This window comes from Hordeum vulgare, chromosome 4H, assembly GCF_904849725.1.
Source record: "Hordeum vulgare subsp. vulgare chromosome 4H, MorexV3_pseudomolecules_assembly, whole genome shotgun sequence".
Taxonomy (NCBI): domain Eukaryota; kingdom Viridiplantae; phylum Streptophyta; class Magnoliopsida; order Poales; family Poaceae; genus Hordeum; species Hordeum vulgare.
In genome coordinates this window covers 258,210,624-258,282,712 of record NC_058521.1, presented here as the reverse complement: position 1 = coordinate 258,282,712, position 72,089 = coordinate 258,210,624, and the positions used below count along the sequence as shown (strand labels likewise).

The 72,089-nt window shown below is 44.3% G+C and overlaps 1 pseudogene; it reads right to left on the bottom strand.

Annotated features, from left to right (window-relative positions):
* Window positions 1-43,241: 43,241 nt before the first annotated feature.
* LOC123450436 lies at window positions 43,242-43,811 on the bottom strand (annotated as a pseudogene).
* Window positions 43,812-72,089: the final 28,278 nt, after the last annotated feature.

The following is a 72,089-nucleotide window of genomic DNA, read 5'->3' as shown; positions in this document are numbered from 1 at the left end:
GGCCTGCTCTAACATGGTACGATCAAGGCCACAGGTAAAAGTCTACGAAATGTGACATATTACTGTGGTGGTCGGGTGGGATTAGCTTCCTACGGTCATATTAACCCATAAGGCCAATGGCATGCACACATGGCCGCAAGAGATATTATTAAAAGTGATGGCACACAAACAGTCTGCCTATTTATTCATGATAATACGAGCTCATACTATTACATGGCAAGGGAACACTAAGGCAGGGTTATGGCTTAGTATATTTCGTTTACATCTAGGTGGGCGGGTCATGTAGACGTCGAGGCTGCTGGAACCACGGTGTCTGGGTTGCTCGGGGAAGAAGGCGGGGCTACAAGAATGGGGTAGCTGTCGTGTCCATTGCGGGTTGTTGTGGCTATTGTCCTGTTGAAGGAAACCCCCAAGATGCGACGAAGCTCCTCAGGGGAGATAGGCGCATGATTTGGGTCGACAGCAGGGGTAGACCTCAAAGGCTCAATGTATCTCCCAAACAACACTATTGGGTTGCTATCATCGGGCTCCACTTCTCTCCACCTTGGGTCAAGACGAGCCAGCTCTCCACGAGATGCAATCAGGTCGAGGGTTACATGCTTGTACAGTGCCTCTTGCGCCCTCATGTAGTGCACGAGATGCAACAGGGCGGGTTGGTCTCATGTTCTCTATTGGCGACTTGGAGTGGCCTAGCATAACCTTCATGGCTAGGGTAGTAGTAGAACGAGCAACAGTTAACTCTTGGCGACACGTGCCAGAGTTGAAGTATTGTCTCTCGGGCTGCTAGCTGGATGGCTTGAGGCTCATAGGAAGTTGACCTGCCCGTGAACCGACAAGGGCGTTCTTGGGTGATACTCATGCCATAGATGTGTACCATGGCCCAGAAGTGACGGATGGTATCACTCGTGTGCTCTTGGTACACAACATACTCCGGAGGCTCTTCCATAGCAAAGGAACGGCGGGTGAGGTTGGCAGGGATGGCTACAAAACGTCCTTGTGCAAGTGCATCTAGTGCCCTTAGTGATTTTGGTGGTTTGAAGACTTATAGGTTAAGTATCTAATGTGTTCATAAGTGTACACAAGATCTATAAGTCACTAAGGAGTTTGAATGATACGATGAATATCGACCCCTAAAAATGTATATCTTCGGCTGAAGAAATTGGTCTGAAGCTGAAGAATTGAATCGTGAAGAAATTGCAATGAAATTGATATTCCTCATGAAGATATTGAAGATGAGAAATTCGGTGTGTCTTGAAAAAAATCAATCCAAAGACTTTGAATCATGAAGATTTATTCTTTCTGTTTTATTTTCTTCACTCTTGAGTCATAGGAACACCGTACTGTTAAAGGGGGTCGAGGTAACACTTCAGAATGAAATTCCTCATGATAATCAACCCAAGCCTAATTCTACGGAAAGCCTCAAGTGAGGAATATGAGAAACATGAGGACTCTCACATCTGAGGGTCCCGACCGTTGCCGCAATTTGCGCCACATCACCGATCTTATCCACACCAACGGTCATATTATTTAAGGGCATTAATGTCAAATCATGTGAGGATGCTCCGCCCCCCACAACCATTAGCTGGTTGGCTGCTCCTTGAGAAACTGACACTTGTCATTTAGAGCAACCCAAATTCCTCAGAGTCTTCGAGAGTAAATCATCTGTGAGGAAATACCCCAAACACCAAACCACAAACCAAAACCAAGTGATTGGGCATCACTGAAGAATTTGTTCCTGCGTGGGACTGAAGCCTTTTACCTTTCAGGACCGTGCATCCTCCAGACGGTTAGGCATCATGGTCTAGAGCAACCCAACAGTCAATTGTGGATCGCGTGGTGACCAAGTTTGTGAGGGTTTGGAAGTCTGCCGTGAAGACTTACCACGAGTGTTGAGCGAGGACTGTGTGTTCTTAGCACAAGGAGAATACGGTAGGGGCTGTGTGTCCCGGGACTGTGTGTCCTTTGGTTTCAATACCAAGCCGCTCCAAACCAGACGTACAACTTTCACAACAGTTGGAACTGGGTCATCCACCATTGTCTTCACTGTGATACGGGTTCTATTTCTTCAACTCTTTCAATTCCTCAATATTGTATGTTGAAGATTTTCATTGTTCCTGTTTGAAGAATTTGTTGAAGACTTTCTCTGAATTTCCTCAATCTCAAATTCTTCACGCAAGTTAATCATCACCTGGTTACTCTATGCATGCGTACTGTGCAAACTGTTTTTCATATTCCTCATCTTGAAAACTGTTGTAGTGATACTTTGAACCCCTGATCCTTTGTTGTTCCGCTGCAAGTTAGTCATCAATGAGGAATTTCCTCAAAAGGAATTTCCTCAAATATGAAATTCTAAAAATCTCCTATTCATCCCCTCTAGTCGATATAACGCACTTTCCGTTGGTATCAGAGCAAGGTATTCCCTTCTTCTCCGTGATTTTGGTTTAACCACCTGGAGTTTTAGTTATGCCGACTGCAGGCATGATCAAGGTTACTGGAGGATGTCCTACTTTCGAAGGAAAGGACTTTCCCTTCTAGAAGACCGAGATGCAGATGCATCTACAAGCTATTGACAATGATCTCTCGTATATTGTGGAACATGGTGTCATTATCATCACTGATACTGTCTCTGCAGCTGATGTGAAAATATTCAAGCAACTTGATTCTCAAGCGAAGAATATCATATGTGGCCATCAGAGAAAGGTCGGTATGGCAGAGTGAGTACTTTGGGCTCAGCAAAACTAATCTGGGAAAGGCTGTCCAAAGTAAATGAAGGAGTATCAACTCGACGTGACTCTCGTGTTGATGTTCTTCCCAATCTCTTCAATCGCTTCAAGAGGCTTGACAATGAAAGCTGCCAAGATACCTTTGATCGCCTCACTGACATATCAAATGAACTGCAAGCACTGGGAGCTCGAGACATTACTGACCATGAAGTTGTGAAGAAACTGCTAAGATCTTTGGATTGTTCATTTGATACTTTAGTTCTGACGATTCAAGAAAAACCAGACTACAAGATGCTTGACCTTGATGATATACTCAAAATACTCAATACTCATGAATTCCAACAAGAAGAAAAGAGAGATCCATATGGACCAAGCTATTATAGACCTCGTGCACTGGAGGCCAAAGCAATTTCCTCATCTGAAGAAGAAGACTCGGATTGCAGCATTAGTGATCCTGAAGAACTTGGACAAGAGCTTGCAATGCTCGTGAGGAAATTCGAGAAGTTTACAAGATGTGGCCAGTTTGGTAAATCTTCAAGAAGATATATGAGGAAATCAGAATCTTCATCTGAGGACTACAAGAAAAGAACCTACCACAAATGCAAGAAATCAGGTCACTACATTGTTGATTGTCCTCGTTGGGTGAAGGAATCAAAGAAGAAGAAATACAAGGATGAAAGTTCTGATGACTCGAAGAAAAAGAAAAATCTTCAAAATCCTCATCCTCAAAGACCTCATCGCACAAGAAGACTAGTTTCAGAAAGGCTCGAGCACTTATTGGCAAGGAAATGGATTCTGAGGTAGAATCTGAGGAATGTGATGAAGAGGAGGGTTCTAAAGAAGACTCAGAATCTGGACAGGCTAGTCTTGCACTAGCTACCACATTCGTCAGCAAGTCAATCTTTAATCTTGAAGAAAACGACAACGACATCCACACTGATGACTATGCTGATGACTTTGCTCCAACCTATTGCTTCATGGCAAAAGGTTCAAAGGTACTGAATGATATTTCCTCCTATGATTCAAGTGACTGCGAACCTGATGATTATAAAAAACCCAGTTATAGTAAACTTGCTATCATTGCAACTAAACAACAAACTTCCCTTGAAAAACTTCAGAAACTGCTAGACAGAAGCGATGACCTGTTAAATGATGAAATGAATCTTACCCAAATCCTCACTGCAGATATGAAAAGTCTTCAGTACATATTTGATAATCTTCAAGATTGTCATGGCACCCTCCTTGCTGATCATGAGAAACTTTCCTATGAATTTCTTCAAAGGAAAGTTGATCTTGAGAAGTTGAGGATGTTTCATGATGATCTTCGTATGGAAAATGATTCATTACTCGCTCAACAGATCAGTGTCTCTCAGGTTGAATTCATTCCTCCATGTCTTAAATGCATCAAATGTGAAACTGCCAATTCTTCACCAGAATCATCAAATGCTTCTATTGCTACAAATTCTTCAACTGCTCATATGGTATCAAATTCCTCACTTGAGGAAACCACAAATGTCACGGACGAAAATGCAGGGCTGAAGTAATTGTATGTGAAAGGTATGTACAAAAGTCTCAAAGGGCACCAAACCCCTTGCGATGTGCTCAAAAAACAAATTTTGAACAAGAACCCGAGGAAAGAAGGAATTGCCTTTGAGAGGAAATGGAATGCTGATGGATCATATTGGAAACCTAAGAAGTATCCCAAAACCTCATGGGTTCCTGCTAAAGGGCCTCCTCTTGATCCATCCAATCTAACTGGCTTTGCATGTGAATTATCCTATGCGTCAGATGAGTCATTTGACTCTAACTATAAACTGTTCAAAAATCAATCTGGTGAAGTATTTGCTCGATATGTTGGAACTAAGTGCAGGAATGGACCTCCCCTTAGGAAAATCTGGGTCCCCGAAAGTTATCTTGAAAATCTTCAGGTGAATGTCCTCATGAAACCACCTTTGAAGAATTTAAACCCCAGATCAAATTCCTCAGGAGGACCAAAGTCTTCAAGAGGATCAAAATCCTCAACTGGTCAAAACTATGCTCGTACCCGTGCTAATGCTTCTAATATGCACGGAAATTACAAGGGATATGAATATGAGCCTTACTCTTCGAATCATTATGTTCATAAATCCTCAAAGAACTTCTCTGTCTATTCATTTGAGTACTCTAAGCCCCCTACTGTGAAGAGAAGTGCATTAGTTTCAATGCCCCCTTTCTCATATGGTGCTCGCAGGATGATGAACTATTTACCACCCCTTCAGATGCGGGTGGTGAAGAAATTAAACTAATCACTTCTGCAGGTCAGGTCTCCAGATGAAAATCATCATCCAAAGAATTTGCTGGCGACCTAAGGAAAATTCTTGATAGGACGCAAGCTAACATTGATGAAATGAGACCATTTCGCACGTCCTCAAAGTTACTGTTTATGATGAAATTCCTATCTGATGAAATTGATATCATATTCTTCAAGTCTGAAGCATATGAGATGGTAAGCTGTACTAATTCATTTGCAGGATGACAAACCCAAGAGTACTGAGTGGGTTCTTGATAGTGGTTGCACACACCACATGACTGGTGACAAAAGCTTGATGATGAATATGCCACTGATTCCATCACCACTGAAGCAAATCACTTATGCTGACAAAGGTAAAAGCAAGGTATTGGGACTTGGCAAAGTGGCTATTTCCAAGGACAGGCACATGGACAAAGTGATGCTTGTTGAATCCCTTGGGTTTAACCTCATGTCAGTCTCAATGCTTTGTGATCTTGATATGGTTGTTATCTTTGGAAAATATAGATGTGTTGTCATCGTGGAATCTGACAAATCCAAAGTCTTTGAAGGTGTTAGAAGAGGGGATTTGTACATTGTTGATTTCTCTACAGGTCCTCAACTAGCCACATGCTTACTAGCTAAAACCTCGGAAGGGTGGTGGTGGCATCGAAGACTTGGTCATGTAGGCATGAGGAATTTGCACACACTGGCGAAGAAGAAGCATGTCATTGGCATCGAATCAGTCAAATTCCTCAAGGACCACCTCTGCGGTGCTTGTGAGTTTGGAAAAATGACCAGATCCAAACACCCCTCGAAGACTATCATGAATACTACTCGTCCATTTGAATTGCTTCACATGGATATATTTGGACCTACTCGTTATGCCACTCTAACAAATTCAGCATCTCTATACGGCTTTGTTATAGTTGATGATTACTCTAGATATACTTGGGTGCATATCATTCTGTATAAAACTGAAGTGCAGGAAGTCTTCAAACGATTTTCCTCAAGGGCCTCAACGAACTTCGGCGTCAAGATCAAACACATCAGGAGTGATAATGGAACAGAATTCAAAAACACTAGTCTTGATGATTATCTTGATGAACTTGGTATTACTCACGAATTGTCTGCTCCTTATACTCCTCAGCAGAATGGCGTCGTCGAAAGAAAGAACATGACTGTGGTTGAGATGGCACGAACCATGCTTGAAGAATATCAGACTCCTCGTCATTTCTGGCCTGAAGCAATCAACACTGTTTGCCATATCATCAACAGGGTATATCTTCACAAATTCATCAAGAAAACCTCATATGAACTCCTCACTGACAAGAAACCCAATGTAAGGTATTTCAAAGTCTTCGGCACAAAATGTTGGATTAGAGATCCTCACCATAGCTCAAAGTTTGCACCTAAGGCACATGAGGGTTTTATGCTTGGTTACGGAAAGGACTCACACACCTACAGAGTCTTCAACACCTACCACAACAAGGTTTTTGAAACTGTAGATGTGTGGTTCAACGAAACTAATGGCTTGCAAAGAGAGCAATTACCTCCTGATCCAGATAAGTTGTCTCCTGAAGAAGCAATAAAGCTCAAAGCTATTGAAGACAGCGTTCCTACTGAGGAAATTGCTGAAGAAATCACTCCGAGCACTTATGAAAATCAAGAACATGCTCCTAAGTAAATTGCTCCAGAACCAATTCCTCAGCCCATATGAAATCCTCAACCAGCTCATCTGAGGATTGCAAATGAAGTGGAACTTGACAAAATCCTCGATGACATCAATGCGACAGGTCCTCTCACACACTCAAAATCTTCACACTTAGTTAATTTTTGTGGGCATTCTTCCTTTATGTCTATCACAGAACCTTCAAAAGTTGCTGAGGCTTTCATGGAACCTGAGTGGATTCAAGCCATGCAAGACGAACTTCTTCAATTCAAGTTAAATGACGTGTGGGAGCTCGTCAAGCGACCAGATCCTCGCAAGCACAATATCATCGGCACCAAGTGGATTTTCTGAAACAAGCAAGATGAGGATGGTCAAGTGGTAAGGAATAAGGCACGATTTGTAGCACAAAGCTACACATAGGTTGAAGGAATTGATTTTGATGAAACTTTTGCACCTGTTGCTAGACTTGAAGCTATTCGAATACTACTTGCTTACGCTAATCATCATAACATTATCTTATATCAAATGGATGTGAAAAGTGCATTCCTCAATGGTAAGCTTGAGGTAGAAGTATATGTTGCTCAGCCTCCAGGTTTTGAGGATCCGAAGAATCCAGACAAAGTCTTCAGACTCAAAAAGGCACTCTATAGCCTCAAGCAAGCCCCTCGGGCATGGTATGATACATTGAAGGAATTCCTCATGAAGAAAGGCTTCAAACCTGGTTCACTCGATCCAACTCTTTTCACAAAATCCTATGACAATGAACTATTTGTGTGTCTAATACATGTCGATGACATCATATTTGGCTGTCCTGACAAACATTACAGTGATGAATTTGCTTACAAGATGAGTGAAGAATATCAGATGTGTATGATGGGGGAGATGAAATTCTTCTTAGGCCTTCAAATTCGTCAACAACGCAATGGGATCTTCATATCAGAGGATAAATACCTCAAGGATGTTCTGATGAAATTCGACATGCATGAATGCAAAGGCGCCAAGACTCCCATGCCTACCAACGACCACCTCTACACTGACAAAAATGGTAAAGAATTCGATCGGCAGGTATATCGCTCCATGATTGGCTCTTTACTGTATTTGTGTGCATCCAGGCTAGATATAATGCTTAGTGTTTGCATGTGTGCACGTTTTCAAGCAAAACGCAAGCAATCACACCATAAGGCCGTGAAGCATATTCTTCGATACTTAGCTCACACACCAACACTAGGATTATGGTACCCCAAGGGCTCAAATATTCATCTTATGGGGTATTCTGATTCTGACTATGTTGGTGACCGTGTGGATCGCAAGTCAACTTCTAGCACTTGTCATTTCCTCAGAAGATCATTAGTCTGCTGGCCCTGAAAGAAGAAGAACCGAGTTTCTCTCTCCACTGTCGAAGCTGACTACATTGCTGTTGGATCCTGCTGTGCTCAATTGCTGTGGATGAAGCAAAACCTCAAGGACTACGGCATCAACATGAAGAATGTGTCTCTCTACTGCGATAAGAGAGTGCAATCAAGATTGCATACAACCCAGTACAGCATTCGAAGACTAAGCACATCCATATTCGTCATCATTTTCTTAAGGACCGTGTCCTCAAGGGCAATATCCTCATCGACCATGTGAAGACTGACGATCAACTAGCAGATATTTTCACTAAGCCCTTGGATGAGAATAGGTTTTGCAAGTTCCGGTGTGAACTAAATATCTTAGAATCTTCAAATGTTTTGTAAAAACATGCACACATCCTAACACTTTGATGACTTAGATGTGCAACACACGAAGAATCGATTATCTTCAACCAATGAGGAATATTACTCTTAGTGTGAGGAAATTAATAAAGAATTTGGTTCTCAGGGCCATACGACAATTGTACGCGGTGCGTGAAATCATCATTCTTATATGGTGGGTCACACCACCACCCAACTTTGATATTCCTCAAGTTGATTTTCTTCAAAGCTGAAATTCATCAACCTTATGATTTGTCACAAAATCCTCAAGTTTTTTTTAATCTTCAAACACTTAATGATTTTCATTTGCCTAGACATATTTATATATAGACTATGATTTCAAAGTCCTCAACAACATTCACTTATAGCAATTTCTTTAGCTTGATATTTCATCTAAGTGAATGTGATTGGACTCTACTTCCCTCTATGCTACACTCACCCAGTCTATTCAATTCTTCATATGCGTTCTACTTGAAACTTTGTTCCAAATCCTCACTGTGTTCTTGTCAGCTGAGGACTTTGCAATGAAATCCTCAAGTCTTCAAAAATAATTTTTAAATTGTTACACAGTAACTAATCCCCACTTTCCACGATCAGATAAGCACGATCTCCACCTCTTTAAACTCAAACTACACGTGTCACGCGAAGACGAAAGGGCAAGGGCAGTTTGGTCCAAAAGTTTCGTCCGGACAGTTTTCACGTGAGCTATAAATACGTCCTTACCCCCCTTCGGTCAAAACTCTTCGTTCTCTCTCAACCTTCTCTCCGCCACAACAAAAACCTAGCGCCACCGTTAGAAGTTTCGTCGCCGGCGAGGAACAGCTTCACTGTCTCGACCTCTTCGTCACCGAGGTCATGCCGGAGCCGGAACATCTTCGTCCGCCGTCGTCGTAGCTGTCTTCTGCTGCCAAGTTAGAGCGCAGTGGACTCACACCGAAGAGCATCTACTGTTGGTACTTCTGTTCTTTGTGCTAGCTATATAGCGTAAATAAAATCCTATTTTTACTGTCCCTTTCGATCTACTATATTACCTTAGATTCGAGAAATCTGTTTTTCCTTAGTGTCTATCAGCTTCGCACACTCTATTCCTCAAACACTTGATGAATTTCACTAAGCCACTAAAATACTTCACGTGATTCGTCAATTGTGCAAATTTTTGAATCTGCACAACTCTGGAACCCAAGGTCAGAGTGCTTAGACAAATTCCTCAATCCACTGGTCAAATTCCTCAACCTTCAATTTTTTTTAAATTTATTCAAATCTAAGAATGCACATGACCTCTCCAAATTCCTCGCACCTATACTCTGTTCATTGGTACAAAAATGTCAGCTGATGAATCTCTAGGTTCTCATCAACTTAACTCATTTGCAGCGTTTCTTGAAGAAAATTTGTTAGTGTCATCAGAATCCTCAAGAGTTCAAATTCCTCAGCAAAAGCTTTAGCTGAAGAAAATGGAAGATGACACAAAGAAAAAGGGCGGAAAGAAACTGGAACAGAATACTGCAATTGATATCCCTGAGGATATATACATTGACTACTGCATGCCAGATGAACAAGAATCCATGGCAAAGAGGGAAATCAGGCTTCAAAGAATAGAACGCAGGTGGACTAAGGAGTGGAAGGAGTATCGCTTTGTCACTCCCAAGTATGCGAAGAAATTCGCCCTCAAGCCACCCTACAAAAGGCCTCCTCTCGGTGATCATCAGGTAGAACACCCTTCAAGCCTGAAAACTGTTGATGATTATCCTGAGGAGAAAGACAAACACTTGTCTAAACTTCAGAAGAAAGTTGAAGTTGTAGTGAGGAAATTCAATGAAGAATCTGTTGCTGCCACTGGAGCCACCTCATCTGCTGCTGAAGCCTCATGTACATCCACTCCTCAAGTGAAGACTGCACCCCAGAAACCAAAGGCTTCAAAGCCTAAAGAGCAATTGCCTCAGAAGGCTACTCCTGCTCCAAAACCCTCAACAACAACATAGGCTTCTATGCCTGAACTTAAGAAGATTGTAAAGCATCAACCAGCTCACTCAGTTCCTCAGTGCCTTCTGCCACAAGTTCAGAGACAAAGTCTTAACCTACACCTATGAAGACTAAAATGACTGCTGGAAGGGGTGTCAAGCCAAGCCCAAGCAAAGTCATCAATGTCCCTTCTCCATCAGAAGGAAGTGATGAGTTTGATGATGAAACTCTTCAAGCCATCATCAGGAATAAGCACGAACGTGTCGCACAAGCTTCAGGCAGCTCAATCCCTCTTGCAATGGACCCCAAGGTTCTACTGGACTACTACAATGTCTGGTATGATGACCCAAACACACCAATTGATGATTCGTAGCTCCCCCCCAGGCATCAGTCATATGGTGGCCACATTCATCAATGAGGCCAAATGGAAGGAGACGCAAGCCAAGCAAGCTAAGGCTGCAAAACTAACGAAGGAGAAATTCCTCAGGCAGAATCTCCTCAGCCTCACGCCTGAAGATCTTGTGTCCACCGAGGCTGAACTAAAGACTTTGAGAGATAAGTGCTCAATGTTATCTGACCATCAAAGTCTTAAGACCAATTTCATCAAGTTTGCTACTAATGTTGTTGATGAATACAAGAACAAAGCTGCTCCTCGAGATAAACCAAAGCAGCCTGAGCCCAGCTACTCTGTTCAGCTCACGGAGGAAGATGAAGAAGAGGAAATCCCTGCTGACGAAATGCCTCAAGAAAGCCGTCCTGATGTACCGGTTATTGAGGAAATACCTAAGGACATTCTAGCTGATGAATCTGTGCCAGCTGATGAATCTGCTCCAGCTAAAGAAAATGCTTCAACTGATGAAACCACCAGGACTAATACTGCACTAGCTCCTGAAGAGAAAATACCTACACATAAATCCTCAAAGGTAAAGAAAATGGCTTCGTCTGCATCAGACGTGAAGAAAACCAAGGCCGTTGAAAAGGAAGCGAAGAAAAGAAAAGCTTCTTCAATCCGAGAATCATCAGAGGCCAAGCGCCTCAAATCTCTTGATGAAAATGCTCCATTGGATGTTGTGCCTCTAAAGGTAGCTCCATCATATCATATGATTCCCTTCGAAAGCAAAGATAAGGAGAATCTGACTGATGAGGATATGAAAAATGTTGAGTCTGAAGAACACACACATGAGGAAATTCAAATTGATGATATTCCTCAGTCCTTCGTTTCTCTCAAGACGCCTGACGAACCTGCTCAAGGATCAGCTGCAACAGCTGAAGAATTTGGCTCCTCCTCCAAGCAAATTCCTCAAGCTAAGGAAAACCCAGAAGAAGATCCTCAGCCCGAGGAAAATCCTAATCCTGAGAAGACCCTCAACCTGAAGAAATTCCTCAACCTGAAGTACAGGCTGAAGAAAATCCTCACCCTGAGCAAAACCCTCAACCTGAGGCACAGGCTGATAAATATCCTCAACCTGAGGAACATGCTGAAGAAAATGCTCCTACACCCAATACAGAAACTGCTATTGTGGTTGTCAACACTGAGACTGCAATGATCGTATCTCCTCAAGAGAAGCAACATAATCTTCAGCCTTTTTCAAAGAGGCCAAAATTTCAGAAGGAAGCTTTCTATGAAGAACGAATGTCTTTCATCGGCGACAACCCATATGACAAGCTTCGCATCAGGCACAGGAAGTTTTGGACAAGGACTCAGCTGAACTATGATGCCTCTGTGCTCTGTGGAAGAAACAAAATATTTCAGCACAGGCATATTCCTCATGTTGAGTTAGAGGAAATTCCTTGCTTCGCCCCAGTCCTCAACGTACTTCATGAGGCCGGACTGCTGCCCTCTGCACTGATAGCTCTCACTGGAACAGTGATATCATTCTTCAGTTTTATGCAACTTTGCACATCTCTGGAGACCCAACAGATACCAACACTTGGGTGTTGGACTGGATGACTCAGCACACACACTACAAGGCCCTGCTAATGAGCTGCTACGAGTACTTCCGGTTTCAATTCCCTCAGAACATGCTGTGAAGATGTATGATGAACGGGAACTGCCAAACAAACTAATGGAAGTCCTCATGAAGTCTTTGGCCGAGGATCAACCTCCAAGAACAACTTTTCTGGTTCAAGACTTGAAGTATGAACCGAGGACTATCTACATGATTCTGTGCAGTGTCATCGCTCCAATCAAGGGCCATGATGATGAAGAAGATGTTGTAGGCATCATGAAGAATATCCTCTTCAACATCATCCATGGCATCCCAATAAATCTTCACGACTTCTTCATGAGGACTCTCGCGCACAACGCTATGTCACCTTCGACCTGAAGATTTACGCTCCATGGATCATGAGATTCATCAGACGCAGGTCAGGCATCAACTATCATGCTGATTTCAACAATCACATTGGATATATGCCATCGATCAGAGTCAACAACAAGACTTTTGAGCCAATTGAAGGAAAAGGCAAGTCCGTTATCAATGAAGGAAGTCAGCCCCTTGATGGCCAGTTTCGTGAACCAGATGCGTATTCTTCATGGGATGATACTGAAACTCAGGAGCCGCCAAGCCCAGTTGCCCCAAGGGTGATGACTAACAGAGAACTACTCCTCAGTCTTCATAAAAAGGTCGATCGCAATCACAAATGGGTCAAATGCCAATTCAGTGCCATTGTGAAAACCCTCAATGAGAGTAAGAATGTAGTGAAGAAAAATCACTACTATCTTCATGAGGTTTTTGATCGCACCTGGGCCACACTGGCTCATCTGAAGACTTAAGAAGAACTTGATGAATTGGAGTTTACTCAAGACTTTGACTGGTCGTGGCCCCCAAGAAGAAATTCAAGCCAATTCCAGTTCCAGACCTTGAGGACAGCTCATTTTCTTCATTCCGCACTGCAGAATCTGATGAAGAACCAGAAGACACTCCACTGGCCCAAGGAGGAATCCCGTTTCCAAGAATCCTCACGCGTCTTCTTCATCAGCCAAAAAGTGAAAGTCTTCACGTGGCGTTAGTCCTCAGTTTTGTCCCTTTTCTTCACTTGATGACAAAGAGGGAGAAATCTGAGAGTTAGTCTTCAGCGGGATATATTTTGGGGCTTGTGAACTTTATTAAGTTACAAACTCTTGCTCTTGTGAAGTGTTTTATGTAATGAGTTGTAACTTAAGCCCGATGGTACTCTAACGCTTTTAAACGTTTTTCTTTGCATGCTTATTCCTCAAAATTTTAATGCACGCATGCTGAAATTCGTCAGATACCATTTGTCATCATGCATTCTCTAATTCCTCATGTTATATGTCAAATGTATCCATAATTTGCAAGATACAGGGGGAGATCTCCATGATATAAATCATCAATGTGCATTTGCTGTGAAAAGCAAATTCCTCAAAGTATGCACATCTTCAGGGGGAGTCTCTGAGTATCTTGATTTCAAATTCCTCAACTGAGTATTTACACTTCATATTTTTATCCCCGTTGAAAACTTAACCTAATTGTCATCAACCACCAAAAAGGGGGAGATTGTAAGTGCATCTAGTGCCCTTAGTGATTTTGGTTGTTTGAAGACTTATAGGTTAAGTATCTAATGTGTCTATAAGTGTACACAGGATCTATAAGTCGCTGAGGAGTTTGAATTATATGATGAATATCGACCCCTAAAAATGCATATCTTTGGGTGAAGAAATTGGTCTGAAGCTGAAGAATTGAATCGCGAAGAAATTCCGATGAAATTGACATTCCTTATGAAGATATTGAAGATGAGGGATTCGGTGTGTCGTGAAGAAAATGAATCCGAAGACTTTGAATCCTGAAGATTTATTCTTTCTGTTTTATTTTCTTCACTCTTGAGTCATAGGAACATCGTACTGTTAAAGGGGGTCGAGGTAACACTTCGGAATGAATTTCCTCATGATGCCCAACCCAAGCCTAATTCTACCAAAAGCCTCAAGTGAGGAATATCACAGACATGAGGACTCTCACAGTTGAGGGTCCCAACCGTTGCCGCAATTTGCACCACATCACCGATCTTATCCACACCAACGGTCATATTATTTAAGGGCATTAATGTCAAATCATGTCTGGATGCTCCCAGGCTATAAATAGCCGCCCCTCACAACCATTAGCTGCTTGGCTGTTCCATGAGAAACTGACACTTGTCATTTAGAGCAACCCAAATTCCTCAGAGTCTTTGAGAGTAAATCATCAGTGAGGAAATACCCCAAACACCAAGCCTCAAACCAAAACCAAGTGATTGAGCATCACTGAAGAATTTTTTCCTGTGTGGGACTGAAGCCTTTTACCTTTGAGGATTGTGCATCCTCCACACGGTTTGGCGTCATGGTCTAGAGCAATCCAGCAGTCAATTGTGGATCGCCGGGTTACCAAGTTTGTGAGGGTTTGGAAGTCTGCCCTGAAGACTTACCACGAGTGTTGAGCGAGGACTGTGTGTTCTTAGCTCAAGGAGAATACGGTAGGGACTGTGTGTCCGAGGACTGTGTGTCCTTTGATTTCAATACCAAGCTGCCCCAAACCAGACGTACAACTGTCACAACAGTTGGAACTGGGTCATCAACCATTGTCGTCACTGTGATACGGGTTCTATTTCTTCAACTCTTTCAATTCCTCAATATGGTATTTTGAAGATTTTCATTGTTCCTGTTTGAAGAATTTGCTGAAGACTTTCTCTGAATTTCCTCAACCTCAAATTCTTCACGTGAGTTAATCATCACCTGGTTACTCTGTGCGTGCGTACTGTGCAAACTATTTTTCATATTCCTCATCTTGAAAACTGCTCTAGTGATACTTTGCACCCCTGATCCTTTGTTGTTCCACTGCAAGTTAGTCATCAGTGAGGAATTTCCTCAAAAGGAATTTCCTCAGTGATGAAATTCTAAAAGTCTCCTATTCACCCCCCTCTAGTCGCTATAACGCACTTTCACCTTGTTCAGTAGCAGTGGTCTTATTCTGAACAATGGGGAGTGGCATCTTGGGAGGCGTTTGTGGTTGTGATGTGTTGAGTTGGGGAAATCATTCCCTTTACAGAAAAGGAAAACAAAGTCTTCCCCGTATGCTTGCAAAAAAGGATGACTCAATTATCGATCACGGGCATGTGACCATACACTAGTCTGATAGGTTGGGCACCGACTGCTGGAAGGTGTCCGTTAACTCTATTCAGGCTACTCGTTAGGACAGGCTTGGCTGTGATTATGGCACACACTTGATTGGGTGGTTACCTAGGATTTATTGACCCGACTAAGATAATATTACCGAATGTTTAGCTTCGTTCTAATACCAAGGTTGTCATGACCGATTTTCCGGGATTTTAATTTCCCATCAAAATGACCCTTGTGCATACCAACCCCAGGAATACTATTAGCTGGCGCACAATTCCTTGATACAAATTTCCAAGATAATCACAAATTTGAAGTACAAGACTAAGCTAGCCTATGGAGTACATCAAAAAGGTTTCTATTGGTTGATGGCGGAAGCGATACGGGATCTCCAGCATCTATGGGACTCCATTTCCCATAGGAACACCTAACCTGAATAATTCCTGTCTCACGCGGCTGCTGTCTCTGGTGACTAGGTTCCGGGGCTATCATCGGTTGCTCCTCTCCAAACATGCAATCTGGCCAAGAAAATAGCCACGGACAAGCCAGTTAGTACTTTCAATGTACTCGCAAACATCATGAAATCACACATAAAATAGCAGGTGGTTAATATGTACTTGAAATAATTCAACGATATTTCGTTAGTCATAATCCAACTTCTTAAGTGCACGCAAACAAATATTTTAACCATACTGAAAATGTACTGAGCAATCAAAGAAAGAAAGGTTAATTGGAACATTGGGTGGTAATCCTCTTGAATATTTCCAAGAACAGGTAAATAGTCTGATCGGGTGTCTCGAGCGACGCCTCGAAAGGATAAGATATAAAGCATGTCTCAGTCGGGTATCTCACCAACCCCACACAAAGGGCTTTTAAGAATTAATAACATGCATGCCATAGTTGGGTGTCTCAGTGACACCATATAAAGGGCTTATATCAAATAATATCAAGCATGCCACAGTTGTGTGTCTGAGCGACACCGCATAAAGGGCTCATATGAAATAATAACATTGAATATCCAAGAGGTAGAACCGTCCCAGGGATATTCAACATTCATGTATCATAAGGATTAGTCCATGGTAAAAATAACAATCGTAATCATCCACCAGATTTCCATATTTAGTCCCATGGTTAACTTAACTTCCTTTGAAGACCGACACTCAGACCGATACTTGACTAGTCGTCCTTGACCATGGACACGGCTACTTGAATAGTTTTGACTCTATACAGGGTGTACTGTTTACCCACGGCCCATGGGTTTCAATAGTCACTCGATCTAATCCCATGTACGGTATTTTAGAAGTAAACACTCAAAACCAGCACACACCCATTTTTACCCACGCGGGGCCCAGAATAACTCCGACTACGCTGCCAGGGAAAACCATAACACGGGGAGGCCAACACCCTCGAATAGCATGGGATCACATTTATACCATGCACAACAAGGGAAGGGCCTTCCCTCTCGGTCCTAGACCGGAAACACCCATGCCCCCTGACTGGATGACTGGCTTTATTCCGGTGCCCCGGAGACCTTCATCCCGGCCCCTCTACTTGGTGTGTACCTGATAATAGGGTTATGACCTACTAAACCGTATTCCCTTTCACGAAGACCTGTGGCAGCACAAAATGGTAAGGTGAAACACTGACAAGACTCGATCTACGGTCGACTTGGGAGGTTTAAGTTATTCCCTCCATGATTAGCACAACAAAAACGTTTCACAATTCCGAACAGAATCACCACCTTTCACAACCCAACATGCCTCGCTTACCATCCTCGTCCTACGAGATGTTAGTCCCCAAGGTCGTGTCTTTCTGAGACACCGACTCTTCTCGGATCCCATCTGGTAGGCATGTGTGCCAGAAGGGAGTGACTACTACCACATGCATCACAATATGCAAGAGAAATAATTTCTCACCATGTACTCATGTCACCACATGAAATATCATCACTTATGCATAACGGTAATGTTTCCTCCATCACAACAAATCACACCCAACAGTAATATATCCAAGTTCAGAATGCGTGCTTGAGTGTATAGGAAGGCACGGTGCACTTTAAAACTTTTTGAAAGTTTTTATCTTCTCGTCAAATCCCTATTTTGAAATTACTCAAATCAACACACAATTCAAACAACACTAAAAAGTTGTTTGCAAAATTTTCAATTAAATACTAAAATAAACTATATAAAATTTGAAATAGGTGAGAAAATGATACAACTCAGCTGGAGTTTTATTTTAAAAGATGTGGCGAGTCAAAGATTGGTCAAAGGTTTGTTTTAAAATAATCACAAAAGAAAACGATTCGGCTCGGATTGCGCTTTGACAGAAGGGAACGCGTACTTGCGCGAATACGATTCACTTAAGGCAGCTCCACTTCAGTCAAACCAGTCATCTCCCTCCTCCAGCCGAGGGAGGAGAGGCCTCCGGCGATGCTCGCCGGCGATCTGGGGCTCTACTCCTCTGTCTGAGAGCACCAAGGTGCTCGGGGTCCCATGGCGGTCCCGTGGAGGTGGGACTTGGACATCGGAGAGCCTGGGAGCTCCGGCGGCTTCGACGTCGTCCGACAGAGCGGGTCGGCAAGGGAACTCTGCCCATGGCTCACCTTGAGCTACATAGAGAGGGGGAATGGGCTCGCGGGGCCATGGCGGTTCAACCAGAGGGTAGAATGGCGTAGGATCAACCATGTTGGCCTGGAATTTAACTAGGGAGGCGGCGGCCGAATTTTGACAGTAGGTGAGGAAGATGGCCTCCCTCGGTCGATTGGTTGCTAGGGGGGCTTGAGAGAGGTCGGAGAAGTTCTTCTAAGGGTCTGGCCGAGCTCGGGGATCCTCTATATACATGGGCGAGGTTGGTTCCCGGCTGCTGCGGATAACTCCGACAAACTGTTGCAGGGGGCGGCGTGGCGGTCGGCTGGCGGGGACCGCGAGCTAGCGAACGAGCAAGGGAGCCGGACCGGGGATAGCTCGCGCGCTAGGGTGGCTCGGGCGGCGATGCCATGGCAGGGGTCAGCTGCGGCCGCCGGCGTGCTCCCAAGGAGGGTCTGACGGTGGCGCTGCGAGGTACGAGGGGGCGGCCGGAGTATCTCTTTGGTCTTGGAGGAGACGGAGCCGGGGTTGCGGTAAGTGGGGCTCAGCGAAGCAGATGCACTGTCTACAATAGACGCGCTCTGGGCGTGCCAAGTGCATGCTCGTCACGTGCTCGGGGAAATGCCAAGGCACTCCCAGAGACTCTAATGCACAAGAGATTCCGCACGGGTGGGTTTTAGGGCAAGACAAAGGTAGATGACAAGCTTGCTTGGCCACTGGGCAAGTTTATAATGCAAAAATATTCTCATGCCAATTATGTCGAGGCACACAAGGTGTCAACACAATGTCAAGGGCATCTAGAGAAGCTTTCCAGCCACCAAATCTCCAGTCCTAGGTCTCTTTAGATGCTAAGGGTGGTGGCAAAGGTAGTTTTTGAAAATCAGAAACTTGTTAGTGCAAGTTTTTCCAAACTTTGTTCTGGACAAAAACTACAGGTCATTACTGGATGGTCTCAAACCATCCTAATGGGCCTGCTCTCCTAGACTTGCGGGTTTGGTAGGGCCTACTATTAGCAGTAAAAATCTCAAGGGAGTTGGGGCAAAATAAAATATGGTTGTAGTACAAACTGGAAAACTGGTCGAGAACAGAAAAGGGGTTGGGGTGCTCAAAATTTTCAAAAGACCAAAGTGGATTTTTGCATAAAAGTGATCGACATGCCTCCCACGACATCTTCCATTTTTTAGAATTTTTGAAAGAGTAGATCGAGTGGTTGTAGTTCAAAACACCAACTGGACCAGAATAGAAAAGGGGTTGTTTTGCTAAAAAAATTGAAAACACATAATTTGTTTTTTGCATGAAAGTGATCCGGAGATATCACATGTCACCTAAAGTTTTTGTAGAATTTTAAATGAAGTTATCAAATGTTTGCAATGCAATTGTGAGGTCTTTCAATGATTCAAAAAGACATTTTTAAATAAATGAAACTTGGAAAATTATTTATAAAAAGTCATCCACTAAAATTTTCAAATAAAGAGAAATATTTTGATGCGAGCACTCAAGTCTCATCATATTTTTCAAAAACTACTACTTGGGGGGAGAAATTTTTAGAATCTAGAGAAAAGAAGTGGGTCTGAAATCAACAAAAAACCCAGAAATAAAAATTTAAATAAACATGGCCAAATGTTAATAAATAAAATCATGGTTAAATTTTTGGGGTGTTACAGTTACTTTTGGAAGGCATAATGCGCTAAGACTGGAATCAAGCTCTCGTTCTCTTCTGCATATCGTCCTCAAAACGATGGTCTAACATAGGTGGTCAACTATACTATCTCTATTGTACTTAAATTGTTCATCAGCAAGAATAACAAGGAGTGGGCAGAGTGTTTTCCCATCGTCGAGATTGACTAGAACTGAGCAAGACATTCGATGACGACCAAGTCTCCCTTCAAATTGGTGTATGAATTCAATCCATTTTCCCAATTGTACATCCTTGCACTTTCATTACAAGAGCGCACCAACATGTATGCAAGCGACCAAGCCAACTACATGAAGAAGATGCACGAAGATATATCGCTCATCAATGAGCATCAAGTGCACCGACATGCATCCAAGATCATAGTCTTTAAACCTGGAGATCTTGTGTGGTTACACCTTAGAAAGGATTGCTTCCCCGAAAAATGCAATTCCAAATGCTCCTACCCCGAATTGATGGTCCCTTCAAAGTGCTTCAATGCATCAACAAAAATGACTATAAGATTAATATCCCCCTTCACAAGTACTCTATGAGCGACACTTTCGACGTCATTGACTTGGCCCTTACAAGGGTGATGAAGCTCATGGTCCGAGGGTGGATCTTCCCCAAGGGGGTAGGGGGATGGTGCAGAGCACCCAACGGTCATCCTCATGGATTCTACAACAACAACCCAACCACTAAGTGGAGCGATGACAAGAGCATGATGATACGTCTCCAACGTATCTATAATTTTTTATTGTTTCATGCTAATATATTATCAATCTTAGATACTTTATATACAATTTTATATCATTTTTGGAAACTAACCTATTAACCAGTGCTAGTGCCACTTGTTGTTTTCAGCCTATTTTAGTTTTACACAAAATCTATACCTAACGGAAACGCTGCAAAACTTTTTTATGATTTTTTCTAGACGAGAAGACACCCTAGAAGCTTCGAGGGAGGACCATAAGACCTACAAGGAGACCACAAGCCAATAGGGTGTGGCCCGATGTCTTCTAGCACTATAAATTCCCAAATATCCTAGAATACCAAGAGCCACTCGCAACAATTTTTTCACCATCACAAGTCTTTGTTCTTGTTTGTTCTCATCAAGAGGCCATTTCCGATCCATTGTCGAAAGGGGGGTCAATAACAAAGGGCTTGTACATCAACTTTTTGCACCTCCAATGATGTGTGAGTAGTTCACCACAGACCTACGGGGCGATGGTGATTAGCTAGATGGCCTATTCTCTCTCTTTGATCTTCAATACCATGTTCTCTCCGGAGATTTATTCAATGTAATCTTCTTTTGCGGTGTGTTTGTTCGGATCCGATGAATTGTGTGTTTATGATCAAACTATTTGTTGAAAGTAACTGAGTATATTCTGAACTTTATTATGTGTTATTTATATAGCTATGTAATGCTTTTCGATGTATGGGTTTTCTTTGGCCAAGTTGATTTATCGATCTTCTTTGGAAGTGGTGCATAGTAGTGGGTTCAATCTTGTGGTGTCCTCACCTAGTGACAAAAGGGTAAGCGAGGCATGTATTGTATTGTTGCTACTCAGGATAAAACAATGCAGTTTAATCATATTGCTTGGTTTTATTCTGTCTATATTATGTCATCTTGCTTAAAGCGTTAGTTTGTTTGTCATGAATTTAATACCCTAGATGCATGCTGGATAGTGGTCGATTGGTGGAGTAATAGTAGTAGATGCAGGAAGGAGTCGGTCTACTTGCCACGAACGTAATGCCTATATAATTCATCATGTCATGAATAACATCATAACTATGTGACTTTCTATCAATTGCCTAACACTAAGTCCTTTACCCACTGTATGTCATGATTATAAAAGAGAAGCCTCTAGTGAAAATTATGTCCCCCACGTAATCATATTACAAAAACCAAAAACACCATGATGTCATTTATTTACTTTTATTTTACTTTATAATTTATCAATCTATCGCTATCAAAGTTAATCCTTTACAAGGGGATTGACAAACCTCTTGCCCGCATTGGGTGCCACTATTTGCTCTTTTGTGTGTAGGTGTTGTTGATAGTTGTTTGCGCGATTCTCCCATTGGTTTGATAAACCTTTGTTCCCAACTGAGGGAATACTTGCTGCTACTATATTACTTCACCCTTCCTCTTCGGGGAAATATTAACAACCACAAATAGCACATGTGCACGTGCAATTGAACTTGAGGTTAACTCACTCCTCTTAGAACTACCATTTCTTTCATGTGAACCATGGATACTACCTCAAATGGAAATGTTGTATATTCTCGGGTACCAAGGGAGTGACCATGGAGAAGCTCAAATCGAAGGAGAAGCCCTCGCGGAAGTGGGGCAGATGATGCGTCAAATGGATGTGTGGTGAAGCTACAACGCGTGTACATGTGGTCCAAAGGTCGGACATCTAGTGCCTTGAAGAGGATCATCATTGAGCAGTCGAGAGGAGCCCAGATACAACAACCATACATCGGTACATTGGACATCAGCCCCCCCCCCCCCCGAAAAAATATGACATAGGGACAACACAAGGTGGGTGGGCCAGATTGGCTACACATCTAGTACTGACTAGACATTTGGTGCCACCACGTGTGATCAGACGCCCGGTATCTTCTTATGCCCACTCTGACACTAGAGTCCGTGTATGCCCTCTCTTACCCCTTATCATGCCTCGGAATATATATATTTGTTCCCTACCTCCTACTTAGAGTTAGCAAGCATATTAGGTTAAACAATAAGATCTTTCCTCATCTACCCCTCTCTATTGGTAATCAAAGCCTCCTTGGAGAATAATCCCAAGGGATTTCCAAGAAATCCCTTCCTTTTGTGGATTGGAGAACACTACCTGCTTGTGGATTTGGGAATAATTTCCCTTGTTACTCTTTTTTCCTTTGTTGTTAATCTATATTTGTCACTCCTATGTTGTCTCAACATAGACGGTCCCAAGTCGGGTAAAGGAGAAAGATTGTGATAGGCTTGGCAAGCCAACATCAAACTCAACTACTCTTATGGAGATGAAACCTAGAATAACATCATTGGGGCATAACCCTCTTAGCGACGCGCCATGTGGAACCCAGGTGTGGTGTCAAATGAGCAAGGGATGAGTCCTCACCCCGTTGGTGGCGCACCGTATCTTGATGTAGATGCATTGACAAGTGAGAAATAATTGGCTCGTCGGCTCGTCGCATCCTTAGTGGCGTGCTACATCAACCCTCGAGCGTACTAAAAAATGAGCAAGAATCTTTGCATTTGACTCAATGCATGCGAAGGGTAAGGAAGCTAGCCGAGCCTACGAGGATCTTCTTAGGTAGATGGAACATAAGGCCTTGGTAGTTAAGCTACAGGAGCTAGCTCATACAATGATGAGGAGGGTGTTGATATCCTTTGCGTCCAAGAAATAGAATGGAGGGAGAAAAACTTGAAGGAGGTGGAGGACATCGGCTTCAAGCTATATGCACACCGAGACAACTTCAAACAGAAATGGAGTAGGCAACTTAATCAACAAGATCCTCAAGCGTCTCAAGAGCAAACAAAAATAGTGATATACGTCAAGAGGCATGGGGACCGGATTATGGTAGTTGGGACTTGGTTCTCAATGTTATTTGCATATTCCCCACAAGTAAGACACAATAAGAACACTAAGAGGGGATTATAGGACGGCCTCAAGGACATGGTTACGAGTGTGCTTGTTGAGGAGAAGATCTTCATAGGAGGAGACCTCAATGGCCACGTGGTTACATCTAACACATGTTTTAAAGGGGTGCATGCGAGTTTTTTGGCTATGGCATCAGTAATCAAGAAGGATAAGATGTCTTAACCTCTGTTGTAGCCTACAACATTATCATAGCTAACACCCTGTTTAAAAGGAAAATCATACTAGACTTTTAGTAGTGGTCAACACTCTGGCCTTATTGATTTCTTCCTCTCGAGAAGAGAAGACACACTCTCTTGCCTAGATTGAAAGGTGATACCTCGAGAGAGTGTTGTTCCTCAGCATAAGCTTGTGGCGGTTGACTTACGCTTTGACATATGTGTCCAGCGGGATAAGTGTGTCAAAGTCGCTAGAAAAAGTGATGAAAATTCAAGCGGGAGTGAAGTCGAGCTTTCAAGGAGAGGTTCATTAAACATGGCCATTGGGAGGAACGAGAAAATGCAAACAATATGTGGATGAAGATGAAGACTTGCATTTGCACGTCGCTTTAGAGTAGTTTGGAGTGACCAAAGGATGTATAAATGAAGATAAATATAGATGGCGGTCAAAGGTAATGTCTAGAAGGCTATTCAAGAGAAGAAATAATGTTTCCTAAACCAACATCTAGATATGACTGCACAAAACATAGAAAAGTACAAGGTGGCAAAGAAGACCACAAAACGACTTGTGACTAAAGCAAGGGATTGGACATACGAGGACCTTTACCAATGCTTAGAGACAAAGGAAGGTGGAACATCTATAAGATGACGAAGATCCGAGAGAGAAAGACTAGAGATGTCGACCAAGTCAAGGATGGAGCAGCTCAACTCTTCGTGAAGAACGAGGATATTAAGCATAAATGGCGGGAATACTTCGCTACGTTGTTTAATGAAGAGAATGAGAGTTGTACCATTGAACTCGACGAGTCCTTTGATGATACCAGCAGGTGTTTATGCGTCGAATCCAAGAGTCTGAGGTCACAAAGTCTTTACAAAAGGATGACTGAGGCAAGACGATGGGACGGCTTCAATGGCACACCAAACAAAGGCGATCAGCGTGTTCGACGGGACTAGACTATGATCCAACCACCTCACCCTCTCTCACCTCGATCCCAACACACGATGAATAATTTTCCATCAAACCACAAGCTTGTTTCCTCTAAGAAACAAAGTTAAACCCTGACCCCAAAAAACCCGGTCATTCCTCTCAAGTTAACTTGACATCTCCCACCATAAAGATGTAGTCGGCTCTGCGAGTGGTATGATGGCCTCATGATCATCATCCCACATCTCCTGTATGAGTTACACTCAATCACGTTAGACGAAAACTATTACGTTTATCTCCTTAGCCTCTGCACCCCCCTTAGTGTTACAAAGGTTTACGTTCCTGCCGATCACATACTTAAGCTTGACTTCCTATCGGATTTATGAGCCTCTTCTCCTCCTCAAAATCTATCCAAGATGATTGGTGGCGGTTTTAACCTTATGATATATGCTTTGGACAAAAATAATGACTTATTTGGTCAACACATGGACGCCCCTTTCAACCAATGAATCAATAATTTGGATCTGGTAGAACTCCCACTTCTTGATATAAGATTTACTTGGTCATATAAACGTGACAAACAAACCCATGAACACCTTGAACACATTTTTTTAATGACTCTTGGGATCAATTTTTACAGACTCTTTGGTGTCTAGTCTTGGTTTCGGACCAAGGTCCTCTTGTCGTTTCGATTTGCACATCTTTTCCACATCACATACTTTTTAGATTTGAATCAGGTTGGGCTCAAAACCAGGTACACAGGTCGGTCATTGCCTCATCTTGGGCCTTGTCCCCTATCACCAACCAGCCCCTCTCACAATCACTCTCGCGCTAAATGAATGTGTCTTGCCCTTTCCGTGTGACACAAAACACTATCTCTACTAATGCTCGTGAGCCAAAATGTAAACTTCTGATAGACCTCATAGACTCCATCGAAGAATCGTGTTTCCTTTCCCTCGCCGAGCTTCCCATATGACATCAAGTCATTAAGGTGCTAGACAGAACTATTCGAGAAAAAAATGATCAAGTGGCGGCTTAGGTCCAAAACTAAAATGGCTATCTAGAGTCATAAAAACTCTAAATCATTTTATTCCACAACCTCTCAACGTCGTCAGCATAACAAATTCCACACAATCTCACTTAAGAATGAGATTTTCACGTCACATGGTGCAAAAAGCCACATTCTCACCTCCTATTACTCATCCATTCTAGGAACTCCCTTCTTGCCCATTTGGAATATCTCATTGCAAAGAATTTATCCCACCCTCATGTTGGAAATATGCCCTAGAAGCAATGATAAAATAGTTATTATTATATTTCCTATTTCAAGATAATCGTTTATTATCCATGCTATAATTGTATTGAATGAAAACATAAATGCATGTGTGGATATATAAACAAAACTATGTCCCTAGTAAGCCTCTAGTTGACTAGCCAGTTGATCAAGGATGGTTAAAGTTTTCTGACCATATGCAAGTGTTGTCACTTGATGACTGGATCACATCATTGGGAGAATGATGTGATGGACAAGACCCAAACTATAAACGTAGCATGTGATCATGTCATTTTGTTGCTATTGTTTTCTGCGTGTCAAGTATTCATTCCTATGACCATGAGATCATGTAACTCACTGACACCGGAGGAATACCATGTGTGTATCAAACGTCGCAACGTTACTGGGTGACTATAAAGGTGCTCTGCAGGTATCTCCGAAGGTGTCCGTTGGGTTAGCATGGATCAAGACTGGGATTTGTCACTCCGTATGACGGAGAGGTATCTCGGGGCCCACTCAGTAATACAACATCACATGCAAGCCTTGGAAGCAATGTGACTAAAGTGTTAGTCACGGGATCTTATATTACGGAACGAGTAAAGAGACTTGTTGGTAAGGAGATTGAAATAGGTATAGTGATACCGATGATCGAATCTCGGGCAAGTAACATACCAAAGGACAAAGGGAACGGTATACATGATTATATGAATCCTTGGCACACAGGTTCAACCGATAAGATCTTTGTAGAATATGTAGGATCCAATATGGACATCCAGGTCCCGCTGTTGAATATTGACCGGGGAGTGTCTCAGGTCATGTCTGCATAGTTCTCGAACCCGCAGGGTCAGCACACTTAAGGTTCGGTGACGTTTCGGTATAGTTGAGTTATGAGTGTTGGTGACCGAAGGTTTGTTCGGAGTCCCGAGTGAGATCACGGACGTCGCGAGGGTTTCTGGAATGTTCCGGAAACAAAGATTGATATATAGGATTGTTTCATTTGGCCTTCGGAAAGATTTCGGGCATTGCCGGCAGTGTACCAAGAGTGATGAATGGGTTTCGGGTTTTTACCGGGAGGGGGCCACCCACCCCGGAGAGAACCTAATATTCCATGGGTGGCACACCAGCCCTTGGTGGGCTGGTGAGGCCAGCCCAAGTGGACTATTTCGCCCAAGGAAAGAAATCAAGGAGAAAGGAAAAAAAGAGGGAGGTGGGTAGGAAGGAAGGGACTCCTCCTTCCCAAACCGAATTGGAGTTGGAGTCCCTCCTCCTCCACTTCGGCCGACGCCCTAGGGGCTCCCTTGAGCCCCAAGGCTAGCCCCTCCCCTCCTCCTTTATATAGTAGAGCTTTTAGTGTTTTTGAGACACAACTTTGCCACGTGCAACCCTAAACCTCAACTTCGTAGTTCTTCCTCTATATCGGTTTTCTGCGGAGCTCGGGCGGAGCCCTGCGGGAATAGATAATCACCATCACCGGCACGCCGTCACGCTGCCGGAGAACTCATCTACTTCCCCGTCTCTCTTGCTAGATCAAGAAGGCAGACATCGTCATCGAGCTGTACGTGTGCTGAACCCGGAGGTGTCATCTGTTAGGCGCTAGATCGGGACGGATCATGCGACAACGATGATTTGAATCATGAAGCTGTTCCACTACATCAACCACGTTTCTTAATGCTTCCCACTTAGTGATCTACAAGGGTATGTGGATCCGATCTCCCTCCCATAGATGAACATCACCATGATAGGCCTTCGTGTGCATAAGAAATTGTTTGTTTCCCATGCAACGTTCCCCAACAGTGGCATCATGAGCTAGGTTCATGCGTAGATGTAATCTTGAGTAGGACACAAAAGTTTTTGTGGGCGTTGACGTTCGATTTTCTGCGCTCCTTAGTCTTTTCTCGATTTGGCAGTATTGTTGGATTGAAGCGGCCCGGAAAAACCTTACTCGTACGCTTACGAGAGACCGGTTTCATCGACTAACATGCAACTTGGTGCATAAAGATGACCGGCGGGTGTCTGTTTCTTCAACTTTAGTTGAATTTGTTTTGACCGAGGCGGTCCTTGGAGAGAGGTCAAATAGCAATTTGCACATCACCGTTGTGGTTTTGCGTAAGTAAGATTTGATCATACTAGATACCCATAGCAGCCACGCGAAACACGCAACAACAAATTAGAGGACGTCTAACTTGTTTTTGCAGGGTGTGCATGCGATGTGATATGGCCAAATACATGATGTGATATATTGGATGTATGGGATTATCATGTTGTAATAGTTAAATATCGACTTGCACGTTGGTGCTACGGCAACCGGCACGAGCCATAGGGTTGTCTTTAAACTAACGTTTGTGTTTGCAGATAAGTTTACTATATTGCTAGGTTGTAGCTTTAGTAGTAATAGCATAGATAGCACGACAACCTCGATGGCGGCACGATGATGGAGATCATGGTGTGGCGCCGGTGACGATGAAGATCATGTCGGTGCTTTGGTGATGGAGATCAAGAAGCACAAGATCATGGCCATATCATGTCACTTATGAATTGCAAGTGATGTTAATCCTTTTATGCACCTTATCTTGCTTAGAACAACGGTAACATTATAAGGTGATCCCTCACTAAATTTCAAGATAAAATTGTGTTCTCCTCGACTGTACACCGTTGCGACAGTTCGTCGTTTCGAGACACCACGTGATGATCGGTGTGATAGACTCAACGTTCACATACAACGGGTGCAAAACCGTTGCATGCGTGGAACACTCGGGTTAAACTTGACGAGCCTAGCATGTGCAGAAATAGCCTCTGAACACAAGAGACTGAAAGGTCAAGCATGAATCGTATAGTTGATATGATTAACATAGAGATGTTTACCACTGAAACTACACTCAACTCATGTGATGATCGGACTTGAGTTAGTGAAATTTGGATCATGCCACACTCAGATAACTAGAGGGGTATCTATTTGAGTGGGACTTTATTAGTAATATGATTAGCTGAACTCTAATTGTCTTGAACATAGTCTAAGTCCACTTTGCAATATTTTATGTTGTAGATCAATGGCTCACGAAGTAGCAACCCTGAATTTCAATACGTTCCTAGAGAAAGCTAAGCTAAAAGATGATGGTAGCAACCTTGTAGAGTGGGCTCATAATCTGAGGCTTATCCTACAAGCTGGGAAAAAGAATTAAGTCCTTGATGCAGCGTGATACGTCTCCAACGTATCTATAATTTTTTATGGTTTCATGCTACTATCTTGTCAAACTTTGGATGTTTTGCATGCCTTTTATTTATTTTCTGGGACTAACTTATTAATCGAGTACCAAGTGCCAGTTCCTGTTTCTTCCATGTTTTTGACCCCTTTTAGAGGAGATTTTGAAACGGAGTCCAAACGGAAGAAAATCCCCGAAAAGATTTTTTCTGGAACGGAAGAAGATCGGAGAGCTATGGGCCAAGCCAGAAGAGCCCCAGGGGCCCCACAAGCCCCCACCCCGCGGCCAGGGGGGCCGCGCCATGCAGGCTTGTGGCCCCCCCTGGAGGTCCCCTGACCTAGATCTTGCGCCTATGAATTCCCAAATATTCCCAAAAAAATCAGGGGAGCATCGTAATCACTTTTCCGCCGCCGCAAGCTTCTGTCTCCACAAGATCCCATCTGGGGCACGTCCTGGTGCCCTGCCGGAGGGCGGGATTCGGACACAGAAGGCTTCTCCATCAACATCATGACCTCTCCGATGATGCGTGAGTAGTTCACCATAGACCTACGGGTCCATAGCTAGTAACTAGATGGCTTCTTCTCTCTCTTGTATCTTCAATACAAAGTTCTCCATGATCTCCATGGAGATCTATCCGAGGTAATATTCTTTGTGGTGTGTTTGTCGAGATCTGATGAATTGTGGATTTATGATCAGATTATCTATGAATCTTATTTCAGTTTCTTCTGATCTCTCTTATGCATGATTTCATATCCTTGTAATTCTCTTCGAGTTGTGGGTTTTGTCTGGCCAACTAGATCTATGATTCTTGCAATGGGAGAATGCTTGGTTTTGGGTTCATACCGTGCGATGACCTCACCCAGTGACAGAAGGGGTAGCGAGGCACGTATCCTGTTGTTGCCATGAAGGGTAAAAAGATGGGGTTTTCATCATTGGTTTGAGATTGTCCCTCTACATCATGTCACCTTGCTTAAAGCGTTACTATGTTCGTCATGAACTCAATACACTAGATGCATGTTGGATAGCAGTCGATGTGTGGAGTAATAGTAGTAGATGCAGAAAGTATCGGTGTACTTGTCTCGGACATGATGCCTATATGCTATATCATTGCCTTAGATATTATCATGACTTTGTGCGGTTCTATCAATTGCTCGGCAGTAATTTGTTCACCCACTGTAATACTTGCTATTTTGAGAGAAGCCTCTAGTGAACACTATGGCCCCTAGGGTCTACTCCACACCATATTTTCAGCCTTACACTTTTTACTTCGTTGCACTTTCCGCCTTCAGATCTCACTTTGCAAACAATCTTGAAGGGATTGACAACCCCTTCATGCGCAGGTACTCTGGACTTGATGAGACCCTCCTTCTGGATCGATACCTTGGTTCTCAAACTCAGGGAAATACTTACTGCTACTGTGCTGCATCACCCTTTCCTCTTCAAGGGAAAAACCAACGCAAGCCCAATCTCCATCGGCGTGTCAATTTCTGGCGCTGTTGTTTCAGAAGTAGAAGAGTGATTTATGGCGCCGTTGCCGGGGAGGAAGATCAAGTCAAGAACTCGTCCAAGTAAGTGACGCAAACTCATCTCTTGCATTTACTTTGTTTGCCAGTTGCCTCTCGTTTTCCTCTCCCTCACTTCACCAATTTGCCTTTTTCGTTCGCCCGCTTTTTGTTTGCTTGTGTGCTGCTTGCTTGCTGAAGTCACCATGAACGAAAACACCAAACTTTGTGACTTCTTGAATACTAATAATAATGATTTTATTAGTACTCCGATTGCTCCCGCCACTAGTGCGGAGTCATACGAAATCAATGCCGCTTTGCTGAATCTAGTTATGAAAGAGCAATTCTCTAGCCTTCCTAGTGAAGATGTCGCATCCCATCTCAATACCTTAATTGAGCTTTGTGATATGCAAAAGAAAAAAGATGTGGATAATGACATGATTAAATTGAAACTTTTTCCTTTCTCGTTGCGAGATCGCGCAAAAACTTGGTTTCTTCTTTGCCCAAAAATAGTATCGATTCTTGGGATAAGTGCAAAGATGCTTATATATCCAAGTATTTTCCGTCGGCTAAGATCATCTCACTCCGTAATGATATCATGAATTTCAAGCAACATGATCATGAGCATGTTGCACAAGCTTGGGAGAGAATGAAATTAATGATTAGAAATTGTCCCGCTCATGGCTTGAGCCTTTGGATGATTATTCAAATCTTTTAAGCTGGCTTGAATTTCGCTTCTAGAAATATCTTGGACTCCGCCTCAGGTGGAACGTTCATGGAAATCACGTTAGGAGAAGCCACAATGCTCTTAGACAACATCATGACAAACTACTCCCAATGGCACACTGAAAGGTCACCTACTAGTAAGAAGGTACACGCTATAGAAGAAATTAACTCGTTGAGTGCTAAGATGGATGAGTTAATGAATTTGGTTGCTAGTAGAAGTGCTCCTTTGGATCCTAAAGATATTCCTTTGTCTTCTTTGATTGAGAGTAGCAACGCTAGCTTGGACGTTAATTCTTTTGGTAGGAATAACTTTGGCAACAACAATTCTTTTAGAGGAAACTATGTTCCTAGGCCTTTTCCTAGTAACTCCTCTAATAATTTTGGCCACTCCTACAACAATACTCATGGAAATTACAATAGATTACCCTCTGATCTAGAGAGTAATATCAAAGAGTTCATCAACTCTCAAAAGATTTTCAATGCGTCCATAGAGGAAAAACTACTCAAAATTGACGATTTGGCTAAGAGCGTTGATAGGATTTCTTGTGATGTTGATGCTTTGAAAGTTAGATATGCTCGTCCCAACATCGACATGGATGAAACTTTGAAAGCTATGCCTGTTTCCATGATTTAGAGCCAAGAAAGAACCGCCCAAATTCGTGCTAGACATGAATGGCTTAAAAAGGCATGTTCTCGTGATGAGAATCACGAAGATCTTAAAGTGCTTGGTGTGAATCCCATTGAATCTTTGTTTTCTTGTGTCAAACCTAATGATTATGGGGCTGGATATGAATCCACTTTGGTTGAAAAGTGCCCCAATGATTCGGAGTCCGTCTATCTTGATGCTAAGAGCATTAAAAGTGTGGTAGAAGACGTTAAAACTTTGAGTAGTAATGAAATTACTACCGTGGATTTCAAGGAATTCAATTATGATAGTTGCTCCTTGATTGAATGCATTTCTTTGATGCAATCCATGTTGAACTCTCCACACGCTTATAGCCAAAACAAAGCCTTTACCGATCATATCGTCGAAGCTATGATGAAAGCTCTTGAAGAGAAACTTGAATTGGAAGTCTCTATCCCTAGAAAGCTTCATGATGAGTGGGAACCTACCATCAAAATCAAAATCAAAAACTATGAGTGCAATGCTTTGTGTGATTTGGGTGCTAGTGTTTCTGCAATTCCAAAGTCTTTATGTGATGTTCTGGGTTTTAATGAGATTGAAGAGTGTTCTCTTAATTTGCATCTTGCTAATTCTACTGTCAAGAAACCCATGGGAAGGATCAATGATATTCTTATTATTGCAAATAGGAACTATGTACCCGTGGATTTCATTGTGCTTGACATTGATTGCAATCCTACATGCCCTATTATTCTTGGTAGACCTTTCCTAAGGACTATTGGTGCTATCATCGATATGAAGGAAGGGAATATTAGATTTCAATTTCCTTTAAGGAAGGGTATGGAACACTTTCCTAGAAAGAAAATAAGATTGCCTTATGAATCCATGATGAGGGCCACTTATGGTTTGAGCACCAAAGACGACGATACGTGATTCTATCACTTCTATGCCTAGCTAAGGGGGTTAAACAATAGGGCTTGTTGGGAGGCAACCCAATGAATTTATCTTTTTATTTCTGTTTTGTTGCGTCCATACTTCCATAATTCTGTTGTGATTGTGTTTTTTGTGTTTCTTTTTGTGTTTGAGCCAAACAAAGCCTTTATGATCAGTCTTGGTAATGGTTGTTTGATCATGCTGGAAAAAGACAGAAACTTTCTGCTCACGAGATGATTTTTCATTTTTATTCAGAAAGAGCTTTTGAGTTGATTCTTTTTGCTGCTGATTGATATGCTTTTTTCCCAGACCGTCGTAATTGTTCAGATTTTTTGAGGTACCAAAAGTATACGAAGTATACAGATTGCTACAGATTGGTCTGTTTTTTTTTGAGTTGGTTGCTTGTTTTTATGAAACTATGGTTAGTATCGGGGGGTACTAGCCATGGAAAAGTGAGAATCCAGTAGCCCATCATCAATATAGATAGAATTCAAGTTTGATACAGTACCAAAAGAAGTGGTAGTTTGTTTTCTTGTACTAATGTTATCACAAGTTTCTGTTTAAGTTTTGTGTTGTGAAGTTTTCAAGTTTTGGGTGACGTTCTCATGGAAAAAGAGACAAGGAGTGGAAAGAGCTCAAACTTGGGGATGCCCAAGGCACCCCAAGCCAAATTCAAGGACACCAAAAATCCTAAGCTTGGGGATGCCCCGGGAAGGCATCCCTTCTTTCGTCTTCAATCCATCGGTAACATTACTTGGGGCTATATTTTTATTCACCACATGATATGTGTTTTGCTTGGAGCGTCTTGTATCTTAGGAGTCTTTTCTTTTTGTTGTGTCACAATCATCCTTGTTTCACACCTTTTGAGATAGGGAGACATGCACTCATCGTGATTTTGCTAGAATGCTCATAGTGCTTCACTTATATCTTTTTGAGCTAGATACTTTTGCTCTAGTGCTTCACTTATATCCTTTGAGCTAGATACCTTTTGCTCTTGTGCTTCACTTATATCTTTAGAGCACGGCGGTGCGTGATTTGGTAGTTGGCTTATGCTATGAAATTAGTCCCATGTGCTAGGTACCCAAATAGGATGCAAAACCTTCCATCTTAATGTGCATTGAGTAGAAAGAAAAGTTTCGATTCCTCTCAATTAGTTTTGAGACATGGATTCAGGAATATTAAAAGCTATGTTAGTAGGGTGTTGTGAATCTAGAAATACTTGTGTTGAAGTTAGTGATTCCCGTAGCATGCACGTATGGTGAACCGCTATGTTAGGAAGTCGGAGCATAATTGATCTATTGGTTGTCATCCTTTGTGTTGAGGTCGGGACCGCGCGATGGTTTATACCTACCACCCTTCCCCTCGGAGTATCGTTTAGCACATTGTTTCGATTACTAATAAAAAAACTTTCGCAACAAGTATGTGAGTTCTTTATGACTAATGTTGAGTCCATGGATTATATGCACTTTCACCTTCCACCATTGCTAGCCTCTCTAGTGCCGCACAATTCTCGCCGGTGCACAAACCCACCAAATTCCTTCCTCAAAATAGCCAGCATACCTACCTACTATGGCATTTTCATAGCCATTCCGAGATATATTGCCATGCAACTACCACCGTTCCGTCTCATGACTTGTGTCGTCACTCTGATATTGCCATTGCATGATCATACTAGATCGTTGCACATCCCGGTATACTGCCGGAGGCATTCCCTATGGAGTCATCATCATTGTGATCTTTGAGCTTTGAGTAACTAAAAAGTGTGATGATCATCATTATTAGAGCATTGTCCCATGTGAGTAAATAATAATAAAAATATGCCAAAGAGCCCAAAAACAAAAACAAAGTGAGAAAAGAAAATAAGAGGCCTAAGAGGCCAAATAAAAACATGAGAGAAAAAGAGAGAAGGGACAATGCTACTATCTTTTTCCACACTTGTGCTTCATATTATCACCATGTTCTTCATGATTGAGAGCTTCTTGCTTTGTCACTACCATATGCTAGTGGGAATCTTTTATATAACTTGGCTTGTATATTCCAATGATGGGCTTCCTCAAAATTTCCCTAGGTCTTCGTGAGCAAGCAAGTTGGATGCACACCCACTAGTTGTCCTTTTGAGCTTTCACATACTTATAGCTCTAGTGCATCTCTTGTATGGAAATCCCTACTCATTCACATTGATATCTATTAATGGGCATCTCCATAGCCTATTGATACGCTGAGTTAATGTGACCATCTCCTCCTTTTTTGTCTCACAAACCACCACCACACTCTATTCCACCTATAGTGCTATATCCATGGCTCGCGCTCATGTATTGCGTGATAGTTATAAAAAGTGTGAGAAAGTAGGAGTGCGAAAACAATTACTTGGACAATTCCGGGGTTGTGCATGATTTAGATTAGTTATGTGAAGATGATGGAGCATAGCCAGACTATATGATTTTGTAGGGATAACTTTCTTTGGCCTTGTTATTTCGAAAGTTCATGATTACTTTGCTAGTTTGCTTGAAGTATTACTGTTTTCATGTCAATAGCAAACTATTGTTTTGAATCGTACGGATCTGAACATTCATGCCACGTGAAAGAAGTTGCAAAGGACAACTATGCTAGGTAGCATTCCACATCAAAAATTTATTCTTTATCACTTCCCTACTCGAGGACGAGCAGGAGTTAAGCTTGGGGATGCTTGATACGTCTCCAACGTATCTATAATTTTTTATGGTTTCATGCTATTATCTTCTCAAACTTTGGATGTTTTGCATGCCTTTTATTTATTTTCTGGGACTAACTTATTAATCCAGTGAAGTGCCAGTTCCTTTTTTTTCCATGTTTTTGACCCCTTTCATAGGAGATTTTGAAACGGAGTCCAAATGGAAGAAAATCCCCGAAAAGATTTTTTCTGGAACGGAAGAAGATCGGAGAGCTTGGGGGCCAAGCCAGAAGAGCCCCAGGGGCCCCACAAGCCCCCACCCCGTGGCCAGGGGGGCCACGCCATGCAGGCTTGTGGGCCCCCTGGAGGTCCCCTGACCTAGATCTTGCGCCTATAAATTCCCAAATATTCCCAAAAAAATCAGGGGAGCATCGTAATCACTTTTTCCGCCCCCGCAAGCTTCTGTCTCCGGAAGATCCCATCTGGGGCACGTCCTGGTGCCCTGCCGGAGGGGGGATTCGGACACAGAAGGCTTCTCCATCAACACTATGACCTCTCCGACGATGCGTGAGTAGTTCACCATAGACCTACGAGTCCATAGCTAGTAACTAGATGGCTTCTTCTCTCTCTTGTATCTTCAATACAAAGTTCTCCATGATCTTCATGGAGGTCTATCTGATGTAATCTTCTTTTGTGGTGTGTTTGTCGATATCCGATGAATTGTGGATTTATGGTCAGATTATCTATGAATCTTATTTGAGTTTCTTCTGATCTCTCTTATGCATGATTTGATATCCTTGTAATTCTCTTCGAGTTGTGGGTTTTGTCTGGCGAACTAGATCTATGATTCTTGCAATGGGAGAAGTGCTTGGTTTTGGGTTCATACCGTGCGGTGACCTCACCAAGTGACAGAAGGGGTAGCGAGGCACGTATCGTGTTGTTGCCATCAAGGGTAAAAAGATGGGGTTTTCATCATTTGTTTGATATTATCCCTCTACATCATGTCACCTTGCTTAAAGCGTTACTTTGTTCGTCATGAACTCAATACACTAGATGCATGTTGGATAGCGGTCGATGTGTGGAGTAATAGTAGTAGATGCAGAAAGTATCGGTCTACTTGTCTTGGACGTGATGCATATATGCTAGATCATTGCCTTAGATATCGTCAGGACTTTGCGCGGTTCTATCAATTGCTCGGCAGTAATTTGTTCACCCACCGTAATACTTGGTATTTTGAGAGAAGCCTCTAGTGAACACTATGGCCCCGAGGGTCTACTCCACACCATATTTTCAGCATTACACTTTTTACTTCGTTACAGTTTCCGCCTTCAGATCTCACTTTGCAAACAATCTTGAAGGGATGGACAACCCCTTTGAAGCATTGGGTGCAAGCTTGTGTGTGTTTGGGAAGGTACTCTGGACTTGAGGAGACCCTCCTTCTAGATCGATACCTTGGTTCTCAAACTGAGGGAAATACTTACTGCTCCTGTGCTGCATCACCCTTTCCTCTTCAAGGGAAAAATCAACGCAAGCCCAATCTCCGTCAACGTGTCAATTTCTGGCGCTGTTATTTGAGAAGTAGCACAACGCTAGGAGATGAACCACCCGCTACGTCTGAACAAGATGTTTTGAACGCTTGGCAAGCACGTATGGAGGACTACTTAGTAGTTCAATGTGTAGTCTTGTATGGCTTAGAACCGGTACTTCAATGATGCTTGGAACGTCATGGAGCATATGAGATGTTCCAGGTGTTGAATTTTATCTTTTAGAAGAATGCCCGTATCGAAAGGCATGAGACCTCCGATAAATTCTATGCTTACAAATTGGAGGACAATTCGTCTGTCACTAAACATGTGCTCAAAATGTCTGGGTACTCAAACCGTCTAGCTGAGCTGGGAGTTGAACTCCCACAAGAGACTATCACTGACAGAATTCTTCAATCACTGCCACCTAGCTACAAGAGCTTTGTGTTGAACTATAACATGCAAGGGATAAACAAGTCACCCGGCGAGTTATTCGCGATGCTGAAATTCGCAGAGTCAGAACTCCAGAAAGAACATCAAGTGTTGATGGTCAATTAGACCACTAATTTCAAGAGAAACGGCAAAGGCAAGAAGGGTAACTCCAAGAAGAGCGGCAAAACTGTTGCCCCTCCGATGAAGAAACACAAGGTTGGACCTAAGCCGGAAACAAAGTGCTATTCTTGCAAGGGGATGGGTCACTGGAAGCGCAACTGCCCCAAGTATTTGGCTGATAAGAAGGCGTCCAACACCAAAATAGGTATATGTGATATACATGTTATTGATGTGTACCTAACCAACTCTCATAGTAGTGCCTGGGTAATTGATACCGGTTCTGTTGCTCACATTAGCAACTCGAAGCAGGAACTGCGGAATAAACGTAGACTGGCGAAGGATGAAGTGACGATGTGCGTGGGAAATGGTTCCAAGGTTGATGCAATCGTCGTCAGCACAGTCTCACTTCAGTTACCATCAGGATTAGTTATGAACTTAAATAATTGTTATTTAGTGCTTGCGTTAAGCATGAACATTATATATGGATCTTGTTTATTGTGAGACGGTTACTCATTTAAGTCAGAGAATAATGGTTGTTCTATTTTTATGAGTAATATCTTTTATGGTCATGCACCCAATGTGAGGGGTTTGTTCATATTGAATCTTGATTGTGATGACACACATATCCATAACATTGAGACCAAAAGATGTAGAATTAACAATGATAGCGCCACCTTTTTTTGGCACTGCCGCTTAGGTCATATTGGTGTAAAGCGCATGAAGAAACTCCATGCTGATGGGCTTTTGGAGTCACTTGATTTGGATCACTTGACACGTGCGAACCATGCCTCATGGGAAGATGACTAAGACTCCGTTCTCTGGAACAATGGAGCGTGCAAGTGACTTGTTGGAAATCATACATACTGATGTGTGCAGGCCAATGAGTGTGGAGGCATGCGGCAGATATCATTGTTTTCTCACCTTCACTGATGATTTGAGTAGGTATGGATATATCTACTTGATGAAGCACAACTCTGAAATGTTTGAAAAGTTCAAACAATTTCAGAGTGAAGTTGAAAATCATCGTAACAAGAAGATCAAGTTCCTACGATCCGATCGAGGGGGCGAATATCTGAGTTTCGAGTTTGGTGCTCACTTAAGACAATGTGGAATCGTTTCACTCGTACTTTGTTAGATATGGTGCGATCTATGATGTCTCTTACCGATTTGCCATTATTATTTTGGGGTTATGCATTAGAGATAGTTGCATTCACTTTAAATAGGGCACCATCGAAATCCGTTGAGACAACACCATATGAGCTATGGCATGGCAAGAGGCCAAAGTTGTCGTTTTTTAAAGTTTGGGTATGCGATGCTTATGTCAAAAAGCTTCAGCCTGAAAAGCTGGAACCCAAAGCGGAAAAGTGTGTCTTCATAGGTTACCCAAAAGAGATAGTTGGGTACAACTTCTATCTCAGATCCGAGGGCAAAGTGTTTGTTGCAAAGAACGAAGCTTTTCTTGAAAAGGAGTTTCTCTCGAAAGAATTGAGTGGGAGGAAGATAGAACTTGATGAGGTTCTGGAATCTCTACTCCAACAGGATGGTGGCGCAGGGCAGAGAGAAATCTCTGTCGAGGCAATACCAGTTGAGGAGGAAGATGATGATGATGATCATGAAGCTTCGGATCAAGTTACTATCGGACCTTGTAGGTCGACAAGATCACGTACTGCTCCTGAGTGGTACGGGAATCCTGTCTTATCTATCATGTTGTTAGACAACAATGAGCCTCTGAATTATGAAGAAGCAATGGTGGGCCCGAATTCCAACAAATGGTTAGAGGCTATGAAATCCAAGATAGGATCTATGTATGAAAACAAAGTGTGGACTTTGGAAGTATTACCTGAAGGTCGCAAGGCTATTCAGAACAAATGGATCTTTAAGAAGAATATGGATGCAGGCGGTAATGTGACTGTTTATAAAAGCTCGACTTGTGGCAAAGGGTTTTTCACAAGTTCAAGGATTTGACTACGATGAGACATTCTCACCTATAGTGATGCTTAAGTCCGTCCGAATCATGTTAGCAATAGCTGCATTTTTTGATTATGAAATCTGGCAGATGGATGTCAAAACGACGTTCCTTAATGGTTTTCTTAAGGAAGAGTTGTATATGATGCAACCCGAAAGTTTTTTCGATCCAAAGAATGCTAACAAAGTATGCAAGCTCCAGCGATCCATTTATGGACTGGTACAAGCATCTCGGAGTTGGAATAAGCGCTTTGATAAGGTGATCAAGGCGTTTGGGTTTATACAAGTTGTTGGAGAATCTTGTATATACAAGAAAGTGAGTGAGAGCTCTGTAGCGTTTCTAATATTGTATGTGGATGACATATTGCTGATTGGAAACAATGTGGAGTTTTTAGAGAGCGTAAAGGATTACTGGAACAAATGTTTTTCAATGAAAGACCTAGGAGAAGTTGCTTACATATTAGGCATCAAGATTTATAGAGATAGATCAAGGCGCCTAATAGGACTTTCACAAAGCACGTACCTTGATAAAGTTTTGAAGAAGTTCAAAATGGGGCAATCCAAGAAGGGGTTCTTGCCAGTGTTACAAGGTATAACGTTTAGTTAGACTCAGTGTCCAGTGACTCCAGAAGATAGAGAAAAGATGAGTACCGTCCCCTATGCTTCAGCCATATGGTCTATCATGTATGCAATGATGTGCACAAGACCGGATGTCAGCCTGGCCATAAGTATGGCAGGCAGGTTTCAAAGTGATCCAGGAGTGGAACACTGGGCGGCGGTCAAGAATATTTTCAAGTACCTGAAAAGGACTAAGGAAATGTTCCTCGTTTATGGAGGTGACAAAGAGCACGTCGTAAAGGGTTACGTCGATGCAAGCTTTGGCACTGATCCGAATGACTCTAAGTCTCAAACCGGATACGTATTTATTCTTAATGGGGGTGCGGTAAGCTGGTGGAGTTCCAAGCTAAGCGTCGTAGCAGATTCTACATGTGAAGCGGAGTACATTGCTGCCTCGGAGGCGGCTAAGGAAGGTGTCTGGATGAAGCAGTTCATGACGGATTTTGGAGTTGTGCCGAGCGCACTAAATCCAATAACTTTGTTCTGTGACACACTGGTGCCATTGCTCTAGCCAAGGCACCAAGGTTTCACAAGAAGACCAGACACATCAAATGATGCTTCAACCTCATCCGCGACTATGTCGAAGGAGAGGACGTAAATATTTGCAAAGTTCACACGGATCTGAATGTTGCAGATCTGCTGACTAAACCTCTTCCACGAGCGAAGCATGATCAACACCAGAACTGTATGGGTGTTAGATCCATTCCAATGTAAATCACATAGCGATGTGACACTAGATTATTGACTCTAGTGCAAGTGGGAAACTGTTGGAAATATGCCCTAGAGGCAATGATAAAATGGTTATTATTATATTTCCTGTTTCAAGATAATCGTTTATTATCCATGCTATAATTGTATTGAATGAAAACATAAATGCATGTGTAGATATATAGACAAAACTACGTCCCTAGTAAGCCTCTAGTTGACTAGCAAGTTGATCAAGGATGGTTAAGGTTTTCTGACCATATGCAAGTGTTGTCACTTGATGACTCGATCACATCATTGGGAGAATGATGTGATGGATAAGACCCAAACTATAAACGTAGCATGTGATCGTTTCATTTTGTTGCTATTGTTTTCGGCGTGTCAAGTATTCCTTCCTATGACCATCAGATCATGTAACACATTGACACCGGAGGAACACCTTGTGTGTGTCAAACGTCACTGGGTGCCTATAAAGGTTCTCTATAGGTATCTCCGAAGGTGTCCATTGGGTTAGCATGGATCAAAACTGGGATTAGTCACTCCGTGTGATGGAGAGGTATCTCGGGGCCCACTCGGTAATACAACATCACATACAAGCCTTGCAAGCAATGTGACTAAAGTGCTAGTCACGGGATCTTGTATTACGGAACGAGTAAAGAGACTTGCCGGTAACGAGATTGAAATAGGTATAGGGATACCGACGATCGAATCTCGGGGAAGTAACATACCGAAGGACAAAGGGAATGGTATACGAGATTATATGAATCCTTGGCATAGAGGTTCAACTGATAAGATCTTCGTATAATATGTAGGATCCAATATGGAAATCTATGTCCCGCTGTTGGATATTCACCGGGGAGTGTCTCAGGTCATGTCTGCATACTTCTCGAACCCGCATGGTCTACACACTTAAGGTTTGGTGACGTTTCGGTATAGTTGAGTTATGGGTGTTGGTAACCGAAGGTTTATTCGGAGTCCCGGGTGAGATCACGGATGTCACGAGGGTTTCCGAAATGGTCCGAAAACAAAGATTGATATATAGGATTGTTTCATTTGGCCTTCGGAAAGATTTCGAGCATTGTCGGCAGTGTACCGGGAGTGACAAATGGGTTCTGGGTTTTTACCGAGAGGGGGCCACCCACCCGGGAGAGAACCTAATAGCCCATGGGTGGTGCACCTGCCCTTGGTGGGCTGGTGAGGCCAGCCCAAGTGGACTATTTCGGCTTAGGAAAGAAAATCAAGGAGAAAGGAAAAAAAGAGGGAGGTGGGAAGGAAGGAAGGGACTCCTCCTTCCCAAACGGAATTGGAGTTGGAGTCCCTCCTCCTCCACTTCGGCCAACTCCCTAGGGGCTCCCTTGATCCCCAAGGCTAGCCCCTCCCCTCCTCTTATATACTAGAGGTTTTAGGGTTTTTGAGACACAACTTTGCCACGTGCAACCCTAAACCTCTACTTCGTAGTTCTTCCTCTAGATCGGTTTTCTGCGGAGCTCGGGCGGAGCCCTGCAGGAATAGATCATTACCATCATCGGCGCGTCGTCACGCTGCCGGAGAACTCATCTACTTCCCCGTCTATCTTGCTTGATCAAGAAGGCGGAGATCGCCATCGAGTTGTACGTGTGCTGAACGCGTAGGTGTCGTCCTTTCGGCGCTAGATCAGGACGGATCGTGGGACGACGGTGATTTGAATCACGAAGTTGTTCCACTACATCAACCGCATTTCTTAACGCTTCCCGCTTAGCAATCTACAAGGGTATGTGGATCTGATCTCCCTCTCGTATATGAACATCACCATGATAGGTCTTCGTGTGCGTAGGAAATTGTTTGTTTCCCATGCAACGTTCCGCAACACCTCACCCCATAACTTTTGCACCTGGATTCTCCTTTCTCACCTCAGGAAATCTACGACGCCTTCGCTGACATGAACGTTTTTGCTAACCCTCGCCCAAATGGTTCCAGGTCAAATTTCTATCATAAATTCTGGCCCATTCATAAACCAAAAATCAGATATATTTTCCTTTGTTTTTATAACCTGTCGGCAGACATCTCATGCTTCAAAATTGTCCTATAAAGCCATTGCTAAACTTCTATCCATTGGACTTAAGAAGGTCATCACGCTTCTTGTACATCCGATCAGGCTGGGTTTTTATCAGGACACACAATCTCCAAAATTTTCAATATGCGGTCGAACCCTAACATGGTCATTAAGTTGGACTTCTCTAAGGCTGTCGACTTAGAGCATCGCCAACAGCGGCGCAAAGCGCGACACGCAAAAAATGGGTTTGCAACGCGTCGTTCGCCTGTTTTGGCATGGCGGCCAGCGCTGGCTCTAGCAACCGCTGTAAAATGCAGCACGCACGCTAAATGCATAGATATTTTCATGCATATATAGATAAAAATGAAACATAGATACGATACATAGATATTTCGTACATATATAGATAACGATACATAGATATTTGTTCGATATATAGATAAAACGATATATAGATAAAAACTACTCGAACCTACTCGGAGTCCTCTTCCTCCTCCTCATCATCATCGTCCGAGGTATCGAGCCAAAGATCATCCCAACACTCGTCGTCACTCCTGAAGAACGACTTGCCACCGTTGTTGACGACCTCGCATTATGATATGGCCAGTGCCTTGCGCCAACGCCAGTCATCCCGCTCCTCGCGGCGCCTCGCCATCCTCTCTGCCCAGAAGGCGTTCTCGGCGGTGACGTCCTCCGGGTGGCGCCGACGCCACTCCGCCATGGATCGCTCATCCTCCTCGGTGATGAGGAGGCGGCGCTGCCACCGACGGTGCTTGTCACGGTCCTGGTCTGTTATCAGACGAGGCGGAGGGGCGATGTCCTGTGCCAGCTCGCGCGTGAAGACGTCGTGGAAGTTCATCTGCGCATGAGGCCTCCCTAGGCGCCACGTCGCCGCATCGTACGCGCGGGCAGCCTAGTGCGCGGTCTCGAACGTGTCGAGGTCGAGGCGAACGTCGCCAGACCGTATCACGGCGTAGTAGACGCCAGAGGGGCGTGCACGGACACCTGTGTAACCCGACGATCCACGGCGGAGCGGCGGCATGGTGGCTCGATGGCGGCGCTTTGGCGGCAGCGCAGCAGAGGGAGCATCGAGGAAGCGGCAGAGCAGAGCGCATGGCAGAGGGAGCGGCGAGGAGAGCGATGGGAAGCCACGTGGCGAGCGCCACAATTTATAGGCGTGCTCGAAGCGGTGCGCCAAATCTAGTGCGCGACCGCCAGCTTTCTCCCACGCGCGCGCTAGTTTCCCGCGTCCGCTGGAGGGCGCGTTTCCGTCCCATGCACGCTAAAAGCTCTATTTACCGCGCGCACACACTTTTTTGCGCAAGTGTTGGAGATGCTCTTAGTGTGTTGGCCTTCACTACTTTCTATCCTAGCTACCATGGATTCTCAAATAAAAGTATTTGTTAGTTCACCACCTTGCTTTGTTCTGGTAATAACAACCATCCTTCTCAATAGAATTCCTGGCCCTTGGATTGAATGCAAGAATGGTTTACGTCAGCGGGATCCCATCCCTCTCTTCGTATTCATAATTGACGCAAATGTCCATCCAAAGGATGTTCATGAACGCTTGTGATCAAAACCTCCTCGCCCACCCCATCGCTCCAACACTCCCCCGTCTGGTCGTTCAATATGTGGATGACACACTTATTATATTTAAGGCGGATGAATCAGTTGTCATGAATCTCAAACATATCCTAGATGATTTTTCTAGTGCCATCGACCTCTCCATTAATTTCTCCAACACCACATTTGTTCCCGTAAATATTGAGCCAGAGATCGTCACCTCTATGTGGGGACACTGGCCACCTCACTGGCCAACTTTCCACAAAAATACCTTGGCCTTCCCCTATCTCCACATAAACTCCATCCATTTATGTTTCAATCTGTTATCAACTCATGTGATATCTACTCTCTCGTGGGGGTCGTTTGATATTGTTATCTATCATGCTAGACGGTCTCTCCACCTACTATGTGTGAGGGCTAACTCACTGGTAGGGTGGGATAGGTTGTGTATGCCTAAGAAGGCATGTGGTCTAGGTTTTAAAAACTTCCGAGCACATTTTTATGCCTTATATTGAAATTTGATTTCAAATTACTACACTATCCACTTTTGCCTTGTAAGGATTGGATACTTAAATAGTCCACCCTGCATAGGTCTAGGTAAAATACCTCCTTCCTCGGCAAGGATATTTTTAAACACATTTATACCCTCAGAGAGATTTCTCAGGTTAGTATAGGTGATGGCTCCCGCACTTTCTTTTGGTTAGATAGATGGCTACTTCCCGAGCCCGTCTCCACTACATTCCTAGATTTGTTTTCAAACCACAGAAGCCCCTCTCCATTACATTCCGATCCTTGTTTTCACACCACGCAAGCCAAGTTCTCTTTTTAAAAATATAGTGATGGATGGATTGATCTCGGCTTGTGTAGCCGACTAACCAAAACCGCTTCCAATGAATTGGCTGCTTTGGGACTTTTGTTGTGGTTTGTGAACCTCTCAGAAGCGCTCGAGGAATAATCACTTCTCATTGGGCCCCCTTTATCCACCAAGGGTGTGTATGATGCTCTTGCCTAGCGGTTGTCTGATTTGAACCATGCTCACATTTGGGACTGAAATGTCCCTAGCGGGGTCCGAATCTTTGGATGGTTGTTCTACTTGGACATGCTTAACACTCAGATAATTCACACTACAAGACTATCATCGAATCATCATCTTTCCCATGTTGCAATGCCGCTTAGGAGGAGTGTTCCCACCATCCCCGTATCGGTTACCATTTGGGAAGCTCTAGGTCTCGAGCCATGTGTCGAGGTACAAAATTCTATGCGACCGGTAAGGCCCCTTTGCGGTTCAACTGTGGGGATCTACGTGCACAAATAGTAGCACCAGTCAATGCACACACAAGGTTTATACAGGTTCGGGTCAGTCTGAGTCTAATACCCTACGCCCTATGTGGTTGTAGATTTTGAGTATACCCTAGTTACAAGGAATGCAAGCTTGCTGGCAAGATGCTCAAAAGTGCGGCTATGTGTGTAAATGGACACGGTTTCACCCTTGTAAAGGTAGCCATGGGCCTCGTTTTATAGTCTAAGGGGTCACCACAATGGCTAAAATGGTAATTACATGAGGCAAACAGTGGCGCTAACAATGGTCAAACTGACGACGCATTCTAGAGAGCCAAATGCCTAACCCTAACAGATTAGTACAAATGCACTAAATGTACTATGAGGTGTCGCGCTAGCGTTGTTCCCTAGAAAGGATGGCCTCTCCTTCTATTCCGTTCGCCCACCTACCTCTTATTTTTCTGTCTCGCCATTAGGACGGGTGTCATTAAAGTTGGGATAATTTTCGAGAGATGCCACGTGCCCCGACAGGCCCTACCTAATAGCTTGCCCGCTCGACACCTCACTTATAGGTGTAAATCAGCCCGGTGAGGTGGAACGGTGGCTTGGTAGTGCGATCTTGCCAGGCACGAATCTTGCCGGTTCTTCTCTGGCCACAATAGGGCTTGCCTGTGTGTTGATCTTGTGTTGAGCTGTCTTGGGCATAGTATCTTCCTGACAAGGCTTGCCGGGCTAAGGCTGTTGTTATCTATGCACAAGTCAGTGTACTAATGGACCCATTCTTCAGTACACTGACAGGAGCCCCTAGGCCTGGGTCACACTTGAGTCCGTGATGTTGTTGGGCTAGGCCCAAAAGAGTGCACAAACATATGTGGCCAAGTTTTACTATGGTTGTAATTATGCATTTTACCACCACCCACGACGCGCATTGAATGTGGGACGTGGGGGAGGTGGAACGAAATGCGCAACCACGTTAGGGAGGGAGAGCCAACCTCTGCATATTACTCCTTGTAAAAAGGGAATCTGCATAAATGTTGCTCATCCCAACCATTGTTACCCAATTCTGTCATCATCCTCTTCCTCCTTGCATGATGCAGAGTTCCTCTGTTGCTCTGCCATCTTCACGCATCTCCGTCATCGATACCCCTCGAGTCCGCCATGGCGCCCAAGAGGAGGTTCTGTGTCGCTGCTCCGGGCCATGGGAAGAAGGACAAGAAGGTAGCCGACCCCGAGGCGAACGCGAGGAAGGAGGCGCTCGCATAGCGGCGGAGATCTTGCGTCTTTTTCTACCCGTCGGTGCTGACGGACAGCAACATCATCTTGATGTACACTTACGTGTGGTGGGCGGAGACCTCGGCACATTTTGCCTAAGGTGTTTCCCGACAGCACCTAGCCCAGCACGGAGAAGTACCCGTTCTTCATGACGTACTTTTACTATGGGCTGGTAGCCCCTTCTTGTGCTTTCTTCACAGACGTGATGCTGACATACGGCTTCAGGTTGTTAGATTTTACTCCAAATGATGTGACCACCTTGTTGGTCTTCGCGTATATGTGTGAGAATTTTATATGAATAGTGCCCAATGTACCACTATTCCACCATTTCTTTTATCCACGTATAGAGGGAGATGCTCGCTCGGCAGCATCGCGTGGATCCCCACGACCACCCACAAAGAAGTATATCCCACCGGCAATTGCACCAAAAGTGGGAGGAGTGGCGGGGAGAGCAGTGTTATGTTAAGGATAAGGACACCTCGACGTTCTGCTAGACTCGAAAGGCGAAAGCAGTCCATAGCAAGAGTTGGAGCGCTCGTGACGCCAACGAGGAGAAGATGGAGATCGCCATCACCTCAATGCTCTACTTGAGAGCTATAAGGATCACCATTGAGATGATGGGCGCAGATTTCCTCAGCACGCGCATCGCTCCTCTGCAAGTGTGATAGCCTGGCTTATTAGGGATGATAGACTACTCATATCAATAAGGAGTTCCTTCTTTTCCGGGAGCCCATTCGAACAGAACTCCCAGGTTAAGCATGGTCGGCTTGGAATAGTTCTAGGATGGGTGACCGACCGGGATGTGGGGCCAGTCTAGATCCCGCGAGGAGTAACGACCGTCGGCGGGTGTGTCTGAGGCGTTATAGCAAGAGCGGAAACACTTTGCGTGGGAATACGAAAATGTCGCGGATGTGATGCGGTTGCACACTGGGTCTCCGCCAGCTCGGCATCGATGCATCTCTCCTACTTGTTGTCAGAATTGGGGCTCCAGAGACTGTTAGAATTGGGGCTCCACGGACCCAGAAAAGGTTTGAACTCTGGGGTGCGCTCGCTCTCCAACCCTGTTCTACCTCTCAACTTCAATGCGACTCTCACGAGGCTTGATCTAAGGAAAGCAACCGGGAACACACGGATAGTTTACCCAGGCTCGAGCCACCTTGTAGTGTAAAACCCTACTCATGCTTGTCTGGATTGCTTGAGGTGGAAGACGAGTACAAAGGAGGGTTATTCCCCTAGTGGAGATAATGGGGATCGGATGAGTCTCCTTTATATAGAGGTCGGACCTCTCTTTTATACTGGCCTTGGTCCTCTTCCCCTGAAAACACTCGCCGGGAAAGGTTGGCACAACGACCATTTTTGAAAGGGGACACGGCTGCAACCCACCCTGACAAAGGTGGTCTTTGCCTACAAAATCCCTTGTCCGTGATGAGCTTGTGGGCTCGGGGTGACCTCCGTCCTGCCGAGCCCCCAGCCTTGGTCCTCTTGCACTGATCATGAAACCTTTGGGAGATGCTTTGGGGGCCCGCTAAGTGGCCCCGCTTCCTTCGCACGAAAGTGAAAATCCTCCCTATCCATGCTTGTTGGCACCGCTCCTGCTCCGTGTGCGCGACCCGCGTCGCCCACGTGGAGGCATAGGGTTATGAGACCCTCGTCATGTCGCTCCTGACGAGCTAGTCCCGCGAGAACCACTAGGGTGTCTGATGACCCACAAGTGTAGGGGATCTATCATAGTCCTTTCGATAAGTAAGAGTGTCAAACCGAACAAGGAGCAGAAGGATATGACAAGTGGTTTTCAGCAAGGTATTCTCTGCAAGCACTGAAATTATCGGTTTCAGATTGTTGCGTGATAAGATGATTCGTAGCAAGTAGCAAGTAACAATAGTAACAAAGGTGCAGCAAAGTGGCCCAATCCCTTTTGTAGCAAGGGACAAGCGTGGACAAACTCTTATAGGAGGTAAAGCGCTTCCGAGGACACATGGGAAATTCTGTCAAGCTAGTTTTCATCATGTTCATATGATTCGCGTTCGCTACTTTGATAGTTTGATATATGGGTGGACCGGTGCTTGGGTCCTGCCCTTACTTGGAAAAACATCACACTTATAATTAACCCCTCTCGCAAGCATCCGCAACTACGAAAGAAGAATTAAGACAAGGTCTAACCATAGCATTAAACTAGTGGATCCAAATCAACCCCTTAAGAAGCAACGCATAAACTAGGGTTTAAGCTTCTGTCACTCTAGCAACCCATCATCTACTTAATACTTCCCAATGCCTTCCTCTAGGCCCAAATAATGGTGAAGTGTTATGTAGTCGACGTTCACATAACACCACTAGAGGAGAGACAACATACAACAAATCAAAATATCGAACGAATACCAAATTCACATGACTACTTATAGCAAGACTTATCCCATGTCCTCGGGAACAAAAGTAACTACTCACAAAGCATAATAATATTCAGGACCAGAGAGGTTTTGAATAGCATCAAGGATCTGAACATATAATCTTCCACCGAGTAATCCAACTAGCATCAACTACAAAGAGTAATTAACACTAGTAGCAACCTTACAAGCACCAATCGGAGTCGCGAGACGGAGATTGGTTACAAGAGATGAACCAGGGTTTGGAGATGAGATGGTGCTGATGAAGATGTTGATGGTGATGAGTCCCCTCCGATGAGAGGAGTGTTGGTGATGCCGATGGCGACGATTTTCCCCTCTGGGAGGGAAGTTTCCCCCGCAGGACGACCCTGCCGGAGCTCTAGATTGGTTCTGCTCAAGTTCTGCCTCGTGGCGGCGGCGATTCCTCCCGAAAGCCTCCTCTTGATTTTTTCTGGAACGAAACCCTCCTTATAGCAAAAGAGGGGGGCCAGAGGGCCAACACGGAGCCCACAAGCCCCCTAGGCGCGGCCAGGGGGGTAGGACGCGCCTAGCAGGCTTGTGGCCTCCTGCTGGCTCCCCTCTCGTACTTCTTCGGCCCAGTATTTTTTATAAATTCCAAAATAAATCCTCGTTGATTTTCACGGCTTTTGGAGTTGCGCAGAATAGGTATCTCAAACTTGCTCCTTTTTCAGGCCAGAATTCCAGCTGTCGGCATAAGTATTGTACAGTGAAGTGTAATAACAGCCCATAAAGCGATAAATATCAACATGAAAGCATGATGCAAAATGGACGTATCAGTGTCCCCTGGCGATGATCCCTAGATGCTTGCCTCGTGAGGCAAGTGCCCTCGCGAGGGTCTTCCTTGCCGAGCTTGCTGATGGGCCAAACTAGGCTTGCGAAGCCGCGTCGCGCCTGGGGCCGCAGACCGACGGGACTCGATACCCCTGGTCTGAGAGGCCCGACAGTAGCTCCGGGACCATCTTGTGCACGACTCTGTCCGATGGGGGGGTAGGGGTAAAGTGACGCTGGGCCCAACCGCCTGCGAGCCTGGCCCGACGTCTGGCATCGGGCGCGACATGGGACTCTTCCCGCAACGCTTTGCTAACCATCCCGAGTGGGTTGATGCAAAGCATATGCGCAACACGTTCCATCATTTCTCTTGACCAACGCCGCCCAATTGCACCATCCTTCCCACATAAGGTTGCCCATGCGCCAATGGCACACGCGGAGCGACAGGTAGGGGGAACGAGGTGACGCGACTTGTAACCGCCCGCGGGCCAGTCATGGCAAGCGGCGCACTATGGGGCGCATGCTGCCTCCACTTCCCATGATGCCTCGGGGACCGTGGTCATGGCTATAAAACCACCACACCCTGGGGGAGGGGTGCTACCACACTACTTCTTCCTTCCGCCTACTCTTGTGATGCTCCGCCATTCCCGCGTGAACATCACCTTCTTCCTCCTCCCTCCCTTTTTATGGCGGCCAGAAGGGATGCTTCACGCGATGAGGCATGCACGGGGCCCTCGGAGCCACGGCTTCCCCTACTACGAGGGTGTTGGGCCGCCAATGATGAGTATGTACACCGTTGCCGCTGCTTCTTCTTGTGTGCCTTGTCCGACTCGACGAATCTGATCGCTGAACTTTCTAGGGCACCAACACCCAGAGGCATCGGGTAGGCCCGCCAGGGGCATCCTCTCGCGCGGCGCCTCCTGGGGAGGCCTCCTCCTCCGCGCTTGGCCTAGCGAGGCCTCGAGGACCCACAACCTCCTCGGAGGCGATGGCAAGGCCCCAGGGGCTCGCGGTCCAATCCGCCACACCTGCCCCACGGGGCGCCGGGCGCGAGGCGGACCTGAATCTGTGGGAGGCGGCGATCGTCGGGCGAGAGGAGGATGTGACTCTCCACGAGCGGGAGGCCGGTCGGACTACGTACGGTCAAGAGGTGGAGCGAGAGCACCTCAAGGCCCTGGAGAGGCGCATGCTTGTGGATGAGGCCACCTTCGCGACGATGCGTGAGGAAGCCCTGGCCAAAGTGGAAGCAAGGGTGGCGCGAGAGTGGGCGGCTGCCCTGGAGGAATACCACGATGAGCTCGCTCGACAGGAGAACCGCCTTTAGCTCAGGTGCGACACACTCCACGGGGAGGTACGCACGCTCAGGGCCCAGCTGCGGGATGCTTAGGCCGCTCTCCAAGCCGCCCTTAGGGGCGAGGAGGGCGCTATGAAGGAGGCGGTCGCGCTTCAAGCCCAGGTCGAAGAAGCTGATGATGACGTGCAGGCGGCCAGAGATGGCGTGACACACGCATGGGAGATGGAGGACCATTGTGCCAAGCAGTTCTTGGAGCTCGCCCGATGTGCGAATGATGCGCTCCGTTGCTTTGTCAAGGATGCCCTACCGTTGCCTCGCACGCACGACAATGGGGGCTACCTCGACTTCTTCCTTAAGGTGGTGGAGGCACTGGAATCAGGTGTCTCCAAGGTGGACGAAGACATCGAGTCCAGCGCGTGCGACCTCCTGGACGACGTACTGACAAGCATCTTCTCCAACCTATGCCGCCATGACCCCACGTTAGACCTCCCGCGTGTGATGGGGCTGGTGCCCGCGGAACTCTGGAGCCCCGACAAGGATGAGGTGCGCGAGCACATGGAGTCCCTGGTTGGACGGTTCATCCAAGAGGCACCTTCCAAGGGGAGCAGCAGTCCCCGTGTCGGGGTCTCCCGGGGCCACGACGAGGACAGCACCTCCTCCGCCTAGACTTTTCCTTCCCTTTCCTGTTGTATCAAGAATCACTCGGCCCTGAAAAGCGCGTCAGTCGTTATGTAATACACCTTTGTTTTGAGTAGTGGTTGTGTGTTATGCTTGGTTTGTCTTCGTACCCTCCGCGAGCCCCTTCGCTGCCCTTTGCCCGTTTCCTGTGTCCCGGTCCGGGGGGGGGGGTACCGTGGTGCATGGCTCCCGAGGCCTTCGCCCCCAACGCGAGACGGGGCCTCGTGGGACAACTCCCGAGCGCTTCTGAGTATTTTCCCTTGCATGCCCAGGTTGTTACCCCGCACTGCCTTGGTCGTCCTTCCCTGTAAAGCCTTCAGGGCAACTTCTCAGCGCGATCGTGCGGGGGTACCTGAAAGTCCTTGATGATGGGTCCTGGTGCATGCCTCGCAAGGCTAGTATCTTCGCGAGGGCCTTGCCCATGCAGCATGGCGACACGCCAATCCCGAAGCTATGGCGTGCGCCGCGAGCCTGCAAGCTCACGCCCCTAGGTTTCTCTGGGCCCTTGGGCCCAACAGCACAACCCGCAGGTGTGCACTAGTCGAGCTTTATCTGGTGGTGGAAATCGGAGCAGCGCAAGACCTCTCCGCCAAAGAGTCGAGGGCGAAATGTGGTGCACGGCGGGCGTTGGGCGCTCCCGATTCCCATGTCGCCTCGGTACCCATACGACGCTGACATAAAGCCTGCCCAGAGCGCAGGGCCATTATTGCCCATGTTAATATTTCGCCTGGGAAATGCGTATGAGGTGGCGTAGACCAAACGCCCACTTGGAGGCTCCATATATGGCAATGGGAAGGGATCTCCTACCCCAACCTCCTCGCCCTTGCTCTTTGTCCCCACTCATAGTTGTTGCGGTGATGGAACCAGCAAAGAGAACCTTTGTTGTTGAGAAGGAGACAACAACGAAGAGGGGAGCAGGTCTGCGACGGCCGATGAGGGGAAGGGTCCGCCCTGGATGTAATATATTCGGTATGTTTGAATGAATGGCTAATTTCCCTTATACTTGATCATGCACTTGTATATTTTTAATCCCTACCCTTGCTGGAAACACTTGTTGATGCGCACATTCTTGTCACGGGCGCTTTAGGAAAATGTCCTTAGTAGACTGTAAAAAATGTTGACATTAGTTGCGGAGAAGACTCGAGACAACCTAAGAGCACAAATTGGGATGGAATTCGAGAAGATTGAATCCATCTTGACCCGACTCGCTAAAGATCGTTTCGTTAGCGAGCTACATCGACTCGACTCCTTACTATAATGAGATCAAATTCAAGATTGGCTCGACTAGTATAACTCACAAGCTAGCTCGTTTAGGTTGTTGAGCTCGTTAAAGATACAAACATAAAATTGTGTAATATGTATAAAAATGATTATGTGACATGTATATGTTAAGCATGTATCGTGTTCACAAACAATTGTAAGTAGCTTAACTTACAACTGTTAGTACCAAGAAGTCAGTATCAATATACTGTATAATTGTACATGACCATTGACCAGAAACAAGTATACATGACAACAATAATCAGAAAATTTGTAACATATAGATGACCGAACAGTTATAAGTTCCTTGTCACGACATCAAGTCACTAATCCACAATCACATGAACAAAAAAGACAAACTTATGCAAATAAAAAATAGAGGTATTTAAAACTCCATATAGAAGTCTGTTATCTCTTTATAGGTATCTTAATAGTCCAAAAAATCAAGCTTTGCGTATTTGGGATGAATAATAGTCATTCACATTACATTAAAATGCACATACCATAATTCATAGAGAGATGAAAAAATAAGCATAAGTTGCAGCTGCGACATCTATGTAGAATTGTTGATGATCTATCATGCATCCATCAAATGTTGCTAGCATCTATGAAAAAGTCTTCTAATCCCACATGTCTAGCATCTCATATACATGTATTTTGAGTGTCTGTGCAAATTGCAATGCCAAACTAGATCATATTTTGATAATTAATAGCTATTACCAATCAAACGTATCAGAATTTGATAATTACCAGCCACTACCAAGAAATATATTAGACGGTAAACTTGTCATTCAACTGCTTTCCACCTCACACTTAGGAAATGGTACAAATTCAATATCATCTTCCTCGTCATGTACATGGAAACAATGAATTGCATGTGGGTTAGACGCAATATGTGTATGAGAAGTAAAATAAAGACTAATAACGAGACTTACCACTATTATTGGTACTTGATCGTCGTTGTGTGAACCTCGTATGAAGCTAGAGGCGCATAATAATGCATCAACCATTGCTGGATGTAGAGAACTCCGGTAGTCATCAAGGATTCTACCTCGTGTAGAGAAAGTTGACTCGGAAGAAACACTAGTAGCTCGTATAGTTAAGAATCTACGTGCCATCTTGGATATAACGGGGAATCTATGGGCATTCACCTTCGACCAATCAAGTAACACAAATTTCGTGTCATCACGATCAACACTTTGTTCATCCAAACAGAGGAGTAATTCTGATTTAGATGCTTCTGTAGTCGTTGCTTGTAGATGGTTCCAAAAACCACTTGGTCATACTGTGGTTGTTGATGCCCTTGATTGCATACTCGAAGACATACCTCTAGTATTTTGAGTAGTAGAATTCGTTTGGAAATACTTGAAGACGCACCTCCAGTGTTTTTCTCCATCCAATACTTATCAAGTTTATCTATGATTGCATAAGCCATAGCTGGTAGATGCTTATCATTAGAATGACATGCAACCACTATCTCCATTTTGACGGTCACTATCTAAGGGTAAAAGGTACTTGCAGTAGGGTATACAGACTCTGATAATACCTTAGTTACCTCAGCAAATTGCGTCAATATTGGTTGCACCTTAGAATACATATTCCAATCTACATGAGAAGGCTCCCATGACAATCAACAGATTCATAAACCTTGATCCACTCTTTTCTTATGGTCTTCCTTCCAATGAACTTATATGCTGGATTCATATGGCTCATCAAGATAATAAACCATTTGTGTTCTACCATTCTAAAAGGGTAATCATGGGAAATTAACATCTTAGCAATGATCTTATAGGTTTCGTCGGGATTATATTCAGCGCAAACATATGTAAGTGATGAACCCGGCTCAAATTTGAGCGTACCTTGACCTTGTGATTTTCCCCTCACAAATGGTCAATATGATGGGCATAATTTATTGTGCCTATTAAGACTATTAGTATGCCCCTGGTTTGTAAATAAATAAATCTCCACAATAGTTGCACTTGGCCTTTTGTTGGTCTTCCCCTTCAACTTTAACCATGGTAAAATGCTCCCAACATTTCGAATGATTTCCTCTAACCCTCTTCCCCTTCACCTTGGGAGACTCCGGAACACCCTTTTTTTCTTGTGGATACTCTCCGGCTTGGGAGATACACCATCAACTGATCCATGTTCTTGCTGGCCCTCACTTCCCGAATCAATCACAACATGTGGAGATAAGCTTTCCTCAGACATTTTATCATCCATATCAAACTCATCCTCTTCATACTCATAATCATGATTATCCTAGATGTAAAAAAGTAAAAAAAACAAAACATATAAGAAAATTCATAAGACACAATACATAATGCAATTTCGTTTTTCTTTGGAGATGTATTGTACGTGAGACATATGTGCATCAATACATTACTGATTCACTAGTATAACTGTATAATAGAACATATGTATTGTATATAATCAAGACAATGGACTTCTATGTGCATGAGCACATTAGTACAAATAATGCAGCAACTATGCCACCAGTTTGCTTGGAATTATGCAGGCCACGTAAAACAAAAGTAACAAGAAGATCACTAGTGCAACATGCACTTTGCTACTGAGTACCGACCGATGGGGTGGTTTGATGCAGACGTAGGCAGAACATCAACTTTGCTGGAGCATGGACGTTTCATGGACTTGTCTGTGCGTGTTCGAGAAGTGGCAGCTTCCGGCGATGCGGTGTGACCAGATGGTTCATAACTTTGCTGGAGCATCCTTTATGCGGCCTTCGATTCCAAGCTCGGTGGCTTCTACATGGTCGCCACACGCACGTTGGTGGGTTGGAAAAAAAATCCAAGGATAGAGATGTGTAGTAGAAAGAATTAAAGGAAGAGAAGGAAGAGATGAGCAGTGCTAGTAGGGATTTTCTTCCGCATGCACCACAGAAGCGCAGGCCGCAGGCCGGAGAGATGGGGTTGCGGCGTAGGCGTGCCGCTGCCGCCGTCATGGTTCACAGGAGAAAGAAACAGAGGAGACAGGAGGGATCTCTTGCTCCGGTCCTAGGGCTGGAAGGAGAGTTTCATCAGATATTTGTTTGCTCGATGGCTGGGCCTTGAGCGGGTGGGACTTGGGCGGCCGTGCCGGGGCTTGAGCAACACAAGAATGCATAGCAGTAGCACGCAGGGTGCTGAGCGACTGGTTTTTTCACCGATCTAATCGAGTTATACGAGTACTCATGAGATCGGCTTGTTTAACTCATTTTGTAAACAGTCTTAAACTAAAGCTCGGCTTGACTCGTTTTTGTTCGAGCTCGAGTCGATTCGAGCCGAGTCACTAGCTACTCGTTTAGCTTGCGAGCTTCGAGCTTTTTCCAGCCTAAGCGCAAACAATCTCGACAAGGATCCCTTGCATGTAGGTTTTCTCATACAAATGTCAAAAATGTTCAAGGGAAAATGGCTACAACAAAGAGTTTAATGTTTCTATAACTTAGCTTTTCTTTGTTGTACTTCTTGTCGCAAAATGATCAACGTTGAACATCATTTGGGTATCTATAACATCATTCCCCTCGGAAAGACTTCCATGTGAGGACCTCTTTTGTACTTTAAGAAAAGAAAGAAGAGAAAAGAGGAGTCTAGGAACCTTGCCGGTTCAACAACCATTTCACCCAAGCTATCGTGATCACAACATTTCGTACAATCATACATAAAGTAAATATGTACTTTGACAAAAAGTTATAGAATACTTAGCTTTATTGATTTTTTGCACAGGGTCATCGCCAGGCTTTGTATAAAGGTTTACATGCCTTGCCGGCAGACTCGTGCATAAGTGATTGCCATAGGAGGTCCTGACAACTGCGCCTCACAGGTAGAACTTGCAAAGATGCTCGATATTCCACGAGTTCTACACCATCCAGTAATGGCCTTTCCACTTTGACGTCAACTTGTTTGATCCCTTCGTGGAGTAAATCCATCAAAGAACAAGGTCACCTTCCTCAACACTTCTGGCGTGCACCTTGCAGTTGTGATAGAGATGCAAGACTTGCTGGTACCTAGCGTCATGCAGGGAAGCATGTAACAGCCCGAGACCGATGCTCTAGATGCCTTCCATGTATTTTCGAGTTTTGTGATGTGTTCCATTTGGTTGTCGCATTCATCACCGCATCGTTCGCATCATCTGCATAGCATGGGCACTTCATCACCCTCTTTTTAAAAAAAATTGCATCTGTTCATAGTTGTCTCATCTTCCGTTCGTGTTGTTGACCGTTTCAAGACCAATCACACACACGCGCACCCGCAGCATCATAAATATCTTGTTTTATAATTGGGATAAAAATGTTTTCGGGATGGATTGAAAGTTGGCGTGCGGTCTTGGTTTATTGTAGGTAGATCGCGTGCCAAATTTTATCGCATTCGGAAGTCGTTCGATAACCCAACGGATAAACCTATAGCGGCACTATAGTCGGTTTATTTGTCGAAAGTTTTTGGTTTATAAAACTCCGTTGCCGGGCTACCATCTTCCCTCTCTTTTCATGCCTAGCCCCTTTACACACTGCATACACACCTCTCGCACGCTCGATAACTTCTCCGAACCAAAATGTGTGATCGTAAATGTTGGGTCTCGAGCATCCACTTTTCAATTGGACCACCAAACCCTAAAATCTGGCTGAAACCCTAGCCTAGCCTCTACCCAAACCGTATCCGCCGACACCTCCCTAGATTTGGATTTTTTTTACTGTTCTAACCCACAGGCTGTAAAAAATTCACTAAACGAACTCAATCTGAAAGTATTTCCGGATCTCACCCCTTTTAGAAACGCTAGAGCCCGTGGCATTGTTGTTCCATGTAGAAACGTCAGTCTACCATGGCGTTTCCGTTCCATATTCACACGCCGAAGTAGTTCGCGTTGCAGACCACATACAAAACGCCAGCTGTTCTGGCATTGCTACCCACGGAACAAACCCCATGGGCCATGACGTTTTCATGCTGGCAGCGCAGCGGCCACCAGCGGCTGACGATGTGCACTTGACAGCTGCTAGCTGCTGCTCCACTGCATGGCCGGAGAGAGAGAGATAGTTTATTGCCAAGCGGCTGGTAGCTACTGCATGCTGATGTCTACTACGCAACCTTCTCCTTGTAGACGTTGTTGGGCCTCCAAGTGCAGAGGTTTGTAGGACATTAGCAATTTTCTCTCAAGTGGGTGACCTAAGGTTTATCAACCCGTGGGAGGCGTAGGATGAAGATGGTCTCTCTCAAGCAACCCTGCAACCAAATAACAAAGAGTCTCTTGTGTCCCCAACACACCCAATACAATGGTAAGTTGTATAGGTGCACTAGTTCGGCGAAGAGATGGTGAAACAAGTGCAATATGGATGGTCGATATAGGTTTTTGTAATCTGAAATTACAAAAACAGCAAGGTAACAAATGGTAAAAGTGAGCACGAACGGTATTGCAATGCGTGGAAATAAGGCCTAGGGTTCATACTTTCACTAGTGAAGTTCTCTCAACAAAGATAACATAATTGGATCATATAACTAGCCCTCAACATGTAACAAAGAGTCACTCCAAAGTCACTAATAGCGGGGAACAAACGAAGAGATTATTGTCGGGTACGAAACCACCACAAAGTTATTCTTTCTGATCAATCTATTCATAGATTTCGTACTAGAATAACACCTTAAGATACATATCAACCAAGACCCTAATGTCACCTAGATACTCCATTGTCACCTCAAGTATCCATGGGCATGATTATATGATATGCATCACACAATCTCAGAATCATCTATTCAACCAACATATAGAACTTCAAAGAGTGCCCCAAAGTTTCTACCAGAGAGTCAAAACGTGTGCCAACCCCTATGCATAGGTTCCCAATGTCACGAACCCGCAAGTTGATCACAAAAACATACATCAAGTACTCACATGAACCCACATGTGCCAACCCATATGCATAGGTCCCAATTGTCACGCAAGTTGATCACAGCAGATAGACACGTGCAAGACATACATCAAGTGTTCTCAAAGACTCAATTCGGTAAGATAACTCCAAAGGGGAAACTCAATTCATTACAAGAAGGGACGGGGGGAAAACATCATAAGATCCAACTATAGTAGCAAAGCCCATGGTACATCGAGATCAAGACACCTCAAGAACACGAGAGAGAGAAATCAAACACATAGCTACTGGTACATACCCTCAGCCCCGAGGGAGAACTACTCCCTCCTTGTCATGGAGATCGCCGGGATGATGAAGATGGCCACCGGAGATGGATTCCCCCTCCGGCAGGGTGCCGGAACGGTCTCCAGATTGGTTTTTGGTGGCTACAGAGGCTTGCGGCGGCGGGACTCCCGATCTAGGTTTCTTTTTTGGGGTTTCTGAATTTATAGGAATTTATGGCGGTGGAATTGCGTCAATTGGGCCTACGAGGAGGTCACAAGCCTGCGCGCCACCACCGGGGGGGGGGTGGTGGCGTGAGGGCTTGTGACTCCTTCGTGGCCCATCTGGCCTTCTCCCAAAGCTTCGGGGGTCTCTTTTGGTCCCAAGAAATCATCGTAAAGTTTCATTCCATTTGGACTCCGTCTGAAAATTGGCCAAAAACACGGAAAAAAAAGAAACTAGCACTTGGCACTGAGTTAATAGGTTAGTCCCAAAAAACATATAAAATAGCATATTCATGCATATAAAACATCCAAAGTTGATAAGGAAGGTTGATAGGGATGATGAGTTGTTTCAACTTTATGAACAAGAGGGAACGGAAGGAGATGTTGACACCGGTGATCAAGAAGTTAGAGGGCAAGCAAATTTACAAGAAGATGATCGAGTTGCTGGTGAGCGAATTCATGGAGGCATCGCTCGGCAGTTGTGAACTAATCATCAACAATGTATCGCTCAAGAACAAGAGGATGATTAAGCACTACAATATTTGTTTGCCCTCTTTATGTACATGTACACGGCATAATTATCATCTAATGAAGTAGCCAATAAAGCTATGTATGCCTTTTCAATTCGTGAGATTGTTGAACTGCAGTAGGAAAAATCAAGCTTGTACAATATAAATCAAACAACTAGGAGAGAAATGCAGATCCACACAACTTTGGTAAAAAAACTTAATCATTGAAGCAAAGGGGGACTGAAAATATCAAAATGAGTAACATTTTGGCACTGTTAACTGGAGAAAACTCACATTTCAAGCATCGAGGACAGACAGAGCATCCACCAGATGAGCTTGTACTTAACGACGACGCGTCCGAGGTGAACGAACAGGTCATTCTTCTTGGCCTCCGGCAGGCTCACTAGAAAAGGCATAGAGACCCTGTACAGGAACCGATGATGGGCGATAGACGTAGTGACCAAAGGGTCATCGGAGAGCGGCCGTCGATGTCTGTGTGCGCCCTTTCGTCGATGCCAGAGTGGAGGCAAGTTCTCGCATCTTGAAGATGGGGATGGAGGAGGAATACCTGGACAAAGGGACGGCGAGCCGCTAGGAAGTGCTGGTGGTGGCAGGAGGCAAACGGCGGCACCGAATCGGAGATTCGGAGGCTGCCGTCCGGCCAAATTTTGGGGAAAGTGTCCACCAGCTTTGGGAAGGCCACGAGCTCACGGGAGAGAAGTGGTCAAGGTCAATCGTTCTCCAAATAAGGAAATAGATAAGCCGGTTTCACGCTTTCCTGACCCAAACAACTATTTCCCTAAATAGGTTTTGCGGAGAAAAACTAGTAGTATCTGTTTAAGCAAAAATACAGCTTTAAACTTGTTTTCCTAAAACCCAGTGTTAATACTTTCTATCCAAACAAATACCTAGTGTTGCTCGCTACGTTGACCGCGGTTGGGTCGCTCCAACCTCGCTCGTCGCCTCAGCGAGGGCGCCAAGGCCGCCCCTACTCCGCCCCGTCCCAGCTCGCCTTGCATGGCCTCCTCTCACATCCAGGCTTTCCCCATGGTCAGAAGCACCCTCCAATCCAGTTCACCTCCTCTGTCAATGCTAAGGCGCGTGATTTAACTTTTGTGCACTCATGTGTTGTTGGGCTAGATCTCGGATTCGGCCCGATTCAACTTTTTTCATGTCTATGAATTTGCCTAAATATAGTGGATTACAAATTTACAGAAAGGTCCTTCTAAATCATGCATTTAATAACTTCACAACTGCGTGTCGGATTAAAATAGTTTATATATGAAGGTTGTTCAATATTTTGTGTAGGTTAATAATATTATGGGGACCCCGACTCATAAGTGGTGATCACCGAATGCACGTGTACAATGATCCCAGGAATCAATGCTCATTGAACACACATAAGCTAGATAATCAAGAGTTTTACATCCATGCATAACATCTTACACAAATAAAGATCATTAATGTCAAGTCTTACATAGATAGGGCCATAAAGGTCGGACACCAAACATAACTAGAAGCGGAAATTTTGAACGAAAGCTTGAACCCATGCCATATGCATTAACCCTATAAGCATTCTGACTAGGAAGCGTCCTAGTTCGCACGTTCGTCACCAACGAACTCTTCGCCGTATTCCTCCTTTTCCATGCCTGGAAAATTAAATAACTAGTGACAAGCCAATGAGTACTTTGAATGTACTTGCAAGCAATCCATGTTTCGGAACAAGGTATAACAATGCACGATATAGCACTAAGTAGGTAGGTTGCAGAAAGCTAAGTTTTAAGTGCAATGACATGAACAAACATCTTGTAAAGACATGCATCGTGAGGTTGCAGATATCCATATGAACATGTTGCAGATAGCAATATAAGCAGGGGTTGAACATCTTATGTTGAATCATCATGCCCAGACATCTAACTTAGGTCAAGTATCAACTTTCTCCACCCCCCCCCCCCCCGCACACACACACTGAGTTTGTGAGAACATCGGACATTGTTTAAGCAGAACCACCCAACTGTCCTTGACTTTGGACACGGATATTCAAATAGTTTTACACTCTGCAGAGGTTGCACACTTTACCCACAAGACTCGGGGAACTTCCCAGTCATCCACGACTCACAGTATATTACATACCCTGAGGTAAGCACCCGAACAATGCCTTTACCCAGGCAACGCTTAACAAAGAGTCCACTCTTTGGTGTCATCCCTCATGATGTACATCATATGAGCCTCGTTCCAGATCGTACCATCCATAAAGGCACACAACAATGTGCCCGGTGTTTGTGAAAACACCTCATGGTCGCCCCACGAGGCAGAACCCCATATGGAGAGAGTACCTCTGGCTCTCTCGCCATGCATTGACCAAGGTAATCAACAAGGCCCCGTCCCATAAGGGTTGTCGTGGTTACACATATAATGTTGGGACGGTCGATAAATCTTAAATCTCTCTGTTTTTGAAAACACACACACAACTTGTCTGGGTACACCACTTCTTTCTCAAGTGGTTACCTAACTCAACACCTTCTCCCTCGGGCATTAGTGGCACCCAACATGGTTTTCGAAAAGCCATTGAAATCAATTCTCTTCTCACACCATGCATATCCCCATCCCATTAGCATAGCAACTACTAGCATCCTAATTACTTCCCACCCTCACAACCCTCATAAGGAGTTAGGGTCATGCTCAGTGCAAGTATCAACGAGGAAAGTAACGGTGGTAACCAACCATGATGGTTACCGATTGATCATGATTCAATGCAACAGAATGATGCGTTAGATGACATGCATAAAATAGTTTCTTAGGTATGGTCAAAGGGATGCTTGCTTGGTACATCAAAGTCTCCGATGTCTTCACAAGCTTCTGGTACAACTCCGAGCACTTCTTCTACTTTGTCAACAACCGTCGGAAACAACCACAATAAGCAACACACAAGCAGAGAAACAAAAGTGCTCTAAAATAGGAGTTTTATTTTTATTGTACATCTATGGTCACAAGAAAAATACCTAAAGTTGCATTAATGGATTTGGGATCACGAGGTATTTTTGAATGGTGGAAATGGGGCATTTTTTATCCTATAAGGAGTCTACATATTTTTTAATAAAAATGAATGAATGAACCTACTAAACAGGGCATGATTATAGAAGAATTTAGAAAGTGGTTTCACTGGATTTTGAGTTGGAATGATTGTCCTACGATTTTGCTAAGATGACTCAAGTGGGAAATGGGGCCATCTATTTGATCCAACCAAAATAAAGCATAGGAAAAATGTTGACCCTCTCTAGATAAATAGGGTATGATATACAGAGCACCTAGAAATTGGAATTACTCCATTTGGATCTAGAATGAGAGTTCTAGGGATTTTACAAGTTGGGTTTTCATAGTTTTAATTTCAATATGCATTTGACCAGTAGTGAGAAGTTTGCTGGAAAAATATGAAAGTTGCACCACTAGATAGGCTGAAATTTTAGAAGAATGTAGGAGTTTGAATCATGGCATCTCGAGTTGTATTTAGTTAATTGTGATTTTTTGAATCCCTCTCAGAAATAAATAAAAGTAGAAAAATGCACTATGGCCATGGGCCAAAATGAGTGCAGCCGAACCGGCCCAAAAAGGAATGAGCTCACGCGAACTGCCTCGTGCGTGCATTCGCACGTTTGAACCTAACCGGTGGCGCCGGTCGGTCAGTGAGAGAGAAGGGCGGGAGACCGGGCAGAGGATGTCAAGCGGGGCCCGCTTGTTATCTTCGTCCTCGTGACAGAGGAGGCTGAGGGGCTCATCACGGGTATCTCCGATGATAGATCAACGTGGGAATGGCACCAACATGCTCAAGGCGTTGTTCCCGTCGAACAGTAGTGGAGAGGTACGCCGGAGAGCTCCGTTTCGTCGATGACGTGGAATCTGGCGGCGGTGCTTCAAGAAGAGGAAACCCTGGTCGTCTCCGGCTGCAACCAACAAGGAGGAGGAGGGGGATCACATCAGGGTGGTGAGGGCGATCCAGAGGATGAAGAAAGAGCATCGGAGGGGGCCGTACTGCGAGTTCGATGGTGGTTCATTACGGCGGAGCTCGAGTCTGATCCGGGCACAGGGGTTCCAGGGCTTCCGTGGGTGCTGCAAGGGGGCGATTGGGGTTGTGTATGTGTGGCATGGTTGGCGTTTCATAGTGGTGGCCGGAGCTTGCGGTGGACACGGAGCATGGCAAGGTCGAGGACGAGGCCACATTGGGGGCGCCCTATGTCGTTTCTGTGGTGTTTGTGGATGTGATCTCTGCCCATGGATGGGGATAGGAGGAGCGAGAGGGAGCCTGAAGCCCGCGCGTATGACGATGCTCATTGGATCTCTCAAGTGGTCGGCGCGTGTGCCGGGTGTGGCGACAAGAGGGAGAAGGAGAAGGGGGCCGACAGGTATGCGTGTCTCGTACGTCGAGGGCGTCTTGGGCGACATGACCCCGCTTCCCAATATTGTCGGGGCACTAGATTATGGGGCAGCTAAAGTGTGGGTGCGCACTGTAGCGTGCTCCAGAGTGCGGCTATTGCATGCCATGGCATGCTTGTGGCACGTGGCGCGTGGCCACTCGTATCCACTAGGCCTAGGAGGAATTAAACAACAAGGGTAAGGCATTGGATGCTGCTGGGGATTCTTGGTTGGGAAGGAAAGCCAGGAGGGGAGGGAGAAGGTGTTGTCTAGGGGGTAAAAATGGAGGTTTTCCCCCTCAATCATGGAGTTGTGGCCAAGACAAGTTTTCTAGAGGTGCAAGGTAACTACAAGAGGCTCTCGTAAAAATTTGGGGGCAACGAGAATAGTATGGGAGTTCAAAACAACAACTTCCAATTGTTACCACAAGGTGTTCGATGTAGTTTTGGGCAAATATATGGAGTCTACTTGCCATGAGATTTAACATGATCAATTGGTGGGTAGAAATGAGAGCGACCGCCAAATTTGATATTATTTTGAAAAAATTCTAGTGCAAACTCTATAAACCCTAGAAATGGGCAGAAATGGTTTTGCTTAGATCCATGCATGCAATTCTATTCTCCCTAATGCACCACTTGGTGTGGTGGCATCATTTGGGAATTAGAGCATGCCCAAAAAGTTTGGGATTAATTGGATGAACTTGGTAATGCAAAAATTCATAATTCAAGAAGTTAGCAGAGATGGGTTTGAGAGGATTTGGACAAGTGGATCTATTCTCCTTGATGCCCCACTTGGTTTTGATGCATTATTAGAAGATTAGAACATGTCCACAAAGTTTGGGAATTATTAGAGACACTTGGCAATATAAAGTTGCTAATGTTTGGATCTGGACAAAGAGGGTTTTGGAATATTTTGGTGAAGCAAAACAATTAGGTTTGAGATGAAACTTGGCAAGATAATCACACATATCATGTGTGACTTGCTAGAATTTTCCTGGATTTATTTGAAAATAGTTCTTATAGAACTATTTCAAATACTTGAGATAGGCACAAAAGGTTTTGAAGTGTTTTGTCCAATATTTTGAACATCACCATGTGTTGAAACTCTTATAGATGGAACATATATGTCGATTGAGTTTCCCTAAATTTTCTCAAATATTTTTTAAGCATAAAAATATTTTTCTCCTATAAGACCATTTTTGGCCTCAGAAAAAGGTATTTAAATATAATAGGAAAAAACTTTTAAAATAGTAATTTTGTGGTTTTGGTAAGTCTTTTTGATAATAGGATCCAAATAAAATATTTGGGGCAAAACATCTTCCCTAATTTGAGGACTTGTAGTACAAACCTCAATTCACGGGGTTTTGAAAGCTTAAATTAAATAAATGCTTTTTGGTGAAAATAATATTTTGTAAAAATAGTTTCAAGTCCTATACACATGGTATGGTCATTGGGAAAAGATTTATAGCAGGGAGATGAGTCTTGAGAGAAGGATAATTTGTGTGATTTCAAACACAATCCAACAAGCAAGCAAATAGCAAATAGTTCAAGCATCACATCACATAGAAAAAGTTTTTGTTGGCCCTAATTTTTGAGCTATGTCAACTTAGTCAGGAGAGGAAAAACACATGGTGTGATAGAACTACCCCCTTACAAGAATCTCATCCCTAAGATTCGTAGGCTGGGCATTGAAAAGATACGGAAATTAGGATTTGAGGTAGCCTTCACGTTCCCTTGCTGCTTATTCTTTGATGTGCTTGCTCCATTGGATCTTGAAGTGCTTGATCATACAACTTCAATACTTTACTTGACTCTGTCTGAGGGTGAACGGGGTTCTTTCGATATGTTAGCCTTGACTAAATGTTGAGGCCTTTGTGGACAAGGTCCGAGCAATAGTGTGGCTTGCGTTTTTACTCCAAAGTCGGAATACTTGGCAAAGTAGTGTGTTTGCGTGCTGGTCCTGGGGTTACTCACGCTGGTTAGTGACATCTAGATGTCTCATGTTAGAATAGAAGGGTCAAGTCTTAATGTAGCTTCCCATTGACGGGGAAGTCGTTGACTTCCTTGAAGTATGTGATCTTCAGTCCCAGGTTGTCTTCATCCTTGAGAGTGTAGAAAAGTGTGAATGTAGGCTTCTTATCAAGATCTTCTGCTTGAGTATGTTTCTTAGTTATATTCCTTCTTCGCCTTCGGCCATTTGTCATCTCATGGGAGCATGTTTCTGGTGTGTCTTGAGATGCTAGGTCTCCTAGCCTCTTCGTATCTACTTGTCAAAGAGTCTGAGTTGAGTATCGTCCCTAAGACTAAGCTTAGTGACTCGGTGTTTAAAACGGGTTCTACCACCTAGGGAAGTTTTTGAGGGGGTCCTAGATGAGCTCGCTACCCAAAGGTATAGATCAGCCATCCAATCCCCAACGTATGAGGGTTGGCAAGTGGGGTGAACAACCTTTGAGAGCGGTTTCACCATGATCCAGTCACGACTCACGTCCTTGAGTGGACCAAAAAGGGGATCTTTAATTTATCTTGATGTCCAAAGGCTTTATCTTGCTTGAACGTCGATGCTTCTTAACATAGTCTAGCTGATGTAGCCGATAGAGGATGTATGGTTGACTTCACTTGCTTTTTCTTTGTCGTTGTGGTCTCTCAACCATAGTGGTTCTTCGTATTGCTTGGGTAAGAGTGTCTTCTGTTTCAGGGGGAGTGCTTTGAGGAGTCGACTTCTTCAAGGTAAAACCTTAGACTTGAGAAGAATGGTAATTGGTGCTTCTGGGCTTAACCAAAAAGGACTAGGGTGCTCATTTCTCTCTTATTGCATAAATAAGTAGGTCGTCCTGGAGGATAACAACATATTTGTCCAAGCATCACCTAAGCTCGTTGCTCATGGGATACGTGAGAGGAACGGGCATTTGCTCCGGATGGTCACTTTTCTAGGGGTTTGTGGTCCAACATAATCTAGTTCTACATGTCCTCCATTCTCATGGACAGGGTTGACAGTGGTCGAGGTGGAGTATTGGCCATAGTAGAATGACTTAGAGCCAAGGCCTATGGTCATAATCCGACCATATTATGGCTTGGTAAAGCTTTGGGGTTTCAAGGAGCTTAGAATGTGAGTGAACGTCTATCATCTTATGCTTGAGCACGGTTCTTAGATGCTAATAGTCCCACCTATTTTCTCCAAATATAATCATGCAATATCTCAAAATAACCACCTCACATAAGTCAACTCCAACATCACTCATGCTATTCAACTCCAAGGTTTGAGAGAAGGACTAAACCAAAACCTCTTAAGTATACTATAGCCAACTTACATGTATCCTTATGTAAAAATCCTCGGAAAGTATACAAGCTGCTAAGATTGATTATGAAACTACAAATACAAGTGCTCAACTAGGTTATCCAAGGTCTAAGGTACTGCACCTGTATGCTGAGGGAACATGCGTTATGTCAATCCAAGATCTTGTTTCCTTCCTACAGATCCAGCCCAGTGGTTCATCAATCCCATCAATCATTACTTGACCCATTACTCCTACAAATCCAATATTGATGGGGTTCTACATAATCTCCTAGAGTTTATACAATCCTCATATCATTGCAAGGAGTATTATCACAGTATATCCATCAACTCCCAATATCATGACGAAGTAAACTCCAAGGTCCAGCTTATATAGACACTTAAATCAATTTTGACAGCTCCACTTTTTCCTATCTTACCATCCACCGGAAACATGGTATCAAGATTAAGATCATCGAACTAAATCGAAATTACGTCGAACCATGTAGTCCCATTTATCATCAACACCCTATTAGGATCACCTATTTAATTCAAATCTTATGTTCAATGAGAATTCCTACTTCTTCCTCCAAGTCATTATTGTAACCTCATAAATCCACTATTATTATTTGACAAAGTCAGCTATCATACCACCAAGAATTTTTGACTTGTGGTCACAATCGTCCGACTAAATATAATCTTTTCGAGGGAGAATTAAGTTATGCTATTCTATCAATGTGATCCACCAAGTTCACCTATCATCATGAAAATCATGTAATCTAGCAAAAGTGGGTTTAGCTATATCTTCAGGATACCCATTATACTCACATCAAATCATTGTCCATAATTTGTATATCCTTAGAACGATCCTTCCTATGGCATCAAGGTTATGGCACTGGCTTAAGAATGAAAGATGTCTGTTCACTATGATCACTAGTTCCATAATGAACCCTGTGCTAAGCAAGGTTATTGGAGCTCATCAGGTGCTCTAGCAAATCCGCATATTAAACACGTGATCAGAGGTTTGAGCTAGGGTAGCTTGTGAGGTCTAGGTCGGTCTTGCGAGGGGTTTCCAATCTTGAGGGAAAACCATAATTCTACTAGGTTGCATCTCATTAATTTTGTTGTAGTCAAAGTCCTTAGTGCTAGTTGTCTATCGAGGTGGATCCTTGGTTCATCTTGTCTTGCTGGTCTTCATTTGACGAGATGGGGGGAGAGGGAAAGTAGCATAGAGGGGAGTGCCTAAGGGGGTGGCGTAGTGCAAGTGTAATCAAACAAGTGCCGAAAAGGCTAACACATTCATTAAGATAAGACACACGGCATAGTCCCATACATGTTGCCTAGGGAAAAAGTGTGACTTATACCGAAACACAAACAGATAAAAACAGGCAACACACAACATGGTTTCATATGAACAATTACATGGACTTGACTTCTCATAGGGGATACACGTCTCATTCTACCCTAGCCCCCCCCCCAGACTCAAGTAGTCGTGCCTTTCTTCATATCTCAGGGAAAAGGACGCTCGATCTTCAGCTTCTAAGTCCTCCTAGGGCACCAGTGGGTATGCGACAGTCGGCAGCTTGTTGGAACATCATTTAACAATATGTCCATAGTCGCCACATCTGTGGCATGTGACAGGAGCAAAAAGGTTATTATCCATCCTCGGGTTATGACGTCAGTGTTGCAAACATGGCCCTTCACATGGTGCATATGGAAATCCGTTCCTATGCCTTATGTGTGAGGCTCGGTTGCGGGCTTCGTGAAGTTCCTAAATTTGTTGCTTTTGGTTGGTGATGTAGACTTGCAGGTCATCAATATGTTGTTCTTGCCCGACCACCTTCTTCTTCTCGAGGCAGTGGAGGTGCAGGGGTAAAGGGAAGTCCTGACGGGACTTGAGGAATTCTTTAGTAAGGTAGCACAGAAGGTGATATGCCGCATTGGTCAAGCGGACTTGGAGCTTGAGGGTTGGGTCTGTGTCTTCTGGGAAATCCATCACTTGAGCAGGGGCTCCTAATCCAATCTTGGTGGGTAGGTATCGGGTAGCTTGCTCTTCTTTGATTTCTGGGAGAAGGTCTCGAAGACGAAGGAGGGCTTCGTAGGCCGCATGCTGAATGTCCATGCCTCTTGTTGGCATAGGTGGTCCAACAAAGAACCAACTCTGGGATGGTTTCTTGTCCGGTACAACCACCTTGGCGTAGAACTCTGTTCCAACTTCGCCATTGTTCAGCTCATGCAGGGTGTACATCGTCTCCGAAGGATAGTGGCATTGCTGGAGGCAATCCCTCAGGAGTGGTGGAAAACCGGTCATGATGAGTCTCATGGGGGCGACGGCCATGTACAAGAAGGGGAGGGGTGTCGATAGAGTTTGAAGGTAGAGTAGAAGAGGTAAGAAGTGCAGAAACTCCTAAGTATAGGTACTGAGTATAGTTTTGGAAGGGGTTTTATCCTAACTAACGTCCATGCTAACTAAGGCTTCCTACAGTCAGGATGGCTGTGATACTAACTCTGTGGGGACCACGACTCATAAGTCATCATCACCGAATGCATGTGTACAGTGATTCCAGAGGTCAAGGCTCACTGAACACACAAAAGCTAGATAATCAAGATTATTACATCCATAGATACTGTCTTACACAAATAAAGAACACTAAGGTCAAGTCTTACATAGATAGGGTCATGAAGGTCAAACACCAAACATAACTAGCAAATGAAATCATGAATGAAAGCGTGAACCCATGCCTTCTGCCTTAACCCTACATGCATTATGACTAGGAAGTGTCCTAGTTCGCATGTTTGTCACCAACGAACTCTTCGCCATATTCCCGCTCTTCCATACCTGACCAATTAAATAACTAGTGGCAATCCAATGAGTACTTTGAATGTACTCGCAAGCAACCCATGTTTTCGAACAAGGTATGACAATGCATGATATAGCACTAAGTAGGTAAGTTGCAGAAAGCTAGTTTTTAAGTTCAGTGACATGATCAAACATATTGTAAAGACATGCATCATGAGGTTGCAGATATCCATATGAACAAGTTGAAAATATAAATATAAGAAGGGGGTTGAACATGTCATGTTAAATCATCATGCCAAGTCATCTAACTTAGCTCAAGTATCAACTTTCTCCCACACACTCACACACACACCGAGTTTGTGAAAACATCATAAGTAGTTTAAGCAGCACCACCCAACTATACTTGACCATGTACACGGCTATTCGAATAGCTTTACACTCTGCAGAGGTTGCACACTTTACCCACAAGACTCGGGGAACTTCCGTGTCATCCACGACTCGTGGTATATTACATACCCCGAGGGAAGCACCCGAACAATGCCTTTCCCCTGGCGACGCTAAACAAAGAGTCCACTCCTTGGTGTCATCCCTCATGATGTATATCATACGAGCCTCGCTCAAGATTATACCATCCATAAGGGCACGCAACAGTGTGCCCGGTGTTTGTGAAAATAGCCCATGGTCGCCCCAAGAGGCACAACCCCGTATCGAGAGAGTACCTATGGCTTTCCCACCACTAGTAATACATGATCTATCCTAGCATCGACCAAGGTAATCAACAAGGTCCCGTCCCATAAGGCGTATCGTGGTTGCACATGTAAGGTTCGGACGTTTGATAAATCTTAAATATCTTTGTTTTCGAAAACACACACACAACTTGTCTCGGTACACCACTTCTTTCTCAAGTGGTTACCTAACTCAACATCTTATCCCTCAGGCATTAGTGGCACCCGACAAGGTTTTTGAAAAGCCTTTGAAATCATTTCTGTTTCGACACCATGCATATCCCCATCCCATTAGCGTATAAACTATTGGCATCCTAACTACTTCCCACATGCACAACCCTCATAAGGATGTAGGGTCATGCTTAGTGCAAGTATCAACGAGGAAAGTAACGGCGGTAACGCACCATGGTGGTTACTAATTAGTCATGATTCAATGCAACGGAATGAAGTGCTATATGCCATTCTTAAAATGGTTTCTTAGACATGGTCAAAGGGTTGCTTTCCTGGTTCACCAAAGTCTTCCACGTCTTCATGAGCTTTTAGTCAAACTACCAGCACTTCATCTACTTCATCACTACCGTCGGAAACAAGCACAATAAGCAGCACCACAAGTAGAGAAATAAAAGTGCTCTAAAATAGGAGTTTATTTTTCTTGGACACCTCTCGTACAACAAAAATACCTAAAGTTGCTTTCATGGATTTCGGACCACGCGAGATTTTTGAATGGTGGAAATGGGGCATTTTTATCCTATTAG